At 39.3% G+C, this 72,089-nt stretch overlaps 3 protein-coding genes across 3 annotated transcripts; all 3 read right to left on the bottom strand.

Annotated features, from left to right (window-relative positions):
- Positions 1-17,592: 17,592 nt before the first annotated feature.
- On the bottom strand, positions 17,593-18,534 carry LOC109569143 (olfactory receptor 5AK2-like). The gene has a single exon (XM_019974450.2). The coding sequence runs from the start codon at positions 18,532-18,534 to the stop codon at positions 17,593-17,595; it is 942 nt and encodes a 313-aa protein (XP_019830009.2).
- A 26,699-nt stretch (positions 18,535-45,233) lies between these two features.
- LOC109569464 (olfactory receptor 5AK2-like) lies at positions 45,234-46,163 on the bottom strand. Its single transcript, XM_019974823.2, has one exon. The coding sequence runs from the start codon at positions 46,161-46,163 to the stop codon at positions 45,234-45,236; it is 930 nt and encodes a 309-aa protein (XP_019830382.2).
- Positions 46,164-59,050: 12,887 nt separating this feature from the next.
- LOC109569455 (putative olfactory receptor 5AK3) lies at positions 59,051-59,980 on the bottom strand. Its single transcript, XM_019974812.2, has one exon. The coding sequence runs from the start codon at positions 59,978-59,980 to the stop codon at positions 59,051-59,053; it is 930 nt and encodes a 309-aa protein (XP_019830371.2).
- Between the last annotated feature and the right edge of the window lie 12,109 nt (positions 59,981-72,089).

Genomic DNA, 72,089 nt, shown 5'->3' with positions numbered 1-72,089 from the left:
GGACTTCAATAGTCTAGTTATTTTTATAAAGACATTTAGCCAGCTTTTAATTTTATTTTATTTAAAACAGGTATTTTTCAAATTGCTATATAAGGAACATGGTTCCAAGCTATGAAAATGTATTGCCTTTATTGTATTAGATAAATTGAATGATTCACCATCAGTCTTATAATTTTGTTGATGTTCAGGCACTCAGCCGTGTCTGACTCTTTCTGATCCCAAGGACTGCAGCACACCAGACTTCTCTGTCCTTCACTATCTCCTGCAATTTGCTCAAACTCATGTCCATTGGGTAGGTGATGCCATCCAGCCATCTCATCCTCTGTTGACCCCTTCTCCTCCCACCTTCAATCTTTTCCAGCATCAGGGTCTTTTCAAATGAGTCAGTTCTTAGCATCAGGTGGCCAAAGTATTGGAGTTTCAGCTTCAGCATCTGTGCTTCCAATGAATATTCAGGACTGATTTCCTTAGGATGAAGTGGTTGGATCTCCTTGTGGGTATTAGAATAATCCTAATATCAGAAATATTAAAGCATGAAAGAAATGTGCACTTTACAACTGAGACAACAGAGCAAATAGTGCTTAGATTAAAAAGGGTCTTGTCGTGTAAAAAATTCAGGAAATGGTCTAACTTTCACCACTACTTGACCTTGGAATCCTTTTCACATTGAGCTCTAAGAATACATTTTCTGGTCTCCATTTCGGGTAATGCTGCTGCTGCTGCTGCTAAGTCGCTTCAGTCGTGTCCGACTCTGTGTGACCCCATAGACGGCAGCCCACCAGGCTCCCCCGTCCCTGGGATTCTCCAGGCAAGAGCACTGGGGTGGGTGCCGTCACCTTCTCCAATGCATGAAAGTGAAAAGTGAAAGTGAACTCGCTCATTCGTGTCCGACCCTTAGCATGGACTGCAGCCTACCAGGATCCTCTGTCCATGGGATTTTCCAGGCAAGAGTACTGGAGTGGGGTGCCATTGCCTTCTCCGTGGTTAATGCTGGACTGAGACAAATTTTGTTGACAGTTTTCTGAATTGACAGCTGTCAGATTTTGTGATGTTGGAGAGAGAAAAGTGTTGCCTTGTTTTGCCAGCTTTGTCACTGAGTAGGCAGGATGCTTCTAGACTTAATATTACTAACAGAAGGCAGAACCAGGTGGGAGTTTTCTGCATGGCAGTTCTCTGCTGGCCAAGGCTGCCGACATATTGGTCAGTCTACATTCTCCTCTGTCTCTGGGGTCCCTGATGGCTTCAGCTCTTGGCTGAGGGCATCTCGATGGTGATGGGATAATATGAATGCTTTACACTCAGAGGATCTGGGGAGACTTTCCTATGGCTGACTACCCTTGGAAATTCTGCTCAGTGATGAACTTTCATGGGATGTGCTTAATATTTTCTTCTTTTTTTTTTTGCTCCCCAGTTCACCTCAAGTGTCTTTGTGGACTTTTGTATGCTTTCCCAGAGCACAAGAAGTTCCCCCCTTTACCAGTAACTGTTCTTGGGAGCTGACGTTGCTTCTCTCAGGTTGGTACTGCACTAGTCAGTCTTCAAATACTCTTTGAATAATGTTGCTGTAGCATATGGATGGCTGATTTTCACAGTTTTTGTAAAGGGCAGGCATTAACAAGAGAGCCTTGCTCATCAGGCAGAAGGGTGAAGTTGCCTCTCCAGATAAATCTGTCTCTGTGAAAATTTGATAATCCTTCATGTAACTTAGAGATTTAGGGAGATCGACATGTTTTTGAAGCTACTGGAAAAATTACTCCAGGCACATAGCATCTTCTGAAAAACCTACCTGGATGTTTCCTTCAGCCTAATATTAGGAAATGTGGTCTAGTTCATGAATATTTGTTTCCTTGCATGATCAGTGTTTCTGTCACTTCCTTATATTTTGAGTTGTAGATCAAGGGTTCCACATGGAAATCCCAATGCTGTAAAACACGGTGCTTTCATGACCTTGTTACAATCAGGCTGTAAGTACACACAAGCCAGGGTTTACAGGAGAGATGGTGCCCACTGTTAGCTGGCAGTCACCTAATTAGCATTAGCTGATCTTTCCTCCTTCCTGATGACACCATCAGGAAATCAGCCAGCATGTTCGAGCAGGAGAATTTGCCTGCCGAACATGACAACCAATACTGTGCTCAAGTTAAACTCCATGAAGGCAGTGATTGCCATCCTGATAACAGAGCACAGAATGTCAAGCACTGGGAGTTCATCACAGAAAAAGGGATTGGTGGCATTGGATATGCTGAAGGATAACGAAAAGATCGGATGTGCTTATAATAGCTCTGTTAAAAGTCCCGTGAACTCTGAGCCCGCTACTCACAGGATGCAGACTTCTGAGTGATGTGACTAAGAATGGCTCGTTTTACTGTGTAAACTATAGCTCCATAGAAAGTGTGGGGAAAAAAGCGACATGCAACTTAGGAAAAAAAATCCCCATTAAGCTACTTTTCCTTTAGTCGAGAGCACAGGCTCTGGGATTAAATGGAAATCCTGGTTCCACAACTTAGTTAATGTGGATTGGTTGGTTGTGTGCTCTGAGTTATATAATGTGAAAATATGGATTATAAATTTTTGATAATCTAAAAATGGGGATGATTTTGTCAAAGTTCAATTAGGCCATGCATTTTCCTTTTTAAAAAATATTTATTCTTTAGTTTTGGCTTCGCTGGGCCTTCCTGGGGCCCTGGAGTGGCGGGAAGGAGCTCCTCTTCACTGTGGGGCACAGGCCTCTCATTTCTGTGGTTTCCCCTGTTTTGGAGCAGGAGGGTGTCAGTAACTGTGGCATCTGTGCTCAGTAGCTGCCGCTGGTACGATCGAGAGCTTGGGCTCAGTAGTTGGGTCACCCAGACTTAGCTGCTCCGTGGCATGTGGAATCTTCCCAGCTCAGGGACTGAACCTCCATCCCCTGCCTTGGCAGGCGGAGTCCCACCCACTGAACCACCAGGGAAGTCCCGAGAAAGCATTTTGCATATGCTGGCAGATAGAAAGCCAATACTAATGTTAGCTAACCATAATTCTTTCTCCAGTCTTATGATAAACTTTCTTGCATGAAGGAAGAGCATCCATGGCATCTGTCCAGGGAATCTTAAGATTCAAAGGCATCGTATGGACATGAGTTTGAGTAAACTCTGGGAGTTAGTGATGCACAGCGAGGCCTGGCGTGCTGCAGCCCATGGGGTCGCAAAGAGTTGGACACGACTGAGAGACTAAACTGAACTGATTCCCAATGTTTGATCCTCTGCATCTTCCTCTTTACAATTTTTAAGGCAAAGTTCCCATTTTTTTTCCCTCCAGTTTCCCTGCTTCCCTTTATGCTACCTACCAGAAAACTCCCTAGGCTCAGGATGATGCAAGGCTTACCTTTCTGTCTTTTATAAGTCAGTGGATTATGGTGCCAGTATGAACTGAAGCTACCTCAATTTTTGATCAATTATGATGAAGTTTTATAGAATAATTTGCCTCAATTAGGATGTTTTGTTCACTTATTTAATAGGTGTTTCAACATTAAAATCACTTTTATAGATTGGCATCTGATAAAAATTGCTTTGTGTTATTACGATGGGTTGAAGCTTCTCTGATAAAATTAAAAAAAATTGAGATCTAATCTTACTGCACTGTGGTCAGAAAAGATGTTTGAAATGATTTCATTTTTTTTTGAATTTACCAGAAAGCAGGAATAGAAGGAACATACCTCAACATGATAAAAGCTATATATGACAAACCCACAGCAAACATTATTCTCAATGGTGAAAAACTGAAAGCATTTCCCCTAAAGTCAGGAACAAGACAAGGGTGCCCACTTTCACCGCTACTATTCAACATAGTTTTGGAAGTATTGGCCACAGCAATCAGAGAAGAAAAAGAAATAAAATGAATCTAAATTGGAAAAGAAGTAAAACTCTCACTGTTTTCAGATGACATGATCCTTTACATAGAAAATCCTAAAGACTCCACCAGAAAATTACTAGAACTAATCAATGAATACAGTAAAGTTGCAAGATATAAAATCAACACACAGAAATCCCTTGCATTCCTATACACTAATAATGAGAAAATAGAAAGAGAAATTAAGGAAACAATTCCATTCACCATTGCAATGAAAATAATAAAATACTTAGGAATATATCTACCTAAAGAAACTAAAGACCTATATATAGAAAACTATAAAACACTAGTGAAAGAAATCAAAGAGGACACTAATAGATGGAGAAATATACCATGTTCATGGATTGGAAGAATCAATATAGTGAAAATGAGTATACTACCCAAAGCAATCTATAGATTCAATGCAATCCGTATCAAGCTACCAATGGTATTCTTCGCAGAGCTAGAACAAATAATTTCACAATTTGTATGGAAATACAAAAAACCTCGAATAGCCAAAGCGATCTTGAGAAAGAAGAATGGAACTGGAGGAATCAACCTGCCTGATTTCAGGCTCTACTACAAAGCCACAGTCATCAAGACAGTATGGTACCGGCACAAAGACAGAAATATAGATCAATGCAACAAAATAGAAAGCCCAGAGATAAGTCCACGCACCTATGGACACCTTATCTTTGACAAAGGAGGCAAGAATATACAATGGGTTAAAGACAATCTCTTTAACAAGTGGTGCTGGGAAAACTGGTCAACCACTTGTAAAAGGATGAAACTAGAACACTTTCTAACACCATACACAAAAATAAACTCAAAATGGATTAAAGATCTCAATGTAAGACCAGAAACTATAAAACTCCTAGAGGAGAACATAGGCAGAACATTCTCCGACATACATCACAGCAGATCCTCTATGACCCACCTCCCAGAATATTGGAAATAAAAGCAAAAATAAACAAATGGGACCTAATTAACCTTAAAAGCTTCTGCACAACAAAGGAAACTATAAGCAAGGTGAAAAGACAGCCTTTAGAATGGGAGAAAATAATAGCAAATGAAGCAACTGACAAACAACTAATCTCAAAAATATACAAGCAACTCCTACAGCTCAACTCCAGAAAAATAAATGACCCAATCAAAAAATGGGCCAAAGATCTAAATAGATATTTCTCCAAAGAAGACATACAGATGGCTAACAAACACATGAAAAGATGCTCAACATCACTCATTATCAGAGAAATGCAAATCAAAACCACAATGAGGTACCATTTCACGCCAGTCAGAATGGCTGTGATCCAAAAGTCTACAAGCAATAAATGCTGGAGAGGGTGTGGAGAAAAGGGAACCCTCTTACACTGTTGGTGGGAATGCAAACTAGTACAGCCACTATGGAGAACAGTGTGGAGATTCCTTAAAAATCTGGAAATAGAACTGCCATATGACCCAGCAATTCCACTGCTGGGCATACACACCGAGGAAACCAGAATTGAAAGAGACATGTGTACCCCACTGTTCATCACAGCACTGTTTATAATAGCCAGGACATGGAAGCAACCTAGATGTCCATCAGCAGATGAATGGATAAGAAAGCAGTGGTACATATACACAATGGAGTATTACTCAGCCATTAAAAAGAATACATTTGAATCAGTTCTAATGAGGTGGATGAAACTGGAGCCTATTATACAGAGTGAAGTAAGCCAGAAGGAAAAACTCCAATACAGTATACTAACACATATATATGGAATTTAGAAAGATGGTAACAATAACCCTGTGTATGAGACAGCAAAAGAGACACAGATGTATTGAATAGTCTTTTGGACTCTGGGAGAGGGAGAGAGTAGGATGATTTGGGAGAATGGCATTGAAACATGTATAATATCATATATGAAACGAGTCGCCAGTCCAGGTTCGATGCAGGATACTGGATGCTTGGGGCTGTTGCTCTGGGACGACCCAGAGGGATGGTACGGGGATGGAGGAGGGAGGAGGGTTCAGGATGGGGAACACATGTATACCTGTGGTGGATTCATTTCGATATTTGGCAAAAACCAATACAATATTGTAAAGTTAAAAAATAAAATAAAAAAAAAGAAATAGAAATGGACAAAATCACAATCATTGTAGGGAATTTGGTAATACTGTGCTCAGTTTTTGACAGAAAAAGAAAAAAAATTAAGTATATGGATTTAATTAAATAATATAAAACTTAAACAAAATTGTATAACATAAAAAATTAAAAAAAAATTATGTTCAGAGAGCCCACAATACACTTTAAGGTTTTTCTAGGAACAAAGCAGGAAACAGATGAGTGAAGAAATGCACCAACAATATATTTTTAAATGATTTGGATCCTTGTGTTTTATCTACTAGAAAAGAGGGAAATTGAAAAAAATGATGATTGTGGATTCCTTCTGTTACAGGAAGAGATATTGCTTATTTTTACTGAAGAAAAACAGGTCTACATAGAAAAAGAACATTAACCCTGTGACAGGTTACAAAAATGAAAAGGAACAATGAGAAAATTCTAAGACATAGTAGTTGCAATTACATCAGCAGCATTTTTGATAGTTCTAGGAGTTATGAGGCCCAAATCTGGGGCTGACAAGCAATGTTTATTATTTTCATGTACTGTAGTCAGAACTGCTAAACCTTCAGATGGGAGCACACTTATAGCCTTTCCTGTCTGGCTCTGACAAAGAGCTTTAGGGTATCAATGGGCAGCTTAGGAAATGGCCTGTAGATGAGAAAACAATACATTGATTTGATAAATCATTAGAAGTCTTATCTTCATGAGCATCGATAACCTTATAACTGACACTCTATCATTAAAGTCAGAATAAGAATTTGATAAATGGGGCATAAGGCAAACTAAGTCATCTCTGTTTCTTTCAAATATCTTGATAAATAAAGACTCACAGCTATAAGTAACCTTTCAGCAAGAAAATAAGCGATAATTTCGCTTCAATTCAACCTTTATGCAAGATGCTTCCTTGAGAAAAATTTATAATGTATATAAATGAATGAAGTTTGGTATCTTCTTTCAAGCAGTTTTGAAGATAGTCGGAGGCAGGGCAAGATGTTATACCAGAATATCAAGGACTAGATTTGCTTTAATCATGGTGGGATAATGACATAAACATTGTCAATCATTTTGATTTGCTTTTAATGATTTCAAAATTAAGCCACCTGGCTAGTTGTTTATTGTTTAGTTGCTAAGTTGTGTCTGACTCTTTTGTGACCCCAGTCTCTAGCCTGCCAGGCTCCTCTGTCCATGAGATTTCCCAGGCAAGAATACTAGAGTGGGTTGCCATTTTCTTCTCCAGGGCATCTTCTCGACCCAGGGATCGAACCCAGGTCTCCTGCATTGACAGGCAGATTCCTTACCACTGAGCCACCAATTACCTGGACAACAACTTAAATAAAAGGTGAAAAGTGATTTAACATTATATGGGCACTTTTCCAGCTCACTGAAAGTCAAAACAATTCATGGGTGTGCACGAGTGTTAAAAAAAGGCATAGATATGAAACTATTTAGTCTATTATAAAAGCATTTTCTTCTTTAAGCACTTTAAAGATGGTGGTAGGCCCAGTTTTCACTTGCATTGATTATGAGAGGAAATCTGTTTTTATCCTTACTTTTATTCTCTAGATCATACTGTGTCTTTTTTTCCTCTAGATGCTTTTAAGATTTCCTCTTTATTTCTCATTTCGCAAAATCTGATTATGATGTGCCTTGGTGTAGTTTTTGCCTGTTTCTTTTGCTTGGGATTTTTTTGTGATTATTGAATGTGTGGTTTTATAGTTTCATCAAATTTCAAAGTTTTCAACTTTCAGATTAGATTAGATCAGATCAGTCGCTCAGTCGTGTCCGACTCTTTGCGACCCCATGAATCGCAGCACGCCGGGCCTCCCTGTCCATCACCAACTCCCGGAGTTCACTCAGACTCATGTCCATCGAGTCAGTGATGCCATCCAGCCATCTCATCCTCTGTCGTCCCCTTCTCCTCTTGCCCCCAATCCCTCCCAGCATCAGAGTCTTTTCCAATGAGTCAACTCTTCGCATGAGGAGGCCAAAGTCCTGGAGTTTCAGCTTTAGCATCATTCCTTCCAAAGAAATCCCAGAGCTGATCTCCTTCAGAAGGGACTGATTGGATCTCCTTGCAGTCCAAGGGACTCTCAAGAGTCTTCTCCAACACCACAGTTCAAAAGCATCAATTCTTCAGTGCTCAGCCTTCTTCACAGTCCAACTCTCACATCCATACATGACCACAGGAAAAAACATAGCCTTGACTAGATGAAACTTTGTTGGCAAAGTAATGTCTCTGCTTTTGAATATGCTATCTAGATTGGTCATAACTTTCCTTTCAAGGAGTAAGTGTCTTTTAATTTCATGGCTGCAGTCACCATCTGCAGTGATTTTAGAGCCCAGAAAAATAAAGTCTGACAGTTTCCACTGTTTCCCCATCTATTTCCCATGAAGTGATGGGACTGGATGCCATGATTTTATTTTCTAAATGTTGAGCTTTAAGCCAACTTTTTCACTCTCCACTTTCACCTTTATCATGAGGCTTTTGAGTTCCTCTTCACTTTCTGCCATAAGGGTGGTGTCATCTGCATATCTGAGGTTATTGACATTTCTCCTGGGAATCTTGATTCCAGCTTGTGTTTCTTCCAGTCCAACATTTCTCATGATGTACTCTGCATATAAGTTAAATAAACAGGGTGACAATATACAGCCTTGATGTACTCCTTTTCCTATTTGGAACCAGTCTGTTGTTCCATGTCCAGTTCTAACTGTTGCTTTCTGACCTGCATACAAATTTCTCAAGAGGCAGATCAGGTGGTCTAGTATTCCCATCTCTTTCAGAATTTTCCACAGTTTATTGTGATCCACACAGTCAAAGTCTTTGGCATAGTCAATAAGGCAGAAATAGATGTTTTTCTGTAACTCTCTTGCTTTTTCGATGATCCAGTGGATGTTGGCAATTTGATCTCTGGTTCCTCTGCCTTTTCTAAAACCAGCTTGAACATCAGGAAGTTCATGGTTCACATATTGCTGAAGCCTGGCTTGGAGAATTTTGAGCATTACTTTACTAGCATGTGAGATGAGTGCAATTGTGCGGTAGTTTGAGCATTCTTTGGCATTGCCTTTCTTTGGGATTAGAATGAAAACTGACCTTTTCCAGTCCTGTGGCCGCTGCTGAGTTTTCCAAATTTGCTGGCATATTGAGTGCAGCACTTTCACAGCATCATCTTTCAGGATTTGGAATAGCTCAACTGGAATTCCATCACCTCCACTAGCTTTGTTTGTCGTTATGCTTTCTAAGGCCCACTGGACTTCACATTCTAGGATGTCTGGCTCTAGGTGAGTGATCACACCATCATGATTATCTGGGTCATGAAGATCTTTTTTGTACAGTTCTTCTGTGTATTCTTGCCATCTCTTCTTAATATCTTCTACTTCTGTTAGGTCCATACCATTTCTGTCCTTTATCGAGCCCATCTTTGCATGAAATGTTCCTTTGGTATCTCTGATTTTCTTGAAGAGATCTCTAGTCTTTTCCATTCTGTTGTCTTCCTCTCTTTCTTTGCATTGATCGCTGAAGAAGGCTTTCTTATCTCTTCTTGCTATTCTTTGGAACTCTGCATTCAGATGTTTATATCTTTCCTTTTCTCCTTTGCTTTTCGCTTCTCTTCTTTTCACAGCTATTTGTAAGGCCTCCCCAGACAGCCATTTTGCTTTTTTGCATTTCTTTTCCATGGGGATGGTCTTGATCCCTGTCTCCTGTACAATGTCACGAACCTCAGTCCATAGCTCATCAGGCACTCTATCTATCAGATCTAGGCCCTTAAATCTATTTCTCACTTCCACTGTATGATCATAAGGGATTTGATTTAGGTCATACCTGAATGGTCTAGTGGTTTTCCCTACTGTCTTCAATTTAAGTCTGAATTTGGCAATAAGGAGTTCATGGTCTGAGCCACAGTCAGCTCCTGGTCTTGTTTTTGCTGACTGTATAGAGCTTCTCCATCTTTGGCTGCAGAGAATATAATCAATCTGATTTCGTTGTTGACCATCTGGTGATGTCCATGTATAGAGTCTTCTCTTGTGTTGTTGGAAGAGGGTGTTTGTTATGACCAGTGCATTTTCTTGGCAAAACTCTATTAGTCTTTGCCCTGCTTCATTCCATATTCCAAGGCCAAATTTGCCTGTTACTTCAGGTGTTTCTTGACTTCCTACTTTTGCATTCCAGTCCCCTATAATGAAAAGGACATCTTTTTTGGGTGTTAGTTCTAAAAGGTCTTGTAGGTCTTCATAGAACTGTTCAACTTCAGCTTCTTCAGTGTTACTGGTTGGGGCATAGACTTGGATTACTGTGATATTGAATGGTTTGCCTTGGAAACGAACAGAGATCATTCTGTCGTTTTTGAGATTGCATCCAAGTACTGCATTTTGGACTTCTGTTGACCATGATGGCTACTGCATTTCTTCTGAGGTATTCTTGCCCACAGTAGTAGATATAATGGTCATCTGAGTTAAATTCACCCATTCCAGTCCATTTTAGTTCGCTGATTCCTAGAATGTCGACATTCACTCTTGCCATCCCTTGTTTGATCACTTCCAATTTGCCTTAATTCATGGACCTGACATTCCAGGTTCCTATGCAATATTGCTCTTTACAGCATCAGACCTTGCTTCTATCACCAGTCACATTGACAGCTGTGTATTCTTTTTGCTTTGGCTCCATCCCTTCATTCTTCCTGGAGTTATTTCTCCACTGATCTCCAGTAGCATATTGGGCACCTACTGACCTGGGGAGTTCCTCTTTCAGTATCCTATCATTTTGCATTTTCATACTGTTCATGGGGTTATCAAGGCAAGAATACTGAAGTCGTTTGCCATTCCCGTCTCCAGTGGACCACATTCTGTCAGATCTCTCCACCATGACCCACCCATCTTGGGTTGCCCCATGGGCATGGCTTAGTTTCATTGAGTTAGACAAGGCCATGGTCCTAGTGTGATTAGATTGACTAGTTTTCTGTGAGTATGGTTTCAGTGTGTCTGCCCTCTGATGACCTCTTGCAACACCTACTGTCTTACTTGGGTTTCTCTTACCTTGGGCGTGGGGTATGTCTTCACGGCTGCTCCAGAAAAGCTCAGCCAATGCTCCTTACCTTGGATGAGGGGAATCTCCTCACCACTGCCCTTCCTGACCTTCAACGTGGGATAGCTCCTCTAGGTCCTTCTGTGCCCGCACAGTTTCAACATTAATTAAAAAAATTTTTTTTATACCAAACCTGTTTTTCTGGTCCTTCAGGGATTCAAATTATGCATATATATGCCTTCTTGAAGGTATTCCACGATTCTCTTCTCTGTTGTTCATTTATCTTTTTGAGTCACTTTTCTCTTATTTGAATAGTTTCAATTACTAGGTCTTCAAGATCACTAGCCATTTCTTTTGAAATGTCTAATCTCTAGTTAATCCCATTCAGTGCAATTGATTTTTTTAAATCATCAGACCCTATGGCTCCAAGCTTGTCCTTCACATCTCTTCTTGTCTTTTTTGAACATATGGAACATAGTTAGAATAATTGTTTCTGTGTCCTTGATTGCTAATTCTGACATTTTTGGCAGTTTTGGTTGGTTTTGACAATTGAATTTTCTTCTCCTTATGGCATGTTTTCCTGATTTTTGGCATGTATGGCAATTTTTTATTAGATAACAGGCATGTGAATTTTAACAAGTGTGTTACTAGGTATTTTCATAGACTTATATGGTATAAGTATAGAATGTACTATATATATGTAAAGTATATATATAAAACTTCATATACTTGTAGGTATTTTCATAGACTTATATGGTATAAGTATAGAATGTACTATATATGTAAAGTTTATATATAAAATTTCATATGCTTGTAGGTATTTTCATAGACATAGGTATAAGTATAAAATGTACTATATAATAAAGTATATATATAAAATGTCATATGCTTATAGGTATTTTCATAGACTTATATGGTATAAGTATAAAATGTACTATATAATAAAGTATATATATAAAATCTCATGTTCTTGTATGTATTTTCATATACTTATATGGTATAAGTCTAAATGTACTATATAATAAAGTATATATATATAATCTCATATGCTTGTAGGTATTTTCATAGACTTATATGGTATAAGTATAAAATGTACTATATATTAAAGTATATATATAAAACTTCATATACTTATAAATATTCTTGAGCTTTGCTCTGGAGCACCCTTAAGTTACTTGGAAATTGCTTACTCCGTCTGAGTCTTGCTTTGTAGATTTGCTAGTTGTGACTGGAGCAGGGTTTATTTTAGGGCTACTGAGGCAAGTCCTTTCTGTGTGCGCTACCCAATGCAATGCATCATGAATCTTGAGATTCTCTCATTTGGGTGGTGGGAACAGATGGTATTCCCAGTCTTGTGTGAGCATCAAGCACTGTTATTTATAATCTATTCAGTATTTCTTTCCCTCCCTCAAATTATTTCCTCGTGTGTGTACTGATTAGTACTCAGCTAACTAACTGATGGTCTTTCCTGGTGGCTCAAATGGTAAAGAATCCACCAGCATTGTAGGAGATATGGGTTTAATCCTGAGTCAGGAAGATTCCCTGGAGAAGAGAATGGCTACCCACCCCAGTGTTCTTGCCTGGAGAATTCCATGGACTGAGGAACCTGGGGGGCTATCGTCCCTGGGGTCGCAGAGTTGGACACGACTGAGCAAATAACACTTGCACTTTCACAAGTAACTGATGAGAGATCTTCTGCAGATCTCGGGGTTCTTTCTCTGTACAACTCACTTTCTTCAGCATTCTATTATGCAAACTTTAGTTGCCTTGCCTGTCCAAAATCTTAGCTCCATTTCCTTTAGGAAGCCCACTAAACATTTCCTGAGTCTTCCCTGGCTGTACCGTGGTCTAAGAACTAAAACAGAGAGCTGGGGAAATTTTAGGGCTTATTTGTTTTTAGCTTCTCAGGAACCACTGTCCTTTACTGCCTGATGTACAGTGTCTTGCAGACTAGTATTTCATATATTTTGTCCAGCTTTTCTTGTTTCTGGCAGGAGGATAAATCTAGTTCCTGTGTCAAGCAGAAGTGGGAGTTTTGGAAGGGACTTTTAGCTGGATGAATAAAACCTATGTTCTAAAATTGTCCAAATTATATTGCATCCTATTACATTGTATTTAAAGCAACTTTGAGGCTTTATCTTATACTGCCTTCAATGAAAAATGGATAGGCTTTGAAGGTGGAAAAATCTAGATTTGAATCTTGGAATTGCCATTTAATGTTTAATAGATATGTGGTTTAATAGACCTGTAAGTTTCCTCAACCTCAGATTGATAACCTTATTTGATAAAATAAGGTGGAAAAAGTTTCCCTGAAACACAAAGCTTCTATGCATTACTGTTTTTTTTTTAATAGCAAAAAATTGGCAATAGATAGGGTGATACTGAAACAAATCAGAGTTAATTCATAGTTTGTACCTTCATGAAACAGCTAATAAGAATGAGAGAGATCTATATTATTCTTAGGGAAAATGTTAATGACATACTGTTAAGTGAGTAAAGCATTTTGCAGAAAAACAAGTGGAGTGTGAACTGATTTTTAATTTAAAAATTTCTGTGTGTGTGTTTACATGAAGAGAACACCATCTGGAAGGATATATGAACAATTTAAGTAAGTTGATGAGTTGGAAGTAAGGCTAAGGTTTTTTAACTTTGAAAAAACTTTTAAATACAACTTTTTTTTTTAACCAGTTGTATTTAAAAAATAATGAAAAATAGCCAGTGAAAATCTGCTATATAACACAGGGAGCCCAGCCTGGCACTCTGTGATGACCTAGAGGGATGGGATGGGGAGTTTGAAGTGGGCTCAAGCTGGAAGGGATACATATACATATAGTTATGACTAATTTGTGTTGTTGTATGGCAGAAAGTTAAAGTTAGTCACTCAGTCATGTCTGACTCTTTGTGACCCCATGGACTGTAGCCCACCAGGCTCCTCTGTCCATGGAATTCTTCAGGCAAGAATACTGCAGTGGCGATCTATTTCACATATGCTAATATACATGTTTCAATGCTATTCTCTCAAATCATCCCACCCTTGCCTTCTCCCACAGTCCAGGTCCAATGTATGAGTCAGGGTGCTCAGGGCTGGTGCACCAGGATCACCCTGAGGGATGAGACGGGGAGGGAGGTGGGAGGGAAGTTCAGGATGGGGAACACATGTACACCCATGGCTGATTCATGTGAATGTATGGCAAAAACCACCACAATATTGTAAAGTAATTAGACTCCAATTAAGATAAAAAAAATCTAGAGAAAGCAAACTGTGATGGAGGGAGTCAGATCAGGGGATGTCTGGGGATATGTATATAGGAAAGGATTGACTGTAATGGACCAGGAAGGAATTTTTTGGGGTGATGTCAATTTTATGTTTTGATTTGGGTGGTGGTCACATAATAATGTACGTTTCTCATGAATTACTGACTTGTACAATGACAAAGTACACATTTTACTGAATGTAAATCATACCTCTATAAAAGTGATTACATTTTTTTCGACAAAAAAAAAAAAAAAAAAACAAACTGGAGTGGGTTGCCATGCCCATCTCTGGGGGATCTTCCCAGCCCAGGGCTCAAACCCAGGTTTCCTACATTGCAGGCAGACTCTTTACAGACTGAGCCCCTAGGGAAGCCATATGGCAGAAACCAACACATTATTGTAAAGCAATTATCCTCCAATAAAAAAAAAAATGGACACATAATTTCTTTTTGCAACAAAAACAGATAACAACAGAAGTAAAGTTGAAGAGAAATAATAGATGTGCCTGCCACAGTTCCCACTGTCTATGCCCACACTGTCTATGCCCACACTGTCTGTTTATGCCCACTAGCCAACAAGCCGCAGAAGCACATACATAGTCCCTGGAGGGACCAGAGTGATGGATAAGAGGAGCCTGGGAAGGCTTCTTGCAGGATTTAGGCCTGTGCTGGGTGAGTCTAAGAAGGATTTAGGAAGTTATTTTTAGGAATTCAGTGATTGAATATTTTGGTAATTTGTACCTAAGAGGTGAGAAAATTTCAGTGAGTAAAGAAGGAGCATTTACTCGTTTCATTTGGAAAAGGGGAATGTTTAGATATTTTTCGAAAATATCTAAATAATGCTAAGAGTCCTTATCTCACTCCTATTTCAGACAAACTCACAGGGTGGCCCTTTTTTCTGTCCTGGCCCATCTCAGTCATAGAGTGGCCTTGTCTGTTTATTGCTCAGATTCTGTACGGGTTGTTTATGTTCGGTTGGGAACATTTTTAGCTAATATTTTAGCTGTCATCTTCAGGGCCATTCTGTGATTTATCCATGCCATTAGTAATTTTCTTTCTCCATTTATAGCTTCTTTTGCTGATGATAAGATGGCTCTGTTCACTCTTAGGGTTAATTATGCTAGCGTATTGGCTCTAATCCTACATATTTTAGTCTCTTCCTCATATTCCAGAATTATGCAAAGCTAAATAGGAAACATGCAACCTGTCTTTAGATTTTCTTCCCAGACTAGGGCAGGCTGGCTACCCACCAGATGAATTCCCCACGGAGAGAGTTCATAGCTAAAGTCTATGAGATTACTACTTGTTCCCTTGAGTGTCTGTGACTACAGGTGCTAAGACAGGATCAAAGGAAAAAACCTTTATTAATTAGTTTTCTACTGATGGAGAGAGGAGTTTCCTAGAGGGGAAAGTTTTCATGCTGCAAATCTTCAGAGAGTTCTTATTGACTCTGTGTGTGTGTGTGTGTGTGTGTGTGTGTGTGTGTGAGATAGGTTGTTCTTATAATATCTATCATACTCATGTTGAAAGTCCTTGTTACTACTCATTGGAATAGGAAATGGCAACCCATTCCAATATTCTTGCCTGTAAAATTCCATGGACAGAAGAACCTGGTGGGCTACAGGCTATAGGACTGCAAAGAGCCAGACACAACTGAGCAACTGAACACACACACACACACACCACTCATTACTTTGAACATTTATCTAGAATTTATGAGTGCAGGGAACTACAATTTCTATGCATTATCTTTTCTGTTCTTAACAAAGAAGCCAACAAGCACACTGAAAAATCTCATGAGATATGTGTTACTAGGAGAAAAGAGGCTTGAAAAATCAGTTAACTTCCAAAAACACACTTCTGGGGAACAGCATGGTTGGGACATAAACCACATTCCAAAAGATTCTAAATCTTGTCCTCTTTTGCTGTCTCATACACAGGGTTATTACCATCTTTCTAAATTCCATATATATATGCGTTAGTATACTGTATTGGTGTTTTTCTTTCTGGCTTACTTCACTCTGTATAAAAGGTTCCAGTTTTATCCATTTCATTAGAACTGATTCAAATGTATTCTTTTCAATGGCTGAGTAATACTCCATTGTGTATATGTACCACAGCTTTCTTATCCATTCATCTGCTGATGGGCATCTAGGTTGCTTCCATGTCCTGGCTATTATAAACAGTGCTGCGATGAACAGTGGGGTACACGTGTCTCTTTCCCTTCTGGTTTCCTGTGTACGAGACAGCAAAAGAGACACTGATGTATAGATCCGTCTTATGGACTCTGTAGGAGAGGGAGAGAGGGGAGATTTGGGAGAATAGCATTGAAACATGTATAATATCACGTATGAAATGAGTCGCCAGTCCAGGTTCGATGCACGATACTGGATGCTTGGGGCTGGTGCACTGGGACGACCCAGAGGGAGGGTATGGGAGGAGGGTTCAGGATGGGGAACACAGGTATACCTGTGGCGGATTCATTTCTATATTTGGCAAAACTAATACAATATTGTAAAGTTTAAAAATAAAATAAAATTAAAATAAATGTTCAAAAAAATAAATCTTGTCCTCTTAAATTAAAATAAATAAATTTAAATAAAAAAAAAAGAAAAAAAAACTGCTTTCTAGTGGAGCTTGCAATTAAAGCATCTACAATTCTATATATGTAGATACTTAAAGATACTGGGCTCCATCTGATATTACTGAATTGATATCTCCAGGACTGGGGTGTAGTAATTGACACTTTAAAAGCTTTTCCTGGTCATTTGAATGCTGCTAGCCACAGACTGCTATTTGGAGACCATAAGGGTAGGCTATATCCTCACATAACTTCCAGTTAGAAAGCTGTTCACAGTATTTTTTTTAAAATCATCATTCATCCATCCATCCAGTCCATTCAATATTCATAGACTACCTACTGTGTCTAAGGCTCTATACCAGATGTTAAAAGGTCATGAAAGAAAATGTATTTCAACTGCTTATAAATGACAGTGAAGATCTTATATTTAATAAATATTTTAGATAGGAAGTGATAAATAAATAATATTTATTGATACAAGAGAAGCACTATGGGTTCAATGGAAGGAGAAATTACTCCCAGGGGCAGAAATTGGCAGGAAACAGTGCTAACAGTGTGTGGGAGCATCCTTTTTCCTTACATCACAGCAATTCATAGGCATTGTTATTCTTTTTCAGTTTTTGCCAGTCATATTGGTGTAAGGCGGCTATCTTACTGTTACTTTAAATTTCAGTTCCATGTTAATAAGTTGAGCAACTTTATGTTGTTTGGCTCTTTGTTTTGATTTCTTAAAAACTGGTACTGTTCGTGTGGTGTAGAGAACCAGAAATCAAGGATTAAACCTGAAGCATTTTTTTCTTATCCCTTTCAGGGCTTCTTTCACATCTTGGTTCCTCAGGCTGTAGATGAGGGGGTTTAACATGGGGATCACAACCCCATAAAACACAGAAGCCATTTTTTCTTGCTCTTGAGACTCTGTGGCATGATGGTGCAGATACATGTAAGAGAGCGTCCCATAGAAAATGGTGACAGCTGTCAGGTGGGAAGCGCATGTGGAGAAGGCTTTCTTCCTCCCTGCAGCAGAAGAGATCTTCAGGATGGCAGCCAGGATAAACATGTAGGAAAAGATGACAACTGACACGGTGAGCGTCAAGTTAGACCCCACAGAGGCTGCTAGTACCATGACATTGAAATAAATGTTGGAGCATGAGAGGGCCAGAATTGGGGGCACATCACAGAAAAAGTGGTTAATTTTATTGGATTTGCAAAAGTTCAGTGAGAAAGTAAAACCTACATTTACAGAGGCATTTAGGAAACCCATGAAGTATGATCCAACTAACAGGTGAATGCAGACCCTCCGGGACATGACTGTTGGATAGTGGAGAGGGTGACAGATGGCCACGTAACGGTCCACTGCCATAGCCGCCAGGATGTAGCAATCACTGGTTATAAAAGCCCCATAGACTAGTAACTGCACCACACATCCCATGAACGAGATGGATTGCTCTGTTCCTACAAGATTTCGCAACATCTTAGGGGTGATGGCAGACTTGTAGCAGAGATCAACAAAAGCCAAGTTTTGGAGGAAAAAGTACATGGGGGTGTGAAGGGAAGAGTCAACCTTGATGAGGAGGATCATGCCAATGTTACCCACCAGGGTGGCCACATAGATCACTAGAAATGCTGTGAAGAGGACGTGCCAGTACTTGTGTTGACCAGCAAATCCCAGGAGAATGAATTCAGTCACTTCAGTGCCATTGTTCTGCTCCATGGCTGGCAAAATTAAATATCAGTTGAAAAGTGGCAAAGAAAGAAGAACAGAGAAAGGGAAGGCCATTGTGATTCTTAGACTGATTCTGGAATTGGAAATGCCATAATATTTGGTTTTTCAGTGGGATCAAAGCATATTTCCTGTGGCATAATTTACTTGGACTTTAAAGGCTAACATACAGGTGGCCGAAGCTTGGTCCCCACCTTCGAGAACTTGACACACAATTTGGGGAAATTGCCATGGACTGGAAGCTGTGTTCTCAGCTTCTGGTTCATAAATATGTCTTAGAAAGATCATATAGAAACATTTTTATTTATGTTTGCTTCCTTTTGTTCACCATGTAATTTTATTAATAGACTACAATATACCAAAAGACAAACTCTTTTATCCAAAAATCTTGACACATCCATAGAATTCTGTGCAATTTTGCTCCACTTTACTCCCTGTCTGCATCTTACATCTCTTGTTTCCTTGCTATTATGCACCCAGCACCCCCGACTCCTCTTGTTCCTGCTCTCCTCCATTTCTGGCTCCTCCAGCCTGGCATGTTCCTCCTCCTGCCTTAAATACTCAGTGGTTCATTTTCTATTTCTATCAGCATTTCCATTGCCAGCTCTTATTTTTCCGGTGGTCTCAGTTTGAATGACTCTTCCTCCAGGATTGTTCTCACACAAATGTATCATTTCCTCCTGCCATGGGTCTTGTTCCTTAGGATTTATATATTTTTAGCAATTATTTGTAAGATTATTTCTACATCTTTGCTTAGTTTCTATTTTCTCATAGATTGTAGGTTCCTACCTCTACAACAGTGGTTAATTGGATACATGAATAAGTGAATGAGTGAAAGAATCAATGAATGAAGAGGTTTATGAGATGCAGGAAAACAGCTACTTAAGTCACATGGAGTTGTATTGAAATCTGTGCACACTGCTTTGTTTTCTTTCAAGATGCTGCATTTATTTATTTTTCTTTAGTATGCCTCTCTGATTCAAAGAGCTGAAACACACAGCTAGGATCAAAAAGAGGTTATACATTCACGCTTTCTTTGGCTTATTTTTCTTTTGAATAATTATGGTGTGTTTACTCTGGGCGAAGCACAGAGTAATTGCTGACAAACCAGCTTGGTGCCTATGCCTTTAGGATTGCCATGGCTCTTGCTCGGTTGCCACCACATAGCACCTCTCACTGCCCTTGGCAGTTTTCTTTGCTGTAAGGTCCACTTTGTGTGACATCAATGTAGCCACTCTTTCAATCCTCTGATTAGTGTTTTCACACTAAATCTTTCCCTTTCTTTAAACAAATGCATATCATTACTTTGAAATGATACACAGCATATAGTTCCATCATGTTTTCCTATGAACTCAACTCTTTTAACTGAACTAAAAGGAAGAATCTTGGACTATAAAGAAATGAGAGAGAGCATAGGAAGAGCAAAGATATGGATAAACACAATAGACTTACATTCTCTTAAGTTTTATAAACTATGTTTGACAGCTAAAATAAAAACTTTGACCCTGTATAATGTGGTTCTCAGTGTATGTGGAAGGAATATTTATGACAAGTATTGATACATCCCAAATAGAGAGTAAAGAGATGCAAAGGGAAATAAGTTTTCCACATTTGCTCAAACTGATAAAATGTTTTTGATGAAAGACTCATTTCCAGAGTGTATAAAAAACTGTCAATCTCAACATTAAAAAAACAAAGTAAAAGTGGGTAATGACACAGGCGATTCACCAAAGAGGGCTACAATAGACAGGCAAGTACGTGAAAAGATGTCCAATATCATTGGACAACAGGAAAATGCAAATTTAGAATACAATGAGATATCACTACACATCCAGTGGAATGGCTAAATAAAAAAAGAGTGACGAAGGGAGGAGCCACGATGGAGGAGGAGCAGGATGGGGAGAACACTCTCTCCCCCACAAATTCATCAAAAGAGCATTTAAACGTCGAGTAAATTCCACAAAACAACTTCTGAATGCCGGCAGAGGACATCAGGCGCCCAGAAAAGCAACCCAACTCTTCGAAAGGAGGGAGGAAAAAATATAAAAGACAAAAAAACAGACAAAAGAGGGAGGGACAGAGCTCCGTCCCGGGAAGGGAGTCTTAAAAAGAGAGAAGTTTCCAAACACCAGGAAACCTTCTCACTGCCGAATCTGTGCCGAGCTTTGGAAGCACAGAGGGCAACATAACAGGGAGAAAAAAAAAAAAACACAAAAACAATTAAAACTTGCAGATTGCGAGCCCTACGGTAACTCCCCCAGCGGAGAAGCAGCGCAGACGCCTGCATCCGCCATTAGCAAGCGGGGGCTGGGCAGGGAGGCGCGGCGTGGGCTGCATCGCTTAGAGTAAGGACCTGGCCTGAATACCCTGAGCGCTATCTGAGCGAAATAATTGGGGCTAGCAAACCAGACTGTGGGATATCTACCACGCGAAAAGCCAGCCCCAACCTAAGACACCGCCAGGCCCGCGCACGGAACAGAGGACTGAACAGAGATAGCCGGCTGCAGACCTTCCCCCTCCGGTGACAGGCAGCCAGAGCCGGAAGGGGGCAATCGCAGCCCCAGAGAGACATTATCTATAAAACTGTAAGCAGGCTTCTTTGCTAACTAAAACCTCTTCAGGGTCTGGACGGTCAACATCTGCCTGAGAAGGTGCGCCGGTTTTACACCCAGATAACCGAGTGGCGGGGAGGCGATAAGTCGCAGCATTGGCGCTCGCCAAACACCTCATCACCTGAGCTGCTCAGACCTGGGAAGAGCAGAAAACGCAGGCCCAACTGAGTCTACGCCTCTGAGGACTACCCGAGTGCCTGAACCTGAGTGGCTTGGACCTGGGAGGTGCATGCAGCCCAGGGCCGGCCTCGGATTGTTCCCGGCGGAACAACCTAGAGCCCGAGCAGTGTGGGCAGGGAGGCTACACGCGCTGTGAGCGGGGGCAGACCCAGTGTGGCTGAGGCACTGCGAGTGCACGCCAGCGTTATTTGTTTGCAGCATCCCTCCCTCCCTCCCCATAGCGCGACTGAACAAGTGAGCCTAAAAAAAAAAAAAAAAAAAAGTTTCCCCCACCGTCCCCTTTGTGTCAGGGCGGAAGCCAGACACTGAAGAGACCAGCAAACAGAAGAAGTTATAACAGAGGGAAACGCCTTGGAAGCTACAGGCAATAGATTAAAACCCCGTGGTTACTACGGACTACATAGGAAGGGGCCTATAGATCTTGAGAAATATAAGTCGGACCAAGGGACTAGCCAAAAATGAACTGAACCCACAATACTCACAACAAAACCAAAGAAAGTCCTAGATATATTTTTACTATTTTTACGATCATTCTTTCTTTCTTTTTTTTTTTTAATTAAAAAAAAATTTTAAGTCCTCTATTGTTCCTTTAATTTTCACTTTTATAACCTATTACTTTGCAAAAAAAAAAGACCCTATTTTTTTCTTCTTCAGCAAACTTCATATATATATATTTTATAATTTTTTGACCTTTTTTTTTTTTTCTTCTTTTCTTTAACATTGTAGTTTTGAAATTCCAAACTCTACTCTAGTTCTTTAATTTTAGCTTTTTGGTATATGTTATCAATTTTGTACCTATAGTTTTTTTAAATAATTTCTGTGACTTTTTTTTTTTCTGTTTCTCTTCTTCTTTTATATAACATTGTATATCTGAAATTCCAAACTCTACTCTAGATTTTTAATTTATGCTTTTTGGTATTTGATATTAATTTTGTACCTGTATTTTCTTTATAATTTTTGCGACATTGTTTGTTTTTGTTTGTTTGTTTGTTTTCTCTCTTTATGTCTCTTCTTCCTTTTTTTTAACATTGTATTTTTGAAATTCCAAACTCTACTCTAGATTTTTAATTTTTGCTTTTTGGTATTAGTTATCAATTTTGTACCTGTATTTTCTTCATAATTTTCGCGACCTTGTTTGTTTTTCTTTGTTCGTTTTTTCTCTCTTTCTTTTCCTTCTTCTTTTCTTTAACATCATATTTTTGAAATTGCAAACTCTACTCTAGATTTTTAATATTTGCTTTTATGTATTTGTTACCAATTTTGTACCTTTAAGAACCCAATCCTCAGGACCCATTTTTCACTAGGGAGCAAGATTACTGGCTTGACTGCTCTCTCTCCCTTGGACTCTCCTTTTTCTCCACCAGGTCGCCTGTGTCTCCTCCCTAACCCCTCTCTACTCTACCCAACTCTGTGTGTTCCAGATGGTGGAGAACACTAAGGGAACTGATTACTGGCTGGATCTGTCTCCCTCCTATTCATTCCCCCCTTTTATCCTTCTGGCCACCTCTGTCTCCTTCCTCCTTCTTCTCTTCTCTGTATAACTCCATGAACATCTCTGAGTGGTCCAGTTGTGGAGTGCACATAAGGAAGTGACTACTGGCTAGCCCACTCTCTCCACTATTGATTCCACCTCATCTCATTTGGGTCACCTCTAACTCCCTCCTCCCTCTTCTATTCTCCATGTAATGCTGTGAACCTCTCTGAGTGACCCTCACAGTAGAGAAACTTTTCATCTTTAACGTAGATGTTTTATCAATGGTGCTGTATAGAAGGAGGAGTTTTGAAACTACTGTAAAAATAAGACCGATAACTGGAAGCAGGAGGCTTAAGTCCAAACCCTGACTCCAGGGAACTCCTGACTCCAAGGAACATTAATTGACAGGAGCTCATCAAACGCCTCCATACCGACACTGAAACCAAGCACCACACAAGGGCCAACAAGCTTCAGGGTAAGACATACCAAGAAAATTCTCCAGCAACAAAGGAACACAGCCCTGAGCTTCAAGATACAGGCTGCCCAAAGTCACCCCAAAACCATAGACATCTCATAACTCATTACTGGACATTTCATTGCACTCCAGAGAGAAGAAATACAGCTCCACCCACCAGAACACCGACACAAGCTTCCGTAACCAAGAAACCTTGACAAGCAACCTGTACAAACCCACACACAGTGAGGAAAAGACACAATAAAGAGAACTCCACAAACTGCCAGAATACAGAAAGGACACCCCAAACTCAGCAATTTAAACAAGATGAAGAGACAGAGGAATACCCAGCAGATAAAGGAACAGGATAAATGCCCACCAAACCAAACAAAAGAGGAAGAGATAGGGAATCTACCTGATAAAGAATTCCAAATAAGGATAGTGAAATTGATCCAAAATCTTGAAATTAAAATGGAATCACAGATAAATAGCCTGGAGACAAGGATTGAGAAGATGCAAGAAAGGTTTAACAAGGACCTAGAAGAAATAAAAAAGAGTCAATATATAATGAATAATGCAATAAATGAAATTAAAAACACTCTGGAGGCAACAAATAGTAGAATAACAGAGGCAGAAGATAGGATTAGTGAATTAGAAGATAGAATGGTAGAAATAAATGAATCAGAGAAGATAAAAGAAAAACGAATTAAAAGAAATGAAGACAATCTCAGAGACCTCCAGGACAATATTAAACGCTACCACATTCAAATCATAGGAGTTCCAGAAGAAGAAGACAAAAAGAAAGACCATGAGAAAATACTTGAGGAGATAATAGTTGAAAACTTCCCTAAAAAGGGGAAGGAAATAATCACTCAAGTCCAAGAAACCCAAAGAGTCCCAAACAGGATAAACCCAAGGTGAAACACCCCAAGACACGTATTAATCAAATTAACAAAGATCAAACATAAAGAACAAATATTAAAAGCAGCAAGGGAAAAACAACAAATAACACACAAGGGAATAAGGATAACAGCTGATCTTTCAATAGAAACTCTTCAAGCCAGGAGGGAATGGCAAGACATACTTAAAATGATGAAAGAAAATAACCTACAGCCCAGATTATTGTACCCAGCAAGGATCTCATTCAAGTATGAAGGAGAAATCAAAAGCTTTTCAGACAAGCAAAAGCTGAGAGAATTCTGCACCACCAAACCAGCTCTCCAACAAATACTAAAGGATATTCTCTAGACAGGAAACACAAAAACGGTGTATAAACTCAAACCCAAAACAATAAAGTAAATGGGAACGGGATCATAGTTATCAGTAATTACCTTAAACGTAAATGGGTTGAATGCCCCAACCAAAAGACAAAGATTGGCTGAATGGATACAAAAACAAGACCCCTACATATGTTGTCTACAAGAGACCCACCTCAAAACAGGGGACACATACAGACTGAAAGTGAAGGGCTGGAAAAAGATTTTCCATGCAAATAGGGACCAAAAGAAAGCAGGAGTAGCAATACTCATATCAGATAAAATAGACTTTAATAAAAACCATATGATTATCTCAATAGATGCAGAGAAAGCCTTTGACAAAATTCAACATCCATTTATGATAAAAACTCTCCAGAAAGCAGGAATAGAAGGAACATACCTCAACATAATAAAAGCTATATATGACAAACCCACAGCAAACATTATCCTCAATGGTGAAAAATTGAAAGCATTTCCTCTAACGTCAGGAACAAGACAAGGGTGCCCACTTTCACCATTACTATTCAACATAGTTTTGGAAGTTTTGGCCACAGCAATCAGAGCAGAAAAAGAAATAAAAGGAATCCAAATGGGAAAAGAAGAAGTAAAACTCTCACTGTTTGCAGATGACATGATCCTCTACATAGAAAACCCTAAAGACTCCACCAGAAAATTACTAGAACTAATCAATGACTATAGTAAAGTTGCAGGATATAAAATCAACACACAGAAATCCCTTGCATTCCTATACACTAATAATGAGAAAACAGAAAGAGAAATTAAGGAAACAATTCCATTCACCATTGCAACAGAAAGAATAAAATACTTAGGAATATATCTACCTAAAGAAACTAAAGACCTATATATAGAAAACTATAAAACACTGGTGAAAGAAATCAAAGAGGACACTAATAGATGGAGAAATATACCATGTTCATGGATTGGAAGAATCAATATAGTGAAAATGAGTATACTACCCAAAGCAATCTATAGATTCAATGCAATCCCTATCAAGCTACCAACAGTATTCTTCACAGAGCTAGAACAAATAATTTCACAATTTGTATGGAAATACAAAAAACCTCGAATAGCCAAAGCGATCCTGAGAAAGAAGAATGGAACTGGAGGAATCAACTTACCTGACTTCAGGCTCTACTACAAAGCCACAGTTATCAAGACAGTATGGTACTGGCACAAAGACAGAAATATTGATCAATGGAACAAAATAGAAATCCCAGAGATAAATCCACGCACATATGGACACCTTATCTTTGACAAAGGAGGCAAGAATATACAATGGATTAAAGACAATCTCTTTAACAAGTGGTGCTGGGAAATCTGGTCAACCACTTGTAAAAGAATGAAACTAGACCACTTTCTAACACCATACACAAAAATAAACTCAAAATGGATTAAAGATATCAACGTAAGACCAGAAACTATAAAACTCCTAGAGGAGAACATAGGCAAAACACTCTCTGACATACATCACAGCAGGATCCTCTATGACCCACCTCCCAGAATATTGGAAATAAAAGCAAAAATAAACAAATGGGACCTAATTAACCTTAAAAGCTTCTGCATATCAAAGGAAACTATTAGTAAGGTGAAAAGACAGCTTTCAGAATGGGAGAAAATAGTAGCAAATGAAGCAACTGACAAACAACTAATCTCAAAAGTATACAAGCAACTCCTACAGCTCAACTCCAGAAAAACAAATGACCCAATCAAAAAATGGGCCAAAGAACTAAAGAGACATTTCTCCAAAGAAGACATACAGATGGCTAAGAAACACATGAGAAGATGCTCAACATCACTCATTATCAGAGAAATGCAAATCAAAACCACTATGAGGTACCATTTCACACCAGTCAGAATGGCTGCGATCCAAAAGTCTACAAATAATAAATGCTGGAGAGGGTGTGGAGAAAAGGGAATCCTCTTACACTGTTGGTGGGAATGCAAACTAGTACAGCCACTATGGAGAACAGCGTGGAGATTCCTTAAAAAACTGGAAATACAACTGCCTTATGATCCAGCAACCCCACTGCTGGGCATACACACTGAGGAAACCAGAAGGGAAAGAGACACGTGTACCCCAATGTTCATCGCAGCACTGTTTATAATAGCCAGGACATGGAAGCAACCTAGATGTCCATCAGCAGATGAATGGATAAGAAAGCAGTGGTACATATACACAATGGAGTATTACTCAGCCATTAAAAAGAATACATTTGAATCAGTTCTAATGAGGTGGATGAAACTGGAGCCTATTATACAGAGTGAAGTAAGCCAGAAGGAAAAACACCAATACAGTATACTAACACATATATATGGAATTTAGAAAGATGGTAACAATAACCCTGTGTACGAGACAGCAAAAGATGTATAGAACAGTCTTATGGACTCTGTGGGAGAGGGAGAGGGTGGGAAGATTTGGGAGAATGGCATTGAAACATGTAAAATATCATGTATGAAACGAGATGCCAGTCCAGGTTCGATGCACGATACTGGATGCTTGGGGCTAGTGCACTGGGACAACCCAGAGGGATGGTATGGGGAGGGAGGAGGGAGGAGGGTTCAGGATGGGGAACACATGTATACCTGTGGTGGATTCATTTTGATATTTGGCAAAACTAATACAATTATGTAAAGTTTAAAAAAAAAAAAAGAGTGATGATACCTAAAAATTGTGTCATAACAGCTTTGTTTGTAACCCCAAACTGTAAACAGCCAACATGTCCTCCAATAGGTGACTGGTTAAGGAAATGGTGGTGTATCCATACTGTGAAATATTGCTTATCAATAAACAGACATGGATTATTGACACTCTCAAAAAGTTGGATGAATGTCAAAAGCATTCTGCTAAGAGAAAAAGAGCCAACCTTACAGAAGGTCACGTAGCACCAGATGTTCCCTTTTCTCTGATATTTTCAAAATGACAGAATTATAGGGATGGAGAACAGGTTGTCAGAGTGGTGTCGGGAGGGGATTGCTGTGACTCCAAGGCACAGCACGAGGGAGGTCTGTTGGAATCTGACATAGGGTACATCCACATCTTGATAGTAGTGGTAGTAACAGATCTACAGATGTGATCAAATGGCATAGAGCTATACACACACAGTCACATATACCAATATAGAAATCCTGGTTGATGTCCTACTATAATTATGTAAGATGCAGCCTTGGAAGGAAAACTTGGTAAAGAACACATGGGACCTCTTGGTACTATCTTTGAAACTTTTTGTAAATGCATGCTTATTTCAAAACAAAACTTCAGGAAAATGAAGAAGGGGGAAAAGTAAAGCCCGTTTTGCAGAATCGCGAAGATCAATAAGTAAATTTATGTAAATTTCCCAGGAAACAGGCAGGTATTGAATAAGAGTTCAAGTAGCCATCATAACAATGCATATAATACATTAAGGGTGTAAATATGACTGACTGACCTGTTGATCGATTGAGTCATTCCATTATTTAATCACTGATGTCCTTATCCAGGCAATGCTCAGCCCTGCTGAGTTCTCTCACTCCATTTCCAGTCTATTACTCCCAGTCCTGGGGCACATGGAACTTTGGCCCTGACCCTTCTCTCCGCCACTTCCTGGACACACAGCAATGATATGCAGCTGATGCTGAAAAATGGAAATTATGCGGCTTACTTACTTAGGAACGGCCTCCAGATTCTCTTCCTGCAACTGGTGGAGGCTGATGGCTCACCACGTCTCTCTGTGTGGTTCCTTCCCATCAGGCTTTTTCTAGCTGGGGCTTAAGGGATCAATGCTACATCCCTTGGGAGCCTGAGGTTCTGACACTGAGGTGTCCATCTCAGTGGAGAAAACAAGAAAACGGTGTTTAATAGCTATTTTCTGCTGAAGAAAAGTTCAGTTTTCCAGAGGGGACAAACCTATTGTGTGTTCTTGCCATCAGGGACTCTTTGCTTTCTTTTCTTAAGGTTGTCCTGCTTCTGACAAATTACTTTTTATTTTGCTTCTCTGCCTCCCTCTCCTCCTTGTCTTCATACTCCCCACTCCTTTTTCTCCTTTGTTCCTTTCTTCTTCCCTGCTTCTTTCTTCTTTCCTGTCTTCCTGCGTCCCTCCTCCTGTCTCCTTGCCTTGTGTGTGTGTGTGTGTGGTGGTAAAACAAACGGTCCGCAGGGTTGATAATTCAGATGTGTAAAAGTTCATAGAGTAAGACCCGAGTCTCCTTCTACCCCTTGATTCCCAACTTCTAGTTTGCCTCTCTGAAGATCACCACTGTTAAATTCTTCTATTTCCAGATACAAACATTGCATTACACCTGTAAACATGTTAATATTTATGTTCTTTATCTTGGCTCACACAAGTGGCAACATATTATACACATCGTTTTCAGTGCATATTCACTTAATCCTACTGAGTAATCAGTTGTTGCTGTTGTTTAGTCACTCAGTCGTGTCCAACTCTCTGTGACTCCATGGACTGCAGCACGCAAGGCTTCTCTGTCCTTCTCCATCTCCTGGAACTTGCTCAAGCTCGTGTCCTTTGCATTGGTGATGCCCCTCCAACCATCTCATTCTCTATCATCAAATCTTACTCTTTTTCATGATTGTATTACATTTCATTGAACAGCAGCATTCCTTAATTTATTCAGATCACTGTCATGCACTATTGGCAGACAAATATGGTTTCCAACCCTACTAATAAAAACAGTGTTATAATAAATGTACTAGTGTGCATAATTGTGAATATACCTTTAGGACTAGAAGGTATTTAAGCGAGGAATCTCTGAGTCTCTGGGTAGTTATTATCTAGCTGCCTTCCAGAAGGAGGTGCTATCAATTTAAATCACTTCTAGAAAATCCAGGGTATTTCCCCAGATATCCAATACAATGCTGAGAAACTTTTATATACTTTGTCACTATGATAGATGAAAACAGTATGTCTCAGTTTTGTCTTTTTCTTCTATAAGTCAGGTTGAGCATCTTTCCACATGTTCACGAAAAAGTAATATTTCTTTTTCTGTGAATCATCTGTTTACATATGTTGCCCTCTTGATAAAGTATTTGGTTTGATTTTATACTGATATTTTGAGTCAAGTACCCTTCCTTACAAGAACTGCAAATATGTATGTCTCAATATTCATTATTTTATTTTGCTAACAGGGTGTTTTGCTGTGAGAAAACTTTAACAAATTTACTTTGCATTTTGTGTCATGTTTACAAAGGCTTTCACTCCAAGGTTTAAAAAATTAAACATTTTCTTTTATTGTCTTTAAAATTTAAATAATCAAACTATTTAAAATTTATTTTTATGTAGTATGTGAGATGTTTCCAGTTTTACTCACCCCAAATATCTAGTCATTTTAAATAGTATTTATGGCATGATCTATTATATGCCATAACTGCAATATCACCATTGTCATGTAATAATTTATCTTAGGGATTTGGACCTATTCCTGGACTTTCATATCTGTTGTATTGATCTTCCAGTCTCCCCATGTTTCAGGTTATTATAGCTCCACAATGTCTTAGTAGCTGGCTGGGTTATTTTCGCCTTATTATTTTTTTATAGCCCCTAAAAGTTTGACCACCAGTGTTTGTCATTTTCTTCACACCAAATGCAGAATCAGTTTACAATTTACTACCATTCAACAAAATATTCTATTTGTTTACTTATTGGGTTCATATCAAATTTGTATTAACATATGAGGATCTGCCAAGGAATGGGAGAATATTTCAATTTGCTGAAGTCTGCTTTTTATAGATGTATTGATGAGCTGTTTCTCATTTCTTATTAAGTTTATTTTTAGGTCTTTCCAAGGAGGAATTTATGTTCTTCCATAATTTATTGTTTTAAGCATTATTATTAATTTATGTGGAGCAATTTTTAACTAGACTTCTTGCTGAATTTCCCTTTTGTTTATAACAGTTGATTCTCTGGGTTTTCTAGAGAAGAATCATGTTATTTAAAAATAAATATATTTTGAAAAATCATCTTTGTTGAGGCATAATTTACATACAATAAAGCATACTCATTTTAAGGTATTTTTTTTGAGTTTAGAAAGTATATATCCTTGAGATTATTACCAGAGTAAAAATAAAAGAAGTTTTCATCATAAAAAGAAATCTTGTGCTTTTCCCCAGTCATTAACTCGTTTACAGGTAACCACAGATCTGATTTCAGATTTAGCTGTGTTGTTGTATATATTCATAATTCATTCATTTCTATTGCTGTATTGTATTGCATTGAGTTAATATTCTACAATTTGCTTATGTATTTAATTCACCACTTAATGAACATTTTTCTTGCTTCCATACTTGGATATTATGAATAAAGATGCTTATGAACATTTTTATGTTTTGAACATATGTCTTCACTTCTTGGGGATAAATAAGGAGTGGAATTGACGGGTCATGCGACAAGCATTTATTATTTCCTTCTTTATGTTGGCCTTGAGTTTCATTTGCTTCTTCTTTTTTTTTTTTTTTTTTTTTTAGCTCCTTAAGAGTCTTCTTGCCTGGAAAATCCCATGGACAGAGGAGCCAGGCAGGCTACACTCCATAAGGTCACAAAGAGTTGGACATGATTGGAGCGACTTAACACTCATACAGGAAATGGTATAATACTTGATTATTGACTTGGGCTATTTCTTCATTTTTAATGTGACATTCACAGCTATAAGTTTCCCTCTGAGTGCAGCTTTCACTGCATCTCATACATTTTGTTATGTTGAGTTTTTGTTTTCACTCAACACACTCATCATTAGAGTATTTTCTAATTTCCCTTCGATTTCTTCTTTTACCTGTTGGTTAGATTGTGTTGCTGAATTGCTACATAGAGCTTCCCTGATAGCTCAGTTGGTAAAGAATTTGCCTGCAATGCAGGAGACCCTGGTTCGATTCCTGAGTTGGGAAGATCCATTGGAGAAGGGATAGACTACTCACTCCAGTTTTCTTGGGCTTTCCTTGTGGTTCAGCTGGTAAAGAATCTGTGGGAGACCTGGGTTCACTTCCTGGGTTGGAAAGATCCCCTGGAGAAGGGAAAGGCTACCCACTCCAGTATTCTGGCCTGGAGAATTCCATGGACAGAGGAGCTTGGTGGGCTACAGTCCATGGGGTCACAAAGTCAGACATGACTGAGTGACTGATTCACTTGTGAGTTTTCCAGTTTTTCTTCTGTTTTGATTTCTAGTTTCTTTCCATGTGGTCAGTGATAATACTTTGTGGGATTTCAGTCTTTCAAAATTCATTGACATATGTTTTGTGGTCTAACATATGGTTTATACTGGAGAAATGTTCCATATGCACATACATTCTGTGCATTTGGTGGAGTGTTCTTTAGACTTCTGTTAGATCTGATGTTTTTTGAGCCTCTATTTTCTTAAGGACCTTCTATATAGATATTTGACTTTTTTTCACTGTCTGATATTGTTTTATGCTTTCTTCATAATAAAATACCTTTTTATTGGCATAAAGATAGTTGATACAGTCTTTTCTGATTTATTAATTTTTTAATTGAAAGATAATTGCCTTACAGAATTTTGTTTTCTGTCAAACCTCAACATGAATCAACCATAGATATACATATATCCCTTCCCTTTTGAACCTCCTTCCCATCTCACTCCCCATTCCGCCCCTCTAGGTTGACACAGAGGCCCTGTTTGAGTTTTCTGAGCCATACAGCAAATTCCTGTAGGCTGTCTATTTTACATATGGTAATGTAAGTTTCCATATTACTCTCTCCATACATCTTGCCTCTCCTCCCCTCTCCCCATGTCCGTAAGTCTATTTGCTATGTTTGTTTCTCCATTGCTGTCCTGTAAATAAATTCTTCAGTACTGGTTTTCTATATTCCCTATATATGCATTAGAAGATGATATTTATCTGTCTGTTTATGACTTACTTCATTCTGTATAATAGATTCTAGTTTCATCCACCTCATTGGAGCTGACTCAAAGGTCCTTTGTCAGCTGTTTCTTTTATTTTCTCAACTTTCTGTGGGTTGTCTTTTCACCTTGCTTATAGTTTCCTTTGCTGGAAAAAGCTTTTAAGTTTAATCGGGTCCCATTTGTGGTCCACTGGAGAAGGGAATGGCAAACCACTTCAGTATTCTTGCCTTGAGAACCCCATGAACAGTATGAAAAGGCAAAATGATAGGATACTGAAAGAGAAACTCCCCAGGTCAGTAGGTGCCCGATATGCTACTGGAGATCAGTGGAGAAATAACTCCAGGAAGAATGAAGGGATGGAGCCAAAGCAAAAACAATACCCAGTTGTGGATGTGACTGGTGATAGAAGCAAGGTCTGATGCTGTAAAGAGCAATATTGCATAGGAGCCTGGAATGTTAGGTCCATGAATCAAGGCAAATTGGAAGTGGTAAAACAGGAGATGGCAAGAGTGAATGTCGACATTCTAGGAATCAGCGAACTAAAATGGACTGGAATGGGTGAATTTAACTCAGATGACCATTATATCTACTACTGCAGGCAGGAATCCCTCAGACGAAATGGAATAGCCATCATGGTCAACAAAGGAGTTTGAAATGCAGTACTTGGATGCAATCTCGAAAATGACAGAATGATCTCTGTTCGTTTCCAAGGCAAACCATTCAATATCACAGGAATCCAAGTCTATGCCCCAACCAGTAATGCTGAAGAAGTTGAATGGTTCTATGAAGACCTCCAAGACCTTTTAGAACTAACACCCAAAAAAGATGTCCTTTTCATTATAGGGGACTGGAATGCAAAAGTAGGAAGTCAAGAAACACCTGCAGTAACAGGCAAATTTGGCCTTGGAGTACAGAATGAACCAGGGCAAAGGCTAATAAGAGTTTTTCCAAGAGAACGCACTGGTCATAGCAAACACCCTCTTCCAACAACAAAAGAGAAGACTACACATGGGCATCACCAGATAGCCAACACTGAAATCAAACTGATTATATTCTTTGCAGCCAAAGATGGAGAAGCTCTATAGAGTCAGCAAAAACAAGACCAGGAGCTGACTGTGGCTCAGATCATGAACTCCTTATTGCCAAATTCAGACTTAAATTGAAGAAAGTAGGGAAAACCACTAGACCATTCAGGTATGACCTAAATCAGGTATTACCTAACGATTATACAGTGGAAGTGAGAAATAGATTTAAGGGACTAGATCTGATACATAGAGTACCTAATGAACTATGGACTGAGGTTCGTGACATTGTACAGGAGACAGGGATCAAGACCATCCCCATGGAAAAGAAATGCAAAAAAGCAAAATGGCTGTCTGAGGAAGGCTTACAAATAGCAGTGAAAAGAAGGGAAGCAAAAAGCATAGGAGAAAAGGAAAGATATCAGCATCTGAATGCAGAGTTCTAAAGAATAGCTAGAAGAGATAAGAAAGCCTTCCTCAGTGATCAATGCAAAGAAATAGAGGAAAACAACAGAATGGGAAAGACTAGAGATCTCTTCAAGAAAATTAGAGATACCAAGGGAACATTTCATGCAAAGATGGGCTCGATAAAGGACAGAAATGGTATGGACCTAACAGAAGCAGAAGCTATTAAGAAGAGATGGCAAGAATACACAGAAGAACTGTACAAAAAAGATCTTCATGACCCAGATAATTACGATGGTGTGATCACTCACCTACAGCCAGATATCTTGGAATGTGAAGTCAAGTGGGCCTTAGAAAGCATCACTACAAACAAAGTTAGTGGAGGTGATGGCATTCCAGTTGAGCTATTTCAAATCCTAAAAGATGATGCTGTGACAGTGCTGCACTCATTATGCCAGCAAATTTGGAAAACTCAGCAGCAGCCACAGGACTGGAAAAGGTCAGTTTTCATTCCAATCCCAAAGAAAGGCAATGCCAAAGAGTGCTCAAACTACCGCACAGTTGCACTCATCTCACATGCTAGTAAAGTAATGCTAAAAATTCTCCAAGCCAGGCTTCAGCAGTACGTGAACCATGAACTTCCAGATGTTCAAGCTGATTTTAGAAAAGGCAGAGGAACCAGAGATCAAATTTCCAACATCTTCTGGATCATGGAAAAAGCAAAAGAGTTCCAGAGAAGCATCTATTTCTGCTTTATTGACTATGTCAAAGCCTTATACTGTGTGGATCACAATAAACTGTGGAAAATTCTGAAAGAGATGGGAATACTAGACCACCTGACCTGCCTCTTGAGACATTTGTATGCAGGTCAGGAAGCAACAGTTAGAATTGGACATGGAACAACAGACTGGTTCCAAATAGGAAAAGGAGTACGTCAAGGCTGTATATTGTCAGTTCAGTTCAGTTCAGTTGCTCGGTCATGTCCACCTCTTTGCGACCCCATGAATCGCAGCAGGCCAGGCCTCCCTGTCCATCACCAACTCCCGGAGTTCACTCAGACTCACGTCCATCAAGTCAGTGATGCCATCCAGCCATCTCATCCTCTGTCGTCCCCTTCTCCTCTTGCCCCCAATCCCTCCCAGCATCAGAGTCTTTTCCAATGAGTCAACCCTTTGCATGAGGTGGCCAAAGTACTGGAGTTTCAGCTTCAGCATCATTTCTTCCAAAGTAATCCCAGGGCTGATCTCCTTCAGAATGGACTGGTTGGATCTCCTTGCAGTCCAAGGGGTTCTCAAGAGTCTTCTCCAACACCACAGTTCAGAGGGATCAATTCTGCGGCACTCAGCTTTCTTCACAGTCCAACTCTCACATCCATACATGACCACAGGAAAAACCATAGCCTTGATGAGACGGACCTTTTTTGACAAAGTGATGTCTCTGATTTTGAATATGCTATCTAGGTTGGTCATAACTTTCCTTCCAAGGAGTAAGCGTCTTTTAATTTCATGGATGCAGTCACCATCTGCAGTGATTTTGAAGCCCAACAAAATAAAGTATATTGTCACCCTGATTATTTAAATTATATGCAGAGTACATCATGAGAAACGCTGGGCTGGAAGAAGCAAAAGCTGGAATCAAGATTGCCGGGAGAAATATCAATAACCTCAGATATGCAGATGACACCACCCTTATGGCAGAAAGTGAAGAAGAACTCAAAAGCCTCTTGATAAAAGTGAAAGAGGAGAGTGAAAGAGTTGGCTTAAAACGCAACATTCAGAAAACGAAGATCATGGCATCCGGTCCCAACACTTCATTGGAAATAAATGGGGAAGCAGTGGAAACAGTGTCAGACTTTAAATTTCTGGGCTCCAAAATCACTGCAGAGGGTAACTGCAACCGTGAAATTAAAATACGCTTAAAAGATCCAACCAGTCCATTCTGAAGGATATCAACCCTGGGATTTCTTTGGAAGGAATGATGCTGAAGCTGAAACTCCAGTACTTTGGCCACCTCATGCGAAGGGTTGACTCATTGGAAAGGACTCTGATGCTGGGAGGGATTGGGGGCAGGAGGAGAAGGGGATGACAGAGGATGAGATGGCTGGATGGCATCACTGACTCGATGGACGTGAGTCTGAGTGAACTCCGGGAGTTGGTGATGGACAGGGAGGCCTGGCCTGCTGCGATTCATGGGGTCGCAAAGAGTCCGACACGACTGAGCGACTGAACTGAGCTGAACTGAACTGAGGAGGTGGGTCATAGAGGATCTTGCTTTGATTTATGTTATCGAGAGTTCTGCCTATGTTTTCCTCTAAGAGTTTTATAGTTTATGGTCTTACATTTAGGTCTTTAACCAGTTTTGAGTTTATCTTTGTGTATGATGTAAGTAAGTGTTCTAATTTCATTCTTTTACAAGTAGCTGTCCAGTTTTCCCAGCCCCATTTATTGAAGAGGCTGTGTTTGCCCCGTTGTCTATTGCCTCCTTCATCAAAAATAAGGTACCCATAGGTGTGTGTGTTTATTTCTGGGCTTTGTCTTGCTCCATTGGTCTATTTTTCTATTTTTGTTCCAGGGCCATACTGTTTTAATGACTGTAGCTTTGATTCCTCCAGCTCCGTTCTGCTTTCTCAAGATTGCTTTGGCTATCCAGGGTCTTTTGTGTTTCCATATGAACTGTGAAATTTTTTGTTCTAGTTCTGTGAAAAATTCCGCTGGTAATTTGATAGGATTGCATTGAGTCTGTAGATTGCCTTTGGTAGTAAAGTCATTTTCACAATACTGATTATTCCTACCCAAGAACATGGAATATTTCTCCATCTGTATATGTCATATTTGATTTCTTTCATTAGTGTCTTATAATTTTCTGTGTACAGTTCTTTTGTTGCCATAGGTAAGTTTATTCCTAGATATTTAATTCTCTTTTTGCAATGGTGAATGGGATTGATTCCTTAATTTCTCTTTCTGATTTTTCATTTATAGTATATAGAAATGCAAGTGATTTCTGTGTATTGATTTAGTATCTGCAACTTTGCTAAAATCACTGATGAGCTCTAGTAATTTTCTGATTCTATCTTTAGGGTTTTATATGTACAGTATCATGTCATCTGCAAACAGTGAGAGCTTTACTTCTTTTCCAATCTGGATTCCTTTTATTTTTTTTTCTTCGCTGATTGCTCTAGCTAGGACTTCCAGAACTATGTTGAATAATAGTGGTGAAAGTGGACACCCTTGTCTTGTTCCTAATCTTAGGGTGAGTGCTTTCAGTTTTTCACCATTGAGAATGTTTGCTGTAGGCTTATCATATATGATCTTTACTATGTTGAGGTAGGTTCCTTTTATGCCCATTTTTTGAAGAGTTTTAATCATAAATCGGTGCTGAATTTTGTCAAAGGCCTTTTCTGCATCTGTTGTGATTATCATATGGTTTTTACCTTTCAGTTTGTTAATTTGGTGTATCACATTGATTGATTTGCATATACTGAAGAATCCTTGCATCCCTGGAATAAACCCAACTTGATCATGGTGTATGAGCTTTTTGATGTGTTGCTGAATTCTGTTTGCTGAAATTTTGTTGACGATTTTTGCATCTATCTTCATCAGTGATATTGGCCTGTAGTTTTCTTTTTTTGTTTTGTCTTTGTCCGGTTTTGGTATCAGGGTGATGATGGCCTCTTAGAATGAGTTTGGAAGGGTTCCTTCCTCTGAAGTTTTTTGAAAGAGTTTTAAAAGGATAGGCATTAACTCTTCTCTCAATGTTTGGTAGAATTCTCCTGTGAAGCCATCTGGTCCTGGGCTTTTGTTTTTTGGGGGATTTTTGATCACAGGTTCAATTTCAGTGCTCGTATTTGGGTTGTTCATAATTTCTATTTCTTCCTGGTTCAGTCTTGGAAGATTGAACTTTTCTAAGAATCTGTCCATTTCTTCCAGGTTATCCATTTTATTGCTGTATAGTTGTTCATAATAGTCTCTTATAATCCTTTATATTTCTGCATTGTCTGTTGTAACCTTTCCTTTTTCATTTCTAATAATGTTGACTTGATTCTTCTCTCTTTTGATGAGTCTGGCTAAAGGTTTGTCAATTTTGTTTATCTTCTCCAAGAACCAGCTTTTAGTTTCATTAATCTTTACTATTGTTTCTTTCATTTCTTTTTCTCTTCTTTCTGCTCTGATATTTATGATTTATTTTCTTCTACTAATTTTGGGGGTTTTCTGTTCTTCGTTTTCCAGTTGTTTTAGGTGTAAAGTTAGGTTGTATATTTGATGTTTTTCTTGTTTCTTGAGGTAGGATTGTATTGTTATAAACTTCCCTCTGGGAACTGCTTTTGCTGCATCCCGTAGGTTTTGAGTTGTCCTGTTTTCATTGGCATTGTTTCTAGAAATATTTTGATTTCCCTTTTGATTTCTTCAGTAACCTGTTGGTTGTTTAGAAATGTATTGTTTAACCTACATGTGTTTGTGTTCTTTACAGTTTTTTTTTTTTTTTTTTTTGTAATTGATATCTAGTCTCATAGCTTTGTAGTGGGAGAAGATGCTTGACACAGTTTCAATTTTCTTAAATTTACTGAGGTTTGATTTGTGACTCAAGATGTGGTCTATCCTGAAGAATGTTCCATGTGCACTTGAGAAGAAGGTGTATTCTTCTGCATTTGGATGGAATGTCCTGAAGATATCAGTGAGATCCATCTCATCTAATGTATCTTCTTTTTTAAAAATTTAATTTAATTTTATTTTTTAACTTTACAATATTGTATTGGTTTTGGCATATATCAAAATGAATCCGCCTCAGGTATACATGTGTTCCCCATCCTGAACCCTCCCCCTCCTCCCTAATGTATCTTCTAAGACTTGTGTTTCCTTATGAATTTTCTGTTTTGATGATCTGTCCGTTGGTGTGAGTGGGGTGGTAAAGTCTCTTACTATTATTGTGTTATTGTCAGTTTCTCCTTTTATGTCTGTTAGTGTTATGTATTGAGGTGCTCCTATGTTGCGAGCATAGATATTTACAATTGCTATGTCTTCCTCCTGGACTGATGCCTTGATCATTATGTAGTATCCTTCCTTGTCTCTTGCAATCTTCTTTATTTTAAGGTCTATTTTGTCTGATATGAGGATTGCTACTCCAGCTTTCTTTTGCTTCCCATTTGCATAGAATATATTTTTCCATCCTCTCATTTTCTGTCTGTATGTGTCTTGAGGTCTGAAGTGGGTTTCTTGTAGACAGCACATATATGGGTCTTGTTTTTGTATCCATTCAGCCTGCTTGCGTCTTTTGGCTGGAGCATTTAATCCAGTTACATTACATTAGTTATTGATAGATATGTTCCTATTGCCATTTTCTTAATTATTTGGGGTTGATTTGTAGATCACTTTCTTCTCTTGTATTTCTTGACTATATAAGTCCCTTTAACATCTTTTGTAAAGCTGGTTTAGTGGTATTGAATTCTCTTAAGTTCTGCTTGTGTGAAAAGCTTTTCATTTCTCCATCAATTTTGAATGAGATCCTTGCCAGGTACAGCAATCTTGGTTGTGGATTTTTCCCTTTCATTACTTTATGTATGTCCTGCCATTCCCTTCTGGCCTGCAATTTCTGTTGAAAGACAGCTGTTAAACGTATGGAGTTTCCCTTGTATGTTACTTGTTGCTTTTGCCTTGCTGGTTTTAATATTCGCTCCTGTGTTTAGTCTTCGTTAGTTTGATTAGTCTTGGTGTGTTTCACCTTTTGTTTATCCTGTATAGGACTCTTTGCACTTCTTGAACTTGACTGATGATTTCCTTTTCCATGTTGGGGAAAATTTCAACTATAATCTCTTCAAAATTTTTCTCATACCCTTTCTTTTTCTCTTCTTCTTTTGGGACCCCTATAATTCAAATGTTGGTGCATTTGATATTGTCCCAGAGGTCTCTGAAACTATCCTCAGTTCTTTTCATTCTTTATATTTTATTCTGCTCTTCAGAAATTATTTCCACCATTTTATCTTAACAGTTCACTGATTCATTCTTCTGCTTCTGATATTCTGCCATTGATTCCTTCTAGAGTATTTTTAATTTCAGTAATTGTGTTTGTCTCTGTATGTTTATCCTTTAAGTCTTCTAGGTCTTTGTTAATTGATTCTTGCATTTTCTCCATATTGTTTTCAATCATCTTTACTATCATTATTCTGAATTCTTTTTCAGGTAGTTTGCCTATTTCTTCTTCATTTATTTGGGTTTCTGTGTTTCTAGTTTTTTCCTTCATTTGTGTAGTATTACTCTGCTGTTTCATTATTATTATTATTTACCTTATTGTGTTTGAATTCTCTTTTTCCCAGGCTTCAAGGTTGAATTTTTTCTTCCTTTTGGTTTCTTCCCTCCTATGGTTGGTCCAGTTGTTTGTTTAAGCTTCATATAGGGTGAGATTTTTGTTGAGTTTTTGTTGTTGTTTGTTTGCTTTTTGTTTGTTTGTTTTTCCTCTGATGGGCAAGGCTGGGTGATGTGGTAATCTTGTCTGGTGATGGTTGGGTTTTTGTTTTTGTTTGTTGTTTAGATGAGGCATCCTGCACAGGGTGCTACTGGTGTTTGGGTGATGCCAGGTCTTATATTCTGATGGTTTCCCTTGTGTGAGTTCTCAGTATTTAATACTCCCTAGGGTTCATTCTCTGGTAGTCTAGGGTCTTAGAGTCAGTGCTCCCACTCCAAAGACTCAGGGCTTGATCTCTTTAAGGACACAGGGAGACTTTTCCTCAAGGATTTCTCTAACATCTGCAGCAGTTGTGGGCCTGAAGTGGAACATCTTGGCAGGTAGCTTAATCCCAGTGTAGGGAGTTTGTCCTCTCCCCAGTGTTGATTCCTTACTCCAACTGCCAAGTGCTGGTACCGCTGGTGCCACTTTGGGGAATTTTGAAGTGACAAGTGGTATCAGCAGTTGCTAGGGCCTTACGCAGAAATCTCCCAACCAGAGTGGCAAGGGGGTTGGGGGCAGCTGGCCACAAGCAGCAAAGCCTGTGGGAGGCTTCCCCAAAATTGTTACCTAGTCCAAGCTTGTACTGCTCGCAGCACCATAGGTCAAAAAATCGAGAAACAAGTTGTTGGGACAAGGAAGAGTTTATTCGGAAAGCCAGCAGACTAGAAAGATGATGCACTCAGGCCCCAAAGAATCATCTTCAATTTAAAGTCTTATATAGTAATTCTAATGCCTGTGCTTTTCAGGGATGGTTTCTATTGACTGTTTTCTTTGTGATGGTGACTTTTTTTGAGTTGATCCTGTTAAATGTGTATTCTTCATCATGTGTGGCCACTGAAGTTCCTGCTCAGCTTCAAAGTGTGAAAGTGAAAGTGTGAAAGTTTTAGTTGCTTTGACTCTTTGTGAGCCCATGGACTGTAGCCCTCAAGGCTCTTCTGTCCATAGGATTCTTCAGCCAAGAATTCTGGAGTGGGTTGCCATTCTCTTCTCCAGATGGTATTCCTGACCCAGGGAACAAATCCAGGTTCCTATATTGCGGGTAGATTCTTTACCATCTGAGCCACCAGGGAAACCTCTAATTTAGCAGTCAGCTAATGATTAGCAAGTGATTTATTTAAAAGCCCGGAACCAACAAGTGTCTCAAACTTTGCCAGGGGTCTCTGACTGTGTGCTTGGGTATGCCCTCAACTCTCTTCCAGGCAGATTACAACTCCATCCTAGCCATCACTTCCTGCTTGAGTATATCCTCAAGATTACCCGGAGTGATGGCTTAAGACTTCCTTAGTTCAATTTTGAACAAGCATGCAGCCCCTCTTGATGTTCTTGATCTAGATCCTCAAGATCGTGGAACTTTTAAGTACTCTTATGGCTATTTCATTCATGAGGTTTTTTTTTTTTTAAATTATTTATTTAGAAGGTTTCATTTGGTCTTAGTTGCAGCTTGTGGGATCTTTTGTTATTGTGGATGGACTATCTAGCATGGGGTCAGTAGTTACAGCAAGTGGGCCTAGTTGCTCTTTGGCATGTGGAATCTTAGTTCCCCGATCAGGGATTGAACCCGTGTTCCCTGCATTGCAAAGCAGATTCTTAACCACTGGAACAGCAGGAAAATCCCTCCATTCATGAGCTTTTTGTTTTAAGCCTTTTGGATTTGCCTGTTGTTTGCCTTAATTCTTACCTATATCCGTGTGCTATGCTTAGTCACTTAGTTGTGTCTGACTCTTTGCAACCCCATGGGCTGTAGCCCTCCAGGCTCCTCTGTCCACGGGGATTCTCCAGGTAGATTCTACTGGAGTGGGTAGCCTATACCTTCTCCAGGGGATCTTCCCAACCCAGGAATCAAACTGGAGTCTTCTGCAATGCAGGTAGATTGTTTACCAGCTGAGCTACCAGAGAAGCCCTGGCAGTTGCAGGATTAAACAGTTAATTGTCTCTGATCGTTTTTTGACAAATGACCCCAGGAAAAAGGCTCTTTGCACTGAGTGAGCTTCAAGTCAGGACAAATAATGACAGCCTGGCCAGTAGGGCCTTCCAGAGAACCATCATATGGGCCAAAGGATAACAGTGCTCTGTGAATGGGGCTTTCAAACAGCTCCAACCCTGATCTGCTCCAACTGGTTGCCAGGCTGCTGCCTTTCAATCTGACTGCCAGCTGTTGGTTTTTAGGGCTTCCCAAGAGATGGGAAGGGAGAGGATGATAATAGGGCACATTAAAGCACCTCTAAGCTTGGCATTCATACTAAGCCTAAGTTGTGTTTTGTAAATAAAAGCTCCCTGGATTGCTGCAAGCCCTTTTTTAATTTCCAGAGTTCTGAAAAATTTGATTGTTGTGTGTGTGTGTGTGTGTGTGTGTGGATGTGTGTGGATGTGTGCACACCAGCATCCTAGCTACTTTTATGGAGGAACGGATTTTCAGAAGATCTTACTCCAAGATTTTCACTGTCACCATTTGCCCATTTTAAAATAAACTGTTTCATCATTGGGTTGAAAGTATTCTTTATATATTCTTAACAGAGATTTTGTCATATATATATGATATATGAATATAATTTTATCATTTATATGATATGTATAGTTTTGTCATATATATAATTTTTCCTAGTTTGTGGTATATCTTTTCATTTCTTGATGTTTTTAGAAAAGCAAAATTTCAAAATTTAATGGTTTATTTACTAAACCATTAGTGTTGAAATCAATTAGTCTTGAAATCAGATAATGTATGTTCTATGTCTCTTTATTTTAAAGTTTTTTTTTGGGGGGGTTATTCTAGGTTTTTTGCTATTGCAAAAGTTTTAGAATTAGCTTATTATTAATTTACCTGGATATCCAGAAAAAAAATGTAATCTTCAAATAATAAGTTTTACTCCTCCTTTTTGATTTGCATTCCTTTCATTGATTTCTATAATCCAAGTGCTCCAGAATAATCTTAAGCATAATTTTGATTCAGGTGACCTTTTTCATGTTCAACTTTAGAAGAAATATTCTCAATGCTTTCTCATTAAATAACTTTATGGAAATATTTTGTTCTCAGTTTGATCTCTCATGGACTAGAAGAGGTGAATTAGCATTTCTATTGATATTCTGTTTCTTTTGCTCATGTAGTCCTGATTTTTTTGCTCTATGAACATTAAACATTATTAGGTACACAGATTCTCCATGACTGTTTTACATTTCTGCACAGCTCAGGTCCTCTGAGAAAAGGCATTTATAGCCATTATATTTAAGGATATTTGTATAAGGTGATGGCACCCCACTCCAGTACTCTTGCCTGGAAAATCCCATGGATGGAGGAGCCTGGTGGGCTGCCGTCTCTGGGGTTGCACAGAGTCGGACACGACTGAAGCGACTTAGCAGCAGCAGCAGCACTATAAGGTGAAATATCACCTCACTAAAATGTAGAGGTGTCTCTTTCCCTGAAGATGGTCTAGGTTGATAAGGTAAAGTCTTCTTCCTTCTCTGGAGAGGATTTGCTTATATTATGGAGTAGAAATGTTTCTCTTTACAGAGGGGATATAGGCAGGTAGCTTTATATAAGGTCAGAGTTTCCTAATTGGGAGATTCTTCTCCTTTAATGTACCCTGCATGGGTTGTAATGCATGGGTTGGTATCATCTGGTTTCTCTTGGTATTGGTTGGGTTACCACTGGCTCCCTATCAGAGTATTCCTGCCTTAGTCCATGGATTTGGAATTTCTGAAACTGTTGGGAGCAAACTCCCATTCTGTCAGTCTTCCCAATAACACTCCCTATGGTTTCACTGACAAACAGGATTGGGAAAAGAAATGAAAAACCCGTGATGTCAGCCTTCTGTTTACACTGCCTGTCCACAGAAGGGCTGTGTGCTTAATCTTTTCTTCTTTTTTGTTTAACCCAAATAGCAAGACCATCAGGGCATGAGCCTTGACTTCTAGAAATAAGCCTAGAGTCCTGCATTTTTCTTCATTCTTGGAGATGGAGAGGTACAAGGTAATGATTCTGGATAAATAAGCCTGCTTTATAGCACCAGGCGCTGCACTGGATTCTGTTAATGTAATACACCTGTAATGGGATTTAATTGGAGATTAAAGTTAGATTTACCAAAGATAAAATTAGTAAGATCCACATCTTTCTGATTCCATAGTCAATGTCTTAATGTTCAGGGAACTTGTAGAGAAGGAAGGATATTGATTTTCAGTGTCCCCAAATCAATGGAAATTCTCTCAATGGCTTTTTTCCTCTTTTCTGTGTATTTCCTCCAAAGAAATGCATCTTTAAAAAGTATTTTTTTTTACAAAGTCAAAGTAGCTGGGCTATACAAAAATTGCAGAGTATCAGTACCTCTTAATAGATAGATAAATAGATTTTTGTCCTAATGATTCCTTATAATCTAGTTAATAGAGGTATTTATTTAATATATTCTGCTGCTGCTAAGTCGCTTCAGTCGTGTCGGACTCTGTGCGACCCCAGAGATGGTAGCCCACCATGCTCCCCCGTCCCTGGGATTCTCCAGGCAAGAACACTGGAGTGGGTTGCCATTTCCTTCTCCAATGCATGAAAGTGAAAAGTGAAAGTGAAGTCGCTCAGTTGTGTCTGAGCCTTAGCGACCCTATGGACTGCAGACTACCAGGCTCCTCCGTCCATGGGATTTTCTAGGCAAGAGTACTGGAGTAGGGTGCCATTGCCTTCTCTGTTAATATATTCATATAATATCAATTATGTGTTTCTCCTTAATTTACTTTTCTTTTCCTTTTTAATGTTGAGTATTTGAAGAAGGCACCTCAAAAAGTGTAAAAGAAGTGTCAAAGATCTTCTTTTTAGAAGTTAGATGTTTTCTTTACTAGAAAGAAATGAATTAGAAGCTTGTTTAATCATTTGAGGTGCTTTTCAATATTTTTCAGATGCTACTGATACAGCTAAGGAATGCGTTGTATCTTAATAACACTTGATACATCTTCTGCTGCTGAGAAATGTTGGTTTACTTGTTGAGTTAGTTATTGGTGTTAAAACTAGAAACACTTCTTTCCAACTCCTTTCAGGGCTTCTCTCACATCTTGGTTCCTCAGGCTGTAGATGAGGGGGTTTAACATGGGGATCACAACCCCATAAAACACAGAAGCCATTTTTTCTTGCTCTTGAGACTCTGTGGCACGATGGTGCAGATACATGTACGAGAGCGTCCCATAGAAAATGGTGACAGCTGTCAGGTGGGAAGCGCATGTGGAGAAGGCTTTCTTCCTCCCTGCAGCAGAAGAGATCTTCAGGATGGCAGCCAGGATAAACATGTAGGAAAAGATCACGACTGACACGGTGAGCATCAAGTTAAACCCCACAAAGACTGTTAACATCATTACGCTGAAGTAAATATTGGAGCATGAGAGGGCCAGAATTGGGGGAGCATCACAGAAAAAGTGATTAATTTTATTGGATTTGCAAAAACTCAGTGAGAAAATAAAACCTACATTTACAGAGGCATTTAGGAAACCCATGAAGTATGATCCAACTAACAGGTGAATGCAGACCCTCCGGGTCATGACTGTTGGATAGTGGAGAGGGTTACAGATGGCCACGTAACGGTCCACTGCCATAGCCGCCAGGATGTAGCAATCACTGGTTATAAAAGCCCCATAGACTAGTAACTGCACCACACATCCCATGAACGAGATGGATCGCTCTGTTCCTACAAGGTTTTGCAACATCTTAGGGGTGATGGCAGACGTGTAGCAGAGATCAACAAAAGCCAAGTTTTGGAGGAAAAAGTACATGGGGGTGTGAAGGGAAGAGTCAACCTTGATGAGGAGGATCATGCCAATGTTACCCACTAAGGTGACCATATAGATCATTAGCAATATTGTGAAGAGGACAGGCCAAGACTTGTGTTGACCAGCGAATCCCAGGAGAAGGAATTCAGTCACTGTAGTGCCGTTGTTTTCTTCCATGGCTGGCAGAATTAAGAATCAGCTGAAAAGGTGCGAAAAAAGACCAGAGAAAGTTAAGAGGGCTGTGATCATTTACCTAATCGTGAAACTCGAAATGGTACAGTATTTAACTTCACAGTTATGTCAGAGAACAATTTTCATGACATAATTGACTTAGATTTTACAGGCTGAACCTTGATACCTGACTTAGACCTTTTCATCTATAGTGTGGGGAAGTGGTCATGGATCACTGTCTAGGTTCTCAGAATTCAGAGTGATTGGTATTTCATCAACATATCAATTCAGGAACATGTGAGATGTGCTTAAATATGCTTTTGTTTAATTATGCTTTCATATGCACTCTATATTTTAATTAGAAATCCAAGTTTGCTTAAGTAATAATGACTATATTTGAATTCTTGACATATCCACAGAGTTCTATCCGACCTTGCTCCCCTTTATCTCCATATTTTCATTTTATCCCTTACCTCACCCTTAGTAACTGTTCTCTGCCATGATGGACTCATGGACCTGTAGAGGTCCATAAAGCTTTATGGAAGTGTTTATCAAGTATATATGGGTAAAGAATAATTTTCTTTGTAAAATTTCCAACCTGTTGTGGCTTAATATTTTTTGTAAATGGCAACAAAAAAATTCTTAGCATTGTCAAAATTCTGGAATAGTTTTACATGCTCCATCTCACTTGTCGTCATTGCCCCATCACAGAGTGGAAATAGAGAGTCCAAGGACTGGTGCTGGTGCATGGACCACACACATTGAGTAGCACTGGTCTGTGATGTCCATCCATCCTGATTTACCTACATGCTTTCCTAGTGGTGAATAGCAGACTGCCCCCAACTCGTCTCCACTACAAATAACCCAGTACGATAACTTTTCTAGGGTGCTATAGTAGGGGCAAAAATTTTGAGTCTGAGGGTATGCACATAATTATTCCAGATCATTTTCCATGATGGATGTGCTAGTATGCACTCCTAATTGTGCACGGAGGTTCCTATGTCCTCACACCCTGGTGAACATTGGTATTTTCCTAATACTATTTTTGGTCAGGAAAATAGATATAAACTGATATCTAATTTTTATTTTTTCCCCTAACCTAAAATGACTTTGCTCACTGTCTAATATTCTTAGAATTTTGGGTTTCTATTTTTCTGTAAATTGCCTGTTAATACTTTTTACAAATGTTTCTATGATTTAATTTATGAAAGCTCTTTTTAATGTAGATTTGAATACTTTGATGTTGACTTGACAAAGCTTTTTTTTCACATTTTATCTATTATCTTGGTCTTTGGTATTTTTCACAGATCAGAAGTCCTTAAATTTAAAACAGTAATCCATCATTTTTGTCCTTATAATTTTTCCTTCTGAAAAAAAAAAAAATTTGACAAAGTCCATTCCTGCCTCTACCTGATACACCCAGGAGAGTCAGGTGTAATAATAAAATTTATTTTCCTCTTTATACTGGGTGGCTGGTACATAATATTTGAGCCATAATATTTCATAGCATACATGTAATTAGAAAATAGTTATTTTGTATTTACTCAATTTTTTTCTAGAAAAAGCAGACTAAGTGGGCAGAGAATGATAGTAACTGATGTGTGTGGGTTTGTGTGTTTGCATGTGAAATATTCAAATATTATTTATCTTTTTTTTGTGAAACAAATTCTTCAATGGTTTCCAGTGTTTTTTCTTCAAACAAATTTGAAGGATTTAAAAATTATAATATTAAAAAATAATCAATTTGTTAGCTTCTAAGTCATTAAAGATATATTTGATGGTAAACAATTATTGGATTTTTTTAAAGTTTTTTTCTTTTAAATTGAGGTATATTTGATTATTATCTAAGCTTCTGGTATGCAACATGGTGATTCACAATTTTGAAGGCTATTTTCCATTCATAGTTATTACAGAATATTGGCTAAATCCCCGGTGCTGTGCAATATATCCGCAGCTTATTCTATACGTGGTGGTTTGCAGCTCTTAATACCTTACCCCTATGTTGCCCCTCCTCCCCAAATATTCAAATAGTTTGAAACAATTAAGTGGTTTTATTTGTTATTTTAAAATTTGCTCTCACAGGGACTTCCCTGGTGGTCCCATGGTTAAAAATCTGCCTTGCAATGCAGGGGATGCCATTTTGATCTCTTATCGGGCAACTAAGATCCCACATGCCACGGAGCAACTAAGCCCAAGCACCACAGCCGCTGAGCCCTTGCGCCTCAACTAGTTGTGCCTCAACTGCGACGAAAGAGCCTGCACGCCAATGCTGCTGAATAAGTAAATAAATATAAAAGGATAAACCTTTTTCACACAAATATTTGGCCTAATTATGCTACAGGAAAATTCTACAAATATTTAGGACAAAACTGATTCTATATTATATAAACTTTTCTTGCAAATCACAATAAAGAACATTCTCTAACTCACGCCAATATAACATTGAAGCCAAAGTAAATAAAATATGAGAAAAACATTGGAATGAATCTCATTTGCAAATATAGGTGCAAACAGCTTTAAAAAATACACATTCACTAATCAAAGTCATTTATACATTAAACAAACAATTACTAGGGTCTCAAAGAGGCTCTGCTGCTGCTGCTGCTAAGTCGCTTCAGTCGTGTCCGACTCTGTGCAACCCCAGAGATGGCAGCCCACCAGGCTCCCCCATCCATGGGATTCTCCAGGCAAGAACACTGGAGTGGGTTGCCATTTCCTTCTCCAATGCATAAGAGTGAAAAGTGAAAGTGAAGTCTCTCAGTCGTGTCCAACTCTCAGTGACCCCATGGACTGTAGCCCACCAGGCTCCTCCATCCATGGGATTTTCCAGGCAAGAGTACTGGAGTGGGGTGCCATTTCCTTCTATGCAAATAGGCTCTAGTAAGTATTCTCTTCCTTTCCCAGTATCTGGACAAACTGAGACATAAAAGATGGTGAGTAGGTAGTGGTGGGCTGCCGACTATGGGGTCACACAGAGTTGGACACGACTGAAGCAACTTAGCAGCAGCAGCAGCAGGTAGAAGCCATATCACCTTTACATACCTGGGGAAAGACTTTTAAGTTTATTAGTGAAATATTTGTTGCTAAAAGACACTGTAAGTAGACAGGCTTGTCCACTCAGTCTCGGTGGTGGTGACTGGGGCATCTCTGGTGATGGGAAGCATCTCTGAAGCACAGGGGCACTGGGCTTCAGCAGGCTGGCTGCTCCTGAGGATAAGGGCAGGGCGGAGCATGCCAGCTTGTCTTCAGGTTTACTAGTCAGACACATCACTCTGTCTTTCTAGGAACCGTGTGAATAAAATGTGTCGGAATGGCCATGATTACACAAAGTCAGCTCCCTTTGCAGGAGAGAAACATCAGAAGCATGGAAAAATTATTTTCCATCAACAATCAAGACGAAGTTGTAGCAACATGATATTCTCCTTCAAATTATTTTCAGTGAAGTGCTTGAGAGAATTTTATGCCCACCTTCATAAACTTATCAAATTTATCTAGAAAAGAGCTAAAAAATAGCTAAGATGATTTCAGTAGACAAAAACGAAGGACTTGTTCTATCAGATGTCAGAACTGATTATGAAGCAATAATAATAAAGACAGTGTGGTCCTGGCCTGAAGGTAGGTAGACAGGCCAACGGAACTGAGGAGAGAAAACCATAAACAGACGTTCAAGTCTCTGGAAGCTCAACGTATAAAAACAGTAGCAGGTCCACCAGTGAGAAATGGCCCGGTAAATCGTGGTCTATACGTGCTTATACATATGAAAAAAACTATATTGCTTTTCTACTGTGCATTTTATCCAAATGGATTAAAAACTTAAATTACAAAGCTGTGAGAATAAAACATAGCAGAATGTCTATGACTTAACTACACAGTAGAAATTTAAATAAGACATAAGGTCACAAAGTGTAAAACATGGGAAATTCAACTATATCAAATATAAAGATAGCAACATTATTAACAAAGGAAAGACCAGATACTGACTGAAAATTACTCAGGTACATTGGTTTGAAGCACATATAAATGTTAAAGAATTCATATCCAGTGTATTTAAGTAACTTCTACAAATTGCTCCAAGGGAAAAAAAAATCACAAAACTTATAATCAGGATAATTATAGAAGGAAAACTTAAATGCCAATAGAAATATGGATATATGCACAACTTAATAGTAATCAGATAATTGTATATTAATACTGCATTGAAATGTAATTCTATACTCCTCAGTCTAAAATGCAAATTTTAGTTGAGAATGTGGTGGGAATGTAAATTAGCACAGTCATATTGGGGACAAATTTGGGTATATTAATAAAATTAAATATATGTCTCTGAATGGTCCAGAATTTCCAATACAGGTACATATGCTAGATAAATATTTGACCACATAAGCAAGGATACATAAATACACATATCCATACATATGTGTGTAAGTATATGTATGAATATGTGCATATGTGAGTATATACACATATTATTCATAGCCGTATTCTTGAACGTGGAAAAATATTATTTATTAAATGGATCAGTGAGACTAGACTGTGTGTGCTTAGGTTGCTCAGTCGTGTCTGACCCTCTGTGATGCCATGGACTGTAGCCCCACCAGTCTCCTCTGTCCATGGAATTTTCTAGGCAAGAATACTAAAATGGGTTGCCATTTCCTACTCCCGGGAATCTTCCCAACCCAGGGATCAAATCCAAGTCTCTTGAGTCTCCAACATTGGCAGGCAGATTTTTTAGGACTAGCACTACCTCGGAATCACATGCAAATTCACTAAATTGGAGCAATACTGTCTGTGTGGATAAATATCTCAAAGAACATGCTAAGCAAGAAAAAAAAAAAAAAAAAGCAAGTTTCAGAAGTTAGATGGAGGCTACATGAGTGGTTCTTATATTATTTAAAATATATTTTTATGCACCCTAAATATTGTGCAATGACAGAAGTTCCTCAGAAGAAGCCCCACATCTCCATACATCAGTAGAGGGCTCCTTCCTCTGGAGTCAGCAATCAGGCAGAGCTGTGGCTCCACAGATGTGATGGTCACTTTGGGATAAGAAGGGGCCTTTCATGGTGGGGAATGTAGGAAACCAAACCTGTGGCTGATGTGGACAATCTTGCTCTTTCAAACATCTAGAGAAATGAACAGAGTGGGACAACTCTGTCGTGAAGGAGCAAGAAACAGTTCTCTCCTTTCAAATTTCAACGTGGAGGGAGGGCTAAGCATGATAAGTGTTAGCTACCTCCTCAGGAAACTTTGCTGTGAAATAGACTAAATGCAACCCTTTCAAGAAGGCTTCCATCCTGTGGGTGACTGCACTTGTCAGAGGAAGCTAGCCTAGGTCATGAGTCTTGATGAGATAATGACATTTACCACATTAACTTAATGTATTTGAATTCAAATAGAATGTATGATATAAGGGGGGGTATTTTTAAAAGAGTTATGAAACACCAGTACAAGGCATAAAACATACATGCACACACTTAAACCCAGCACCCGAGTATTTTGAACATGGCACCCCACTCTAGTACTTTTGCCTGGAGAATCCCATGGACGGAGGAGCCTGGTGGGCTGCAGTCCATGGGGTCGCTAGAGTCGGACATGACTGAGCGACTTCACTTTCACTTTTCACTTTCATGCATTGGAGAAGGAAATGGCAACCCACTCCAGTGTTCTTGCCTGGAGAATCCCAGGGACGGGGGAGCCTGGTGGGCTGCTGTCTGTGGGGTCGCACAGAGTCGGACACGACTGAAGCGACTTAGCAGCAGCAGCAGCAACCTATACTGAACCCCGATGCTTTTGAAGCTTCATTTCCATTGCTCGCTGTGCAGTGGAAAGGAGACAGACTGACCCGGAGTTGAATTCTGGTCGCACAAATAGAGACAGCACGTACAGATCCCTTCCTCCTCAGTTCCACTCCCTATAAAACAGGGTGCGGGACGACCTACAAGGCAGTCATGCCCACTGTGACACCATGTGCGTTAGCACAAGTTTGGAAATAGGGTTTAATAAATCAAAGTAGGTGCATATTATGAGCCAAAACATAATCTAAGAAGTATGAGATAAATACATACTCTCATGGAAAGGTGCTCATGTCGCATTATCAAATGAACAAAGCATGTTTCAGAATAATACGTAGAGCTGGGCCCTTACGAAAGAAAATTTTCTTTCACGCTCACGCTCATTTTCCTTATTTATCCATGGAAAAGTTCAGGAATAATTCACACCAGACTTCTAATGGTTATCTTTGGGCATGGGAGTGGGGAGAGAGAATCCTTTAAATTTATAAGCTTTGTCACCTTTTCTTTTTAAAATAGCTTTAATTGCTTTCAAGAATGTGTAAAGTAATTAGCCTTTAATTAAAATAAATAAATTTAAATTAAAAAAAAAGAGTAAGAGAAAGAAGCTGAGTCTGCTTTGTAGTGGTGACTTAGAGTGAGATGATTTATATAAAGTTCCAAGCACAGGACCAGGCTTTGAATGGGCACTCAAAACCGGTCGTAATAACACATGCAAATAATACGCTAAAGCCATTGGTGACTCATTCATTCACTCGGTTAATCTTTCAATCATTTGCTCACGCATATCCTTCTTGGGCAACACTCAGCCTACTTCACTCCATTTTTCATTATGCTGCCAGGGATGAAGCCTTTATTCCTGGTCTGTGGGTGAAACTTACTAGAACACTGGCTCTGATCCCTTTGCTCCTCCATTTCCAGCACACACTGGGATGACACACGGCTGATTTTGAAAAACGGGCTGAGTTCTGTTCTACTTACATGGAAACTGCATCCAGATTCTCTTCCTGCAGCTGGTAAAGGCTGATTGGCCACCAAGGTCTCTGTGTGCCTACTTTTAACTGGGAGTTTAGGGTTGGAGCCTAAGGGATCAGTACTTGCTCCCTTGAGAACCTGGGCGTCCAGGGGCTCTAATGGAGTTGGAATAAACAATGTTAGTAGCTATTTTCAGCTGAAGAACATTTAAGCTTTCTCTAGAGAAGATACATGTAATCATGGTACTGTCATTAGGGATCCTGTGTATGTGGTTATGTATCTGTGTGTTGCCTTATTATTGAACTAAATTTTTTTCTCGTTTTTATGAGTCAGGTTCTAAAAATTTGAGTTCAAATCTATGAATTGACCGTTCATTCATTCTTTTTTATTGATTTCTCCAATATGAGTGCTCTGATTAATAGTAGCTCCAGAATAAATTTAAGAATACTTTTGAGCAAGGCCATCTTTTATTGGTTTCTGCGTTTAAGTGAAACGCTCTCAGTATTTTCTGATAAATATGGTCAAATCTTTTGGTTGAAGTATTCTACCTTTTATTTAATCACTGGAATTAAAAATAAATGTTTAATTTTAGCAAATGTTTTTCTTTATCTTTTGACATGATTTCATGATTTACCCTGAAAATTAATGGATTTTTATATTAATAGATTTTATAATATCAAAGTATTCTCTTCTATAATACAACCAACCTGGTTACAGTGTGTTATTTCCTACTGTGCTACCGAGGTTTTTTCTTTGTGTACTCGCATTTTTATTGGGCTTCCCAGGTGGCACTAGTGGTACAGAACCCGCCTGCCAAAGCGGGAGACACAAGAGGTGTGGGTTCGATCCCTGGGTTGGGAAGATCCCCTGGAGGAAGGCATGGCAACCCACTCCAGTCTTCTTGCCTGGAGAATCCCACGGACAGCGCAGCCTGGCGGCTGGTGAGGCGCACTACACAGCGTTACACAGCGTCGGACACGACTGAAGCGATGTAGCGCGTCCGCACGTGTTTTTCTTAAGCACTTTTATATTGATGTTTGAGAGTGGCATTGGCCTATCATTTCTGAGCTGTTTTTGCTAGCTTAGTCATGGAATTTATTCTGAAACGTCCCTTCTTTCCCTATGTTCTCCAACAGTTCAACCATCATTGATATTATCTATTTTTAATGCTTGTGAATAATAGGTGTTTTTTTTGGGAAGAAGATTGTACTTTTATTATTTTATTTCTTCTGTTAATTATTCTTTAATCTCTTTTGTGGTAGCTTTTTTACAATCAGTCTTCCCTTAGAAGAACCGTTCATTCTATCAGATTCTCTAATACATTTGTACACTGTTATGTATTCTCTTATCTAAAATTTTTTCTTTGTTCTCCAGCATTATTTTTCTTGATAAATTAGCAAATGATTTATCCATTTTATTGCTACCTTTAGCTTCAGAAAATGTTTCTGAATTTATTATTGCTGTCATTTAAGAGATTTTAAATATTAATTCAAAAATGTTTATTACTCTCTTCTCTTTATTTAATTTTCTCATGTCTAAAATGTATGGTTAATTAATTTATTCAGTTTAGTTCAGTTCAGTCACTCAGTCGTGTCTGACTCTTTGCGACCGGATGGACAGGAGCATGCCAGGCCTCCCTGTCCATCACCAACTCCTGGAGCTTGCTCAAACTAACTTCCATCCAGTCAGTGATGCCATCCAAACATCTCACCCTCAGTCATCCCCTTTTCCTCCTGCCCTCAATCTTTCCCAGCATCAGGGTCTTTTCCAATGAGTCAGTTCTTCACTTTAGGTGGCCAAAATATTGGAGTTTCAGCTTCAACATCAGTCCTTCCAATGAATATTCAGGACTGATTTCCTTTAGGATGGACTGGTTGGATCTCCTTGCAGTCCAAGGGACTCTCAAGAGTCTTCTCCAACACCACAGTTTAAAAGCATCAATTCTTCGGCGCTCAGCTTTCTTCATAGTCCAGCTCTCACATCCATACATGACTACTGGAAAAACCATAGCTTTGACTAGACGGACCTTTGTTGGCAAAGGAATGTCTCTGCTTTTCAATATGCTATCTAGTTTGGTCATAGCTTTTCTTCCAAGGAGCAAGTGCCTTTTAATTTCATGGCTACAGTCATCATCTGCAGTAATTTTTGGAGCCCAAGAAGATAAAGTCTGTCACTGTTTTCATTGTTTCCCCATCCATTTGCCATGAAGTGATAGGAGTGGATGCCATGATCTTAGTTTTCTGAATGTTTAGTTTTAAACCAGCTTTTTCACTCTCTTCTTTCACTTTCATCAAAATTCTCTTTAATTCTTTGCTTTCTTCCATAAGGGTGGTGTCCTTTGCATATCTGAGTTTATTGATATTTCTCCCAGCAATCTTGATTCCAGCTTGTGCTTCCTCCAGCCCAGCGTTTCTCATGATGTACTCTGCATATAAGTTAAATAAGCAGGGTGATAATATACAGCCTTGACGGACTCCTTTCCTAATTTGGAACCAGTCTGCTGTTCCACGTCTGGTTCTAACTTAATTTATTATTATTTCCTATTTATTAACACTAGTATTTATAGAGCTATGCAATTTTATTTGAAAACTCCTTGTTGTTTATAGATATTTTTGCAACAGTTTGTGAAATATTATCTTATGGATATCTGGAAACGTTTTCATATCTTCAACCTAAGATTTGTTTAAATGAGATTTTTCTGTGTTTAGTGGTATAATGTTAGGTGTTTTTACTTTAAAGTTTTATTGTTAAATTCTAGATCTAGGTCTTTGAATCAGAAGATATTTTATACAGTCTTTCCAATTTTTATAATTTATTGTATTTCTGTAATTTTTATGGGCACATAAATAAGAAAAAAGATAGGAGGAAGGAAGAAAAGAAAGAAAGAAGAATACATTTGAATTAGTTCTAATGAGGCAGATGAAACTGGAGCCTATTATACAGAGTGAAGTAAGCCAGAAAGAAAAACACCAATACAGTATACTAACGCATATATATGGAATTTAGAGAGATGGTAACGATAACTCTGTATGCGAGACAGCAAAAGAGACACAGATTATAGAACAGTCTTTTGGACTCTGTTGGTGGGGGGAATGATTTGGGAGAATGGCATTGAAACATGTGTAATATCATATAAGAAATGAATCACCAGTCCAGGTTTGATGCAGGATACAGGATGCTTGGGGCTGGTGCACTGGGACGACCCAGAGGTATGGTATGGGGAGGGAGGTGGGAGGGGGGTTTAGGATGGGGAACACATGTATACCCGTGGCGGATTCATGTTGATATATGGAAAAACCAATAAAATATTGTAAAGTAATTAACCTCCAATTAAAATAAATAAATTAAAAAAAATAAAAATTAAAAAAAGAAAGAAGAAAAAGAAAAAAACAGAAAGAAAGATGTTTTTCTTGCTTTTGAGTTACTGCTAACTCCACTGACAAAAATCAGTTCTCATAAGAAATCAGACTGTGATGTGTCTAATGCAGTGTTAATGGTCTCAAAAAGACAGTAGGGAAAAGTGTTTCTAATTGGACATCCGAAGACCACAAGGCAACTGTGACTGAGTCTTCTAAGTGACTGCAATCTTTTCTCACCACTGACACAATTTTCCTATTGTATTCCTTCCCCTTCTTGAGCAATGTTTACTGAGATATCCAGTTGCTGATCTATCTCTGCTTTTTGAGAGTATCTAAAGCTAGAGAGTACCTGCTCCCCTCTCATCCATACGTGGATGCATTCAGCAAAGCCCATAATCTAGGAAAAGCCCCTCCCTTCCCTTCTATAAAAAGCTTCCCTCATAGCTCAGTTGGTAAAGAATCCGCCTGCCATGCTGCAGACCTGAGTTTGATTCCTGGGATGGGAATATCTCCTGGAGAAGCAAATGCAACCCACTCTGGTATTCTTGCCTGGGAAATCCCACAGACAGAGAAAACTGGGGGGCTCCAGTCTTTGGGGTCACAAGAGTCGGACACGACCTAGTGACTAAACCACAGTCTCCCTTCTTACTGAGTTGCCCACAGCTTCTGTGTAGGATTTCCCTCGTGGCTCAGACAGTAAAGCATCTGTCTACAATGCGGGAGACCTGGGTTCCATCCTTTGTTTGGGAAGATTCCCTGGAGAAGGAAATGGTACCCCACTCCAGTACTCTTGCCTACAAAATCCCATGGACGGAGGAGCCTGGTGTCCATGGGGTCACGAAGAGTCGGACACAACTGAGTGACTTCACTTCACTTCTGTGTAGTATGCGCTGCAGAAGCAAAATTTTGACTCCTAAACTTTTTGTGTTCTTTTGCTGGGCTTTAATAATATAGAGTTTCTGAATATGAATTTTTTCTCATTATGTCAAGTAGCTCTTCTGTAACTTTATTTAAATTTTTTTCTTAACTTTGTATATCATGGACTGGAAGAAATACATTTTCTATGATTATGTGTTTTTTGTCCATGTATTTCCTCTTTTCTACTTTACAAATGTAAAGTAATATTATTTAAAACAGAGATTTTTCCATGAACTTTTCTGCATAGTCCAATTCCTCTATGCAAGGCATTTTCAGTCATTGCATTTAAGAATGTTTTTATAGGGAGACGTATCAGGATAATAAAGCCTGAAAGTTGTCTGTCTCCAGTTTAGGGTAGTAAAGGTGAAGACCTCTCCCTCCTTCTCAGGATTTGATTTGTTAATCAAATAAGGACATGATTTGATTTTCAATTCCAGATTGAATTTATGGTTTCTCTATGCACAGGGTATTATGGGCAGGTCACCAGGAATCCTAAGAAAAAATCAGAGTTTCCTGCTTTTGGGATTTGTCTCCTATAATGCAGTCTGCTGCATGGGCTGGTGCTCTCTGAATTTTCTTGGTATTGTTTAGGTTGTGGTTTGCTCCCAGTAAGTGTTTCCTGCCTCAGTCCACAATTTGGAATATCTGGAAACGTTGAGAAAGGCAGTGAACTCCCATCCTGTCTGTCCATCCTCTAATTCACAACTTCCTATGGTTTAACTGATTAATGAGATTGAGAGACGAAATGCAACATGGGATCTCAGGCTTTTTGTTAACATGCTTGTCCACAGGATGGGCTTCTGCTTGAGGATAGAACATGTGTGTTCAAGCCCAGGTATGACTTCTTGTGTTAAACCTGGTTTCTTTCACCTCTCTCCATTCTTAGAGATAGTGGGAAATAAGGCTTCATTTCTGGATAAATGAGTTTGATCTGTGGCACCAAATTCTGCACTGCATTTGCACCCTTGCAAGAGAGTACAGCTGGGGATTCAATTACATTTAAAACAAAAATTTAGTAAGAATAAATGGATATGATGCATATTTGCTGGATTCCTATGTTACTTTCCTAGTTGGTTAGAGACCATGTGTAGAAAGGAGGGATACTGGTCCATAATGTCAGAATATGTATGAGGATTCATTCAATTGTTCTTTTCTCCCCCTCTTTCTTTTCAGCACATTTTCTCCAAAGAGATGGAAAACATCTTTAAATTATTCATTACAATACTAAACCAGCTTAGTTACAGACGATAGCAAGAGTAACAGTACCTCTTAAGAGAAACCAGAAACAATTTTTGCACCGGTGTCTTTATACTACTGCTGTTGGAGGTACTTTACAACGTTGACTAACACTTTTCTTTACTGCTCTTTTCTATATTAACAGCAAGGTATTTTAAAAAGGGGCTCCTCAGAATGTACACAAGCAATATCAAAGATCTCTTTAGACGCCTTCTCTCTAAGTTTGCTTTAGTTGCTAAGTCGCAACCCTATAGACTGTAGCCCACCAGGCTCCTCTGTCCATGGGATTTCCTAGGCAAGAATACTGGACTGGGTTGTCATTTCCTTCTCCAAGGGATTTTCCCAACTAGGGTTAGAACCCATGTCTCAGGCAGATTCTTTACCATTGATCCACCAGGGAAAGTCTCTAAGAAATATGAATTAGAAGGTTATTTCATCGTTTAAGATCGGAAAGTTGATCATCTTTCAAAAGCTACTGATACAATTAAGGAAATATACTTTATATAATTTTTTGTTTGTATCTCACAAATATCTTCTACATCTTCTGCTGCTGAGAAATAAGAGAGAACTGTCGGTTGCTTGTTGAACAATGTTGAATTAGAAATTGATGTTCAGTCTAGAAACACTTCTTTCCAACTCCTTTCAGGGCTTCTCTCACATCTTGGTTTCGCAGACTATAAATGAGGGGATTTAACATGGGGATTATAATGCCATAAAACACAGAAGCCATTTTTTCTTGCTCTTGAGATTCTATGGTGCGATGGTGCAGATACATGTAAGAGAGCGTCCCATAGAAAATGCTGACAGCTGTCAGGTGGGAGACACACGTGGAGAAGGCTTTCTTCCTCCCTGCAGCAGAAGAGATCTTTAGGATGGCGATCAGGATAAATATGTAGGAAAAGATGACAACTGACACGGTGAATGTCAAGTTAAATCCCACAAAGACTGTTAGGAGCATGATGTTCAAATAAATACTAGAGCATGAGAGGGCCAGAATTGGGGGTGCATCACAGAAAAAGTGACTAATTTTATTGGATTTGCAAAAGTTCAATGAGAAAGCAAAACTTGTGTTTACAGAAGCATTTAGGAAACCCATGAAGTATGAACCAGTTAAGAGTTGACTGCAGACTCTCTGGGACATAACAGTTCCATAGAGAAGTGGGTTACAGATGGCCACATAACGGTCCACTGCCATAGCCGCCAGGATGTAGCAATCACTTGTTGCAAAAGCCCCATAGACTAGCAATTGCACCATACATCCTATGAATGAGATGGATTGTTTTGTTTCTACAAAGCTTTGCAGCATTTTTGGAGTGATAGCAGAGGTGTAGCAGAGATCAACAAAAGCCAAGTTTTGGAGGAAAAAGTACATGGGGGTGTGGAGGGAAGAGTCAGTCTTGATGAGGAGGATCATGCCAATGTTACCCACCAGGGTGACCACATAGATCACTAGAAATACTGTGAAGAGGACGTGCCAAGACTTGTGTTGATCCGCGAATCCCAGGAGAATGAATTCAGTCACTGTAGTGCCATTGTTTTGTTCCATGGCCAACAAATTCAGTATTAGCTGAAAAGGTGGAAAGAGAAGATCAGAGAAAGCTAAGAGGAGTGTGATACTTTAACTAACACTGTATTTAATTTCAGAGCTTCCCTGGTGACTGAGATGGTAAAGAATCCACCTGCCAATGTAGGAAACCCTGGTTCAATTTCCTGGAGAAGGGAATGGCTACCCACTCCAGGATTCTTGCCTGGAGAATCCCATGAACAGAGGAGCCTGGTGGGCTAGAGTCCATGGAGTTGCTAAGCGTTGGACATGACTGAATGACTAGCACACACATATTTAATTTCATAGTGAGAGGGATCAGAGAATATTTTCCATGATTGAATTAGATTTTAAAGGCTGAACCTTGACACCTAACTTAGACATTTCCATTGATAGTTTGGGGAAATTGCCAAGGACCAGTAGCTGTGTTCTCAATATGCAAACTGACCGTACTTCATATATAACATCAATTTGGGAACACATAAGAACATTGTTTTATTTAATTAAGCTTTCTTTTATATTCCCTATATTTTAATTAGAAATACCAATTTGCCTAAATACTAATCATTATATTTGAAATTTGACATACCCATGGGGTTCTATATTATCTTTTTCCCACCTACCTCCATATTTTTATTTTTTTCTTTTTCTTCCTTGTAGATCTGCTCTGCCATGATGGCTTCATGGAATTGTAGAGCCCTTTGTAGAATGGTTTATCAAGGTATTTACAGTAAAGTGTAATTTTCTTTATAAAATTTCCAGTCTGTTGTGGCCCCGTGTTTGTAAAAGTCAGTAAATGGGTATTGTTAAAGTTCCGTAATAGTTTTAGATACTCCATCCACTCTCAGTCATTGTCTCATACAGTAGAAACCAAGAGTCCAAGGACTCGCACTGGTCCGTGGACCACACGTCGGGTAGCACCGCTCCATGGTACCCATCCATCCTCATTTACCCATGTGTTTCCCTAGTGACAGACAGCAGACTGCATACAACTTGCCTCCACCACAGTTAACTCAGTGAGGAATTTTTCTAGGGTGTATTCCTAGGGACAAAATTTTTGTGTCTGAAGACATGCATATATTTCATCTGACTAAGTTTTTCCAGATCATTTTACATAATGGATGCACCAGTGCACCGTCTTGCTAATTGTATATGTGGGTTCCCAACTTCTGAGTGAGCATTGATATTTTCCTCATTTTTTTGGTGCAAAATAGGTGTAAAGTGATGACTTATCTTTCCCTTATCCCCTTTAATTACAAGCAGGTTTGATCATTATCTAATAGTCTTAGAATTTGGGGATTTTATTATTTCATAAATTATTTGTTAATTATTTTGGCAAATGTTTCTATTGAAATGGTTTCACATGTTCTTTGTTTACCCAAGATTCAAATCTCCTCTCGGTTGACTTGGTAAATATTTTCTCACATTCTGTCATCTTTGATGTCCTTCACAGACCAGGAAACCTTACATTTAAAATAACTATCTTTTTTTTTTTGTCTTGTGGTTTGTTCTTTTAAAAAATAATTGAGGGAAGTATTTTCTTTCCTAATTCATATCTCCAGTGGAGTAAAAAGCAATTATCATATTTTTCCACTTAAACTTGGTTGCTGGCATATGGTGATTGTTGCTTCATGACATTTTATATCAGACAAAGATTTTTTAAATGCTATTTGTGCTTTCCAATATATTAAAAAAAATAAAGCAGATTAACAGGATAGAAAGCAAATATAGTCACTGTGTGTGTGCATTTGTGTGTGTCTGTGTGGGGATGAGGTGTAGAAAATATTTAATTATTTTAATCATTATGTGATTTGACTTGACATTTAAAAATCTATGCACAAACACTAGACCCAGTTATGTTACAGGAGTTCTACTAAACTTTATACAATGAATAATTCTAATATATACAATTTTTTCCTGTGAGTCTCAAAAAAGAAAAAAAAATCCGCTGGTCATTTCATAAGGCTAATATAACCTTGACATGCATTTAAGTAACTTTCGAGGAAAAACATTAGAAGCAATTTCATTCATGAGTGTAGACACAAACAGGATTAAAAATATACTTTCAATAACCAAATCCACCCATACACTGAATGGACAATTGCTAAGGTCTAAAGGAGGTTCCTGATCATTGAGGAAGGCTTTCTTATCTCACCTTGCTATTCTTTGGAACTCTGCATTCAGATGCTTATATCTTTCCTTTTCTCCTTTGCTTTTCACTTTTCTTCTTTTCACAGCTATTTGTAAGGTCTCTTCAGACAGCCATTTTGCTTTTTTGCATTTCTTTTTCTCGGGGATGGTCTTGCTTCCCTGTCTCTTGTACAATGTCATGAACCTCCATCCATAGTTCATCAGGCACTCTATCAGATCTAGTCCCTTAAATCTATTTCTCACTTCCACTGTATAACCGTTAGGTAATACCTGATTTAGGTCGCACCTGAATGGTCTAGTGGTTTTCCCTACTTTCTTCAATTTAAGTCTGAATTTGGCAATAAGGAGTTCATGAACTGAGCCACAGTCAGCTCCTGGTCTTGTTTTTGCTGACTGAATAGAGCTTCTCCATTTGTGGCTACAGAGAATATAATCAATCTGATTTCGGTGTTGACCATCTGGTGATGTCCATGTGTAGAGTCTTCTCTTGTGTTGTTGGAAGAGGGTGTTTGCTATGACCAGTGCATTCTCTTGGAAAAACTCTTATCAGCCTTTGCCCTGCCTCATTCTGTACTCCAAGGCCAAATTTGCCTGTTACTCCAGGTGTTTCTTGACTTCCTACTTTTGCATTCCAGTCCCCAATAACGAAAAGGATATGTTTTTTGGGTGTTAATTCTAGAAGGTCTTGTAGGTCTTCATAGAACCGTTCAACTTCAGCTTCCTCAGTGTTACTGATTGGGGCATAGTCTTGGATTACTGTGATATTGAATGGTTTGCATTGGGAATGAACAGAAATCATTCTGTTGTTTGTGAGATTGCACCCAGAACTACATTTTGGACTCTTTTGTTGACCATGATGGCTACTCCATTTCTTCTAAGGGATTCTTGACCACAGTAGTAGATATAATGGTCATCTGAGTTAAATTCACCCATTCCAGTCCATTTTAGTTCGCTGATTCCTAGAATGTTGACGTTCACTCTTGTCATCTCCTGTTTGACCACTTCCAATTTGCCTTGATTCATGGACCTAACATTCCAGGTTCCTTTGCAATCTTGCTCTTTACAGCATCGGACCTGGCTTCCATCACCAGTCCCATCCACACCTGGGTGTTGTTTTTTCTTTGGGTCTGTCTCTTCATTCTGTCTATAGTTATTTCTTCACTGATCTCCAGTAGCATACTGGGCACCTACCGACCTGGAGAGTTCCTCTTTCAGTGTCCTATATTTTTGGCTTTTCATACTGTTCATGGGATTCTTAAGGAAGGAATACTGAAATGGTTTGCCATTCCCTTCTCCAGTGGACCACATTTTGTCAGAACTCTCCACCATGAGCTGTCCATCTTGGGTGGCCCTACAGGACATGACTCATAGTTTCACTGAGTTAGACAAGGCTGTGGTCCATGTGATTAGATTGGTTAGTTTTCTGTGATTGTGGCTTTCAGTCTGTCTTCCCTCTTATGGAGAACGATAAGAGGCTTATGAAGACTTCCTGATGGGATAGACTGACTGAAGGGGATACTGGGTTTTTTTCTGATGTGCGGGGCCATGCTCAGTAAATCTTTAATCCATTTCATGCAAAGATGGGCTCAATAAAGGACAGAAATGGTGTGGACCTAACAGAAGCAGAAGATATTAAGAAGAGGTGGCAAGGATACGCAGAAGAACTGTACGAAAAAGATCTTGACAACCCAGATAATCACAATGGTGTGCTTACTCACCTAGAGCCAGATATTCTGGAATGTGAAGTCAAGTGGGCCTTGGGAAGCATCCCTCTGAACAAAGCTAGTGGAGGTGATGGAATTCCAGATGAGCTATTTCAAATCCTAAAAGATGATGCTGTGAAAATGATGCACTCAATATGCCAGCAAATTTGGAAAACTCAGCAGTGGCCACAGGACTCAAAAAGGTCAGTTTTCATTCCAATCCCTAAGAAAGGCAATGCCAAAGAATGGTCCAAATACTGCACAATTGCACTCATTTCACACTAGTAAAGTAATGCTCAAAATTCTCCAAGCCAGGCTTCAGCAATATGTGAGCTGTGAACTTCCAGATGTTCAAGATGGATTTAGAAAAGGCAAAGGAACCAGAGATCAAATTGCCAACATCGCTGGATCATCAAAAAAGCAAGAGAGTTCCAGAAAAACACCTATTTCTGCTTTATTGACTATGCCAAAGCCTTTGCTTGTGTGGATCACAATAAACTGTGGAAAATTCTGAAAGAGATGGGAATACCAGACCACCTGACCCGCTTCTTGAGAATCTGTATGCAGGTCAGGAAGCAACAGTTAGAACTGGACATGGAACAACAGACTGGTTCCAAATAGGGAAAGGAGTATGTCAAGGCTGTATATTGTCACCCTGCTTATTTAACTTATATTCAGAGTGCATCATGAGAAACGCTGGGCTGGAGGAAGCACAAGCTGGAATCAAGATTGCTGGGAGAAATATCAGTAACCTCAGATATGCAGATGACACCACCTTTATGGCAGAAAGTGAAGAGGAACTAAAAAGCCTCTTGATGAAAGTGGAAGAGGAGAGTGCAAAAGTTGGCTTAAAGCTCAGCATTCAGAAAACAAAGATCATGGCATCTGGTCCCATCACTTCATGGGAAATAGATGAAGAAACAGTGGAAACAGTGGCAGACTTTATTTTCTGGGTTCCCAAATCACTGCAGATGGTGATTGCAGCCATGAAATTAAAAGATGCTTGCTCCTTAGAAGGAAAGTTATGACCAACCTAGACAGCATGTTAAAAAGCAGAGACATTACTTTGCCAACAAAGGTCCATCTAGTCAAGGCTATGGTTTTTCCAGTGGTCATGTATGGATGTGAGAGTTGGACTATAAAGAAAGCTGAGCACTGAAGAATTGATGCTTTTGAACTGTGGTGTTAGAGAAGACTCTTGAGAGTCCGTTGGACTGCAAGAAGATCCAACCAGTCCATCCTAAATGAAGTCAGTCCTGGGTGTTCATTGGAAGGACTGACTCTGAAGCTCAAACTCCAATATTTTGGCCACCTTATGTGAAGAACTGACTCATTTGAAAAGACCCTGATGCTGGGAAAGATTGAGGGCAGGAGAAGAAGGGGATGACAGAGGATGAGATGGCTGAATGGCATCACCAACTCAATGGACATGAGTCTGAGTAATCTCTGGGTGTTGGTGATGGACAAGGAGGCCTGGCGTGCTGCAGTCCATGGGATTGCAAAGAGTTGGACACGACTGGGTGATTGAAATGAACTGAACTGAAAGGAGGTTCCAGAGAACAGCTATTTTCTTCCTTTCCCAAAATTTGAACAAGTTGAGAAATAAAAATTAGTATACATATGAAGACTGTTATATCACCTGCTGACACGTGGGGGGTAACGTTCAAGTTTCTTAGTCAAGTTACTTGCTCCTAGTGAACACCACAAGTTACCAGGCTTGTCCGCCCGTCTTGGTGGTGGTGACTGGGCTTGCCCCTTGCACGTTCTGGAGGAGCAACTCTGAAATGCTGGGGGGCACTGGCCTCAGCAGGCTGGCTGCATCTGAGGTTGAGGGAAGAGCCCAGCATGCCAGGTTGTTCTCAGATTTACCAATCAGATACATCACTCCATCTTTCTGGGAAGTGAGTGAATAAAATGATGTCAGGATGGCTGTGATTACACCATTTGAACTCCCATTGCAGGAGAGAAACATCAGAAGCAGGGAAAAACATTTTCTATCAGCAATTAAATCCAAGTTGTATCAACATGAAATTTCCTTCATATTAATTTCAGTGAATGCTTGAGAGAATGTTATGCTCATTTTCACAAACTAATAAAATTTATACGAAAGAGAAAAGAACTTAAAAACAGCTAAGAGACTTTTAAAGGGAAAAAAGTGGAGAGTTGTCCTTGCAAATATCAGAAATTTCTATAAAATAATAACAATAAAGACAGGTGGTACAAGTGGTACAAAGAGAACAATGGAATTGTGAAAAAGGAATCATAAACAGGCCTACGAGTCTCTGAAACCTCAATGTATGAAAACAGTAGCATGTCCATCAATGAAAAACGGTCCAATAAACTGTGGCGTATTGGTGCTTATACTTTGGAGGAGGAAATGGCAATTACTCCAGTAGTCTTGCCTGGGAAATTCCATGGACAGAGGAGCCTGGTGGGGTACAATCCCTGGGGTTCAAAAGGATCGGACGACTTACCAGCTGAGCATGTAAATGCATATACATGTGAAAAAATTATATTGTTTCAACTTTTAATTTTACCAATTCCAAATGGCATTGAATTATAAAGGTGTAAGGGTATATCTTTTTATGCTTATATTATACTTATAAAGGTATAAGGGTAAATCATATTAGAATACCTATGACTTAGCTATGCAGTAAAAGTTTTAAATAAGACATAAGTGCACAAAACACAAAACATTAAAAAGCTTCCCTGGTGGCTCAGATGGTAAAGAAATTAAACATATCAACATTATGAAAAAGAAAAGACCAGATACTGACTGGAAATTTGCTCAGTTAAATTTGTTTGCAACACATATAAATAGAAAAACAATTAGTACCCAATGGCACCCCACTCCAGTACTCTTGCCTGGAAAATCCCATGGATGGAGGAGCCTGGTGGGCTGCAGTCCATGGGGTCGCTAGGAGTCGGACATGACTGAGCGACTTCACTTTCACTTTTCACTTTCATGCATTGGAGAAGGAAATGGCAACCCACTCCAGTGTTCTTGCCTGGAGAATCCCAGGGACGGGGGAGCCTGGTGGGCTGCCTTCTCTGGGGTTGCACAGAGTCAGACACGACTGAAGCAACTTAGCAGCAGCAGCACACTTAATTCATTTCCATAAATTGTGCTGAGGAAAAAATTCACCAAAGATATAATCAGGATATGTACAGAAGGAAAAACTTAGGCAATTGATATATGGACATAAAGGGATATAACTCCCTAGTAGTACAGTATATTAATACTCATTGAAATATAATTTTAGACTAAAATGCAAATTAGAGGTGAGAATGTGGACTCACATTCCAGGTGGGGATATAAATTAGAATAATCATATTGGAGGCAAGTTTGGAAATATTAATAAAATGAAATGTATGCCTCCCTTAGGTTCAGAATTTGTATTATAGATACATACCTGGATAAATTATTGGCCATGTAAACAAGAATATATATACATACACATATGAGTATATGCATGAATATGTGTACATATAAATGTAATTAATACACATGTGAAGGTCCACAGCAGTGTCTTTGAGCATAGGAAAAAATAAACTATTAAATAAATCATCAAGAATTCAGTCTGTTGGTGCTATAACATCTAGGTAGATAAATTTCTGAAATGGAAAGTTGAGTAATACAAAGCAAGCTACAGAAGTTTGGGTGGTGGCTGCACGCATGGCTGTTTCATTTTGTTAAATGTATTTTTATGTTCCTTAAATTTTGTATAATGACAGAATTTCCTCACAAAAACCCCCCAGATCCCCATATATCAGTAGAGGGCTCCTTCCTCTGGAGTTAGTAATACCCGGCAGAGCTGTGGATCCACAGATGCGATGCTCAGTTTGGGATAAGAAGGGGCCTTTAGTGGTGGGCTTCCCCGGTGGCTCAGATGGTAAAGAATCTGCCTGCAATGCGGGAGACCTGGGTTCAATCCCTGGGTAGGGAAGACCCCCTGGAGGAGGGAATGGCAAGCCACTCCAGTATTCTTGCCTGGAAAATCACCCTGGACAGAGGAGCCTGGTGTGCTACGGTCCTTGGATCACAGAGAGTTGGACACGACTGAACGACTAACACTTTAGTCGTGGGGAGTGTAGCAAACCACACCTGTGGTTGATGTGGACAATCTGGTTTTTTCAAACATCTTGAGAAATGAGCAGAATGGGATAGTGAAGGAACAAGAAACAATTGTCTTCTTTCAGTATTTAGAAAGGGCTAAAGGTTAATAAGTGTAAGTTACGTCCTCAGGTAAATTTACGGTCAGTTCAGTTCAGTTCAGTCGCTCAGTCATGTCTGACTCTTTGCGACCCCATGAATTGCAGCACGCCAGGCCTCCCTGTCCATCACCAACTCCCGGAGTTCACTGAGACTCATGTCCATCGAGTCAGTGATGCCATCCAGCCATCTCATCCTCTGTCGTCCCCTTCTCCTCTTGCCCCCAATCCCTCCCAGCATCAGAGTCTTTGCCAATGAGTCAACTCTTGGCATGAGGTGGCCAAAGTACTGGAGTTTCAGCTTTAGCATCATTCCTTCCAAAGAAATCCCAGGGCTGATCTCCTTCAGAATGGACTGGTTGGATCTCCCTGCAGTCCAAGGGACTCTCAAGAGTCTTCTCCAACACCACAGTTCAAAAGCATCAATTCTTCAGTGCTCAGCCTTCTTCACAGTCCAACTCTCACATCCATACATGACCACAGGAAAAACCATAGCCTTGACTAGACGAACCTTTGCTGGCAAAGTAATGTCTCTTCTTTTGAATATGCTATCTAGGTTGGTCATAACCTTCCTTCCAAGGAGTAAGTGTCTTTTAATTTCATGGCTGCAGTCACCATCTGTAGTGATTTTGGAGCCCAGAAAAATAAAGTCTGACACTGTTTCCCCATCTATTTCCCATGAAGTGATGGGACCACATGCCATGATCTTCGTTTTCTGAATGTTGAACTTTAAGCCAACTTTTTCACTCTCCACTTTCACTTTCATCAAGAGGCTTTTGAGTTCCTCTTCACTTTCTGCCATAAGGGTGGTGTCATCTGCATATCTGAGGTTATTGATATTTCTCCCGGCAATCTTGAGTCCAGCTTGTGTTTCTTCCAGCCCAGCATTTCTCATGATGTACTCTGCATATAAGTTAAATAAGCAGGGTGACAATAAACAGCCTTGACATACTCGTTTTCCTATTTGGAACCAGTCTGTCGTTCCATGTCCAGTTCTAACTGTTGCTTCATGACCTGCCTATAGGTTTCTCAAGAGGCAGGTCAGGTGGTCTGGTATTCCCAAGATGGGCGGGTCATGGTGGAGAGATCTGACAGAATGTGGTCCACTGGAGAAGGGAATGGCAAACCACTTCAGTATTCTTGCTTTGAGAACCCATGAACACTATGAAAAGGCAAAATTATAGGACACTGAAAGAGGAACTCCCCAGGTCAGTAGGTGCCCAATATGCTACTGGAGATCAGTGGAGAAATAACTCCAGAAAGAATGAAGGGATGGAGCCAAAGCAAAAACAATACCCACTTGTGGATGTGACTGGTGATACAAGCAAGGTCCGGTGCTGTAAAGAGCAATATTACATAGGAACCTGGAATGTCAGGTCCATGAATCAAGGCAAATCGGAAGTGATCAAACAGGAGATGGCAGGAGTGAACATCGACATTCTAGCAATTAGCGAACTAAAATGGATTGGAATGGGTGAATTTAACTCAGATGATCATTTTACCTACTACTGTGGGCAGGAATCCCTCAGAAGAAATGGAGTAGCCATCATGGTCAACAAAAGAGTCCGAAATGCAGTACTTGGATGCAGTCTCAAAAATGACAGAATGATCTCTGTTCTTTTCCAAGGCAAACCATTCAATATCACAGTAATCCAAGTCTATGCCCCAACAAGTAACGCTGAAGAAGCTGAAATTGAACAGTTCTATGAAGACCTACAAGACCTTTTAGAACTAACACCCCAAAAAGACGTCCTTTTCATTACAGGGGACTGGAATGCAAAATCAGGAGGTCAAGAAATACCTGGAGTAACAGGCAAATTTGGCCTTGGAATATGGAAAGAAGCAGAGCAAAGACTAATAGAGTTTTGCCAAGAAAATGCACTGGTCATAACAAACACCCTCTTCCAACAACACAAGAGAAGACTCTACACATGGACATCACCAGATGGTCAACAATGAAATCTGATTATATTCTTTGCAGCCAAAGATGGTGAAGCTCTATACAGTCAACAAAAACAAATTTACTGTAAAATAGATTAAATGCCAAACTTTCAGGGAGGCTTTCATCCAGTGGGTGACAGCACTTATCAGAGGAAGCTAACACTCATCACAGGTAGACTTAACTAGACTCGTGATGAGATAATGACATTTGCTTTGTTAACGTAATCCTTTTGAATTCAAATAAAATTCATGACATGGGGAATTTTAAGAGCTGTGGAATGTTAGTTTAAGGGTTACAACACACAGGCATACATACAACATACACAGACACACAGACACACGTGAACACTCATACCAAGTACCCGAGTATTTTGAACACGCTTAACCTATATTGAAACTTGGTGCTTCTGAAGCTTCATTTACATTCAGTGCTGTGCTCTGGAAAGGAAATAGGCCAATCTGGGTTTGAGTTCTGCGTGCACTGTCTCATACAGACAAAGCAGACAGCTCCCCTTGGCCTCAGTTCTGCGCTCTAGAAAATGGGGGACACAGGATGACCTACAAGGTGATAATGCTCACTGCCACACAGTGCATAACAGCAACAGTTTGGAAACAGAATAAAATGAATGAGTAATTCGTATTATGCACCAGTACATCGTCCAAAAAGTATGAGACTTGGGAAGGTGCTTATGTCACACTACCCAGTGAACAGAGCAAGTTGAAGAATAGTATATAGAGCTGGACCTTTGTAAAAATAAAATTTTCTTTCACTCCTTTCTTTTTCTTATTTTCTTTATTTATCCATGAGCAAGCACAAGAAGAATTCATACCACACTTCTAATGATCATCCTTAAATGTGAGAGTAGAGAGAGAATGTCTTTAAACTTATGAACTTCATCACCTTTTCATTTTATTTATTTATATATTTATTTTTAAAATTAAATTTATTTATTTTAATTGGAGGCTAATTACTTTACAATATTGTATTGGTTTTGCCATACATCAACATGAATCCGCCACAGGTGTACACGTGTTCCCCATCCTGAACCCCCCTCCCACCTTTCTCCCCATACCATGCCACCTTTTCATTTTAAAATGTGCTGTGCTTAGTCACTCAGTCGTGTCTGATTCTGTGACCCCATGGTCTGTAGCCCACCTGGCTCCTCTGTCCATGAGGATTCTCCAGGCAGGAATACTGGAGTGGGTTGCCATGCCCTTCTCCAGAGGATCTTCCCAACCCAGGGATCGAACCCAGGTCTCCCGCTTGCAGGCAGATTCTTTACCATCTGAGCCACTAGGGAAATCATTTTAGAACAGATTTATTTATTTTGAAAAAGAAGAGTACGAGAAAGAAGTCTGCTTTGTAATGATGTGACTTAAAGTATAAACTGACTTATGTAAAGTTCCCAGAACGGGGCCAGGCTTTGAATGGGCACCAAAAACTGGTCATAATAACACAAGCAAATAATACACTAAATGAATACTATACTGTGCATTCATTAACTTGCTTAACCTTTCAGTCATTGGTTTATTCACATCCTCAGGCAACACTCAACCAAGTTCAGCCCCCTTACTCCATTTCCACCATGTCACCAGGAGTGAAGCCTTTATTCCTGGTTTCAAGGTCAAACTCACTAGGACTTTGGCTCTGACCCTTTGCTCCACCATTTCCAGCACACACTGGGATGACACACGGCTGATTTTGAAAAGTGGGCTGAGCTCTGTTTTACTTACAGTTGCATCCAGATTCTCTTTCCACAACTGGTACAGGCTGATTGCCCACGAAGGTCTCTGTGTGCCTCCTTCTAACTGGGGAGTTTAAAGCTGGCACCTAAGAGATCAGTACTTGCTCTCTTGAGAATCTGAGCCTTCAGGGGCTGTAATGGATTCAGAATAAACAGTGTTCAGCTGAAGAACATTTATGCTTTCTCTGGAGAAGATACATTTAATCATGTTACTGTCGCTGTGGGCTTTTTTGTGTGTGTTGTCTTGTTATAGAACAACTCCTTTAAAAATTTTCGCCTTATGAATCAGGTTGACCAATTTTTACTATGCCTAAAAATTGTGTTCAGGTCTAGAAAACTGACTGTAATCAGTTTTGTCAC

This window comes from Bos indicus, chromosome 15 (assembly GCF_029378745.1).
Source record: "Bos indicus isolate NIAB-ARS_2022 breed Sahiwal x Tharparkar chromosome 15, NIAB-ARS_B.indTharparkar_mat_pri_1.0, whole genome shotgun sequence".
Classification (NCBI taxonomy): domain Eukaryota; kingdom Metazoa; phylum Chordata; class Mammalia; order Artiodactyla; family Bovidae; genus Bos; species Bos indicus.
This window is presented reverse-complemented; position numbering and strand designations above follow the sequence as displayed.

What these genes read in the sequence shown, in the direction of transcription:
- LOC109569143 (XM_019974450.2), bottom strand. Translation starts at nt 18,534, where the DNA reads ATGGAGCAGAACAATGGCACTGAAGTGACTGAATTCATTCTCCTGGGA.
- LOC109569464 (XM_019974823.2), bottom strand. Translation starts at nt 46,163, where the DNA reads ATGGAAGAAAACAACGGCACTACAGTGACTGAATTCCTTCTCCTGGGA.
- LOC109569455 (XM_019974812.2), bottom strand. Translation starts at nt 59,980, where the DNA reads ATGGAACAAAACAATGGCACTACAGTGACTGAATTCATTCTCCTGGGA.